Here is a 72,089-nt window from a genome sequence, read left to right on the forward strand (position 1 = left end):
CTTTTAATTGGTTCATTAGAAGACCACATTCTATACTAAAGGCTAAGAAACTGTCTTGCATGTCAGATTTTATTAATATACAATGGGAACTACAGTGAGCAGAATTCCCTGGAACATAGGATAGATAGCATGATTGAGAAATAAACATTGTTTTAATTTAAAAAAAAACAAAAAAAAATACCTCTCTTTATGTTGATCTTAACACTGTTCTGTGTATATGTCAGTTCAGTTCAGTTGCTCAGTTGTGTCTTACTCTTTGTGACTCCATGGACCGCAGCACGCCAGGCCTCCCTGTCCATCACCAACTCCTGGAGTCTACCAAAACTCATGTCCATTGAGTTGGTGATGCCATCCAACCATCTCATCCTCTGTCGTCCCCTTCTCCTCCTGTCTTCAATCTTTCCCAGCATCAGGGTCTTTTCTAATGAGTCAGCTCTTCACATCAGGTGGCCAAAGTACTGGAGTTTCAGCTTCAGCATCAGTCCTTCCAATGAACACCCAGGACTGATCTCCTTTAGGATGGACTGGTTGGATCTCCTTGCAGTCCAAGGGACTCTCAAGAGTCCTCTCCAACACCACAGTTCAAAAGCATCAATTCTCCGGTGCTCAGTTATAGTTCAACTCTCACATCGATACATGACTACTGGAAAAAGCCATAGCCTTGATGTAGTTACTTTGAAATTCTTTTGTTAGGACCTATTAGGCAACTTAAGGGCTTCCCTGGTGACTCAGATGTGAAGAATCTGCCTATCAATGCAGGAGATGCGGGTTTGATCACTGTAGGAGGAACCGGCAACCCACTCCAGAATTCTGACTTGGGAAATCCCATGAACAGAGGAGCCTGGAGGGCTGCATCCATGGTTGCAAAAGAGTTGGACACAACTTGGCAACTAAACAACAAACAATTAGGCACCTAGCCAAGTATCTGACCAAGAGGAATGTTAAATAAACAATGTAACTTATTCTCCCTTGAAAGGGAAACTAGGTGGCTGAGAAACAGGGATTGGGAAAGACTTAAACTGTATCTTCTCTTTTTGAATACCTACTTAAGCAGCTGTTAACTATATACCCTTTTGAGAGATTCATAGATGAATCAGAGGAAGTAATAGTGACACTGTGACCTTTGCTTTTCTAAACTGGTTCATGTAGTTTCTGTCTTAGTAGTCACATTATATCTACACATAGGCACATTTTATTCCTGATTTTGTCATCCCTGTAGAATTTGACTCTTTTTAATGATTCTTTCCTCTCTTCATTTTTTCCCATTAAAACTTTTTCCTTCTTTAATATTTGTGACTATCCTCCCTTCTAATTTTCCTCCTGGCTTGGTTTTGGTTTTGGTTGTTTGTTGTATTTGTCCTTTTAATGTTACTCAATGCGTTTCTCTTGTCTGGCTAAGTGTATCTACTTTCAACTTTAAATCACATACTTGGTAGCTCAGATAGTAAAGAATCTGCCTGCAATGCAGGAGACCCGAGTTTGATCCCTGGGTCAGGAAGATCCCCTGGAGAAGGAAATGGCAATCCATTCCAGTATTCTTGCCTGGAAAATCCCATGGACAGAGAAACCTGGTGGTCTACAGTTCATGTGGTCACAAAGCATCGGACACGACTGACTTCACTTTCACTTTTTCACTTTATCTTTGTTCTAGACATTTTTCTTAAATTTCATTTCAGGAACTTGTCCATGATGGATTTCAGTATTTTTTTCCTTCTTCTCTACAAATCTGCTCTTCCTTTTTATTTCTCGTCCTAAACTATGGCACTATTACACAGTCGCTCAGGCCAGAAACAAATTCCTCCCTCTGCTTTACCATCAATGGTAGATTACTAAATCTATTAAATAATGTTTTATAACCTTCTAAACCAGTAGTGCTCAAAATGGAGTTCTTGGATCACTGGCAGCCCCATCACCAGGGAACTTGTTGAAATTAAAATTTTCAGCACCCCCCTCCCCCATCCCCAGATGTACTGAATCAGAATATCTGGGGATGGAGCCATCAGTCTGTTTTTTTTTTTTTTTTTTTTAATATTTATTTATTTTTATTTATTTGACTGCACAGGGTCTTAGTTGTGGCATGTGGAATCTTGTTCCCCAACCAGGGATCAAACTCAGGGCCCCAGCATTGAGAGCTCGGAGTCTTAGCCACTGGACCACCAGGGGGAGTCCCCATCAGTCTGTTTTAACATACCCTTCAGGTGATTTTGATGCACATTAAAGTCTGAGGACCAGTGTTCTTAACAAGTGGTAGTTAATCCTGGGATCCATTGTGGGGCTTAAGGAAGATCAAAAAGCACTTGCAATTGTATCTAAAACCAAGTATATGGACATATATATTTTTCTGAATCAATGGCTTTTATTGCCCTTTGAACCAGTTCCTTTTATCTCTAGTTTCCATCTTTTTCAACATATCTCCATTTCGATGTGATGGCAATCACTCTAGGAATCTGATATATTCACACTTTTGTTCAAACATCTTCTGTGGCTCCCAACAACTAGTGATAAAGGACCCTCACGGCATGACAAACAGCATCTTTCCTGAAGGCTTGTTCTTTCATGTGTATCTCTAGTCATTCTTCAGCCTTTGGACAGCAATACTAAACCTTGAATATTGTGGACCTCACCTGGCTCTCATGTCTTTCTATTTTTGCATATTCTTCACCTCAGTTTAGAAAGTCCATCACTGCTCCTCCCTCCCTCCTTGCCTGGCTAATTCCTATTTGTTCAAGATTAAGTGCAAGCAGCATCTCTTCCGGGGAGCTTCCCTTGGCACTTAGTTTAAGCTGCCGCAGTGGATGCGCCCATCTCTCCCTGTGTTTATCTCTCTGGTAGTAGGTCTCAGACATTTTGGTGTTAGGACTCCTTTATACTCTTAAAAATTATTGAAGACCCTAAAAAGATTTATGGGGTATCTGTACATATTTATATTAGAAATTAAATCTGTAAAATTTAATATTTAAAACCCCATTTAAAAATAATTATAAACCCATTATGTACTTATATAAATGATAAATTTTTTAGCCTGCTCCCAAATGGCTGTGGGGCTAAATTATGCATTTTCATGGTAAAGTGATATTTTCCAAAAAGAATTTTGGGAAGAGTGGCATTGCTTTACATTTTTCAAAGCTCTTTGATCTCTCTGGCTTAATAGAAGACAGCTGGATTTCCCTATCTGTTTGTGCATTCAATCTGTGTGATATGTTTTGGTTGAAACATATGAAGAAAATCTGGTCTCACACAGATAAGTCATTGGAAATATTTTCATTGTCTTTCTAGATGATACGAGATATCTTGTTTGATAACTATCCCAAAATGGACAAGTGATTGTTTCCTAGAGTGCAATTACAATGTGGATTGAATTCGAAGCCATATCAATTAACTTTCTGTATTCTGCTACAGTAAAATCCATGGGTCCATCTTCCACGTTGATAACTCTTTTTAATTTTGTATTAGCATGTATTGGTTCTGTTGAAAACTGCTTCATTGGGCTATAGAGATTTTCAAATGGTCAATTATAATCACTATATAATGTGAAAAAACACATTTGTTAATATCACTGGTGTTTTTAGCAGAAAAGTTTAAATACTGGAAAACTGTCAAGCTCCAGATGGTGGATACAAATTTTTAAAAATTTGCATTTTTGAGTGAAAACTCCAACAATCACACAAGAGCATTTTCTGGAGATGTCCATCCTTCTTGGGCATGCAGCAGAAGTACTTCCCAATTCTTCACATATTAAAAAGAGATGGGGGACTTCCCTGCCGGCCCAGTGGTTAAGACTCAGAGCTTCCAGTGAAGGGGGTAGGTGGATCTGATTCCTGGTTGAGGAACTAAGATCCTGCATGCTGTGCAGTGAGGCCACCCCCCCCAAAAAAAAATAAATTAAAAAAAAGGGTTTTATAAAAAGAAAATAGGTGTATGCTAGGGTGAAGATTTAGTAATATTAATAATTTTTACTCCTTTGTCAAGGACAATTATTTATTTATTTTTGCCTGCGCTGAGTCTTCATTGCTGTGTGTAGGCTTTCTCTGGTTGCAGAAAACGGGCTATTCTGCAGTTTGGGTGCACGAGTTTCACACTGTGGCAGCTTTTCTTGTTGCAGAGCGTGAGCTCTAGGGTGTGCAGGCTCAGCAGTTTCGGCGTTAATGCTTTATTGCCCCACAGCATGTGGACTCTTCCCCACCAGGGACCCATGTCCCCTGCATTGGTAGGCGGATTCTTAACCACTGGACCACCAGGAGGTCTGTCAAGGACATCCTTAAATTAAATTAGCTTATTTAAAAAAAAACCATACATTGTGTATGCTAAGAGTGCAAGGAGGTGAATACAAAATACCACTACAGTAAGTCCCCCAATTTAGAACAAGTTCTGTTCTAACAGCGTTTAAGTCCAATTTGTTTACAAGTCCAGCAAAGTTAGCCTAGGTACCCAACTAATGCAATTGACTATATAGCACTGTACTGTAAGAGGTTTATAATACTTTATGCACAAATAATACATAAAAAACTAATAAAAAAATAAACATTTCAAATCTTACAGTACAGTACCTTCTAAAGTGTAGTAGTACTGCCAGTATAGCTGGCATACACGGACACTTGGCATCTTTCAGTTTGTAACTCAAAAGCTCATATATAGACGGACTCACTGTAGTTGTGCAGTTTGACACCACTGCCTTGATTTCTGCTAAGGTGTTGGCTTCACACCAACAGTGCAATCCTCAACAAAGTGAAGAAAATCAAGTCTTCATATTGTGAAAATGGTTTTGACCCTACAAATTCACTGAAAAGGCCCCTGAGGACCTTCCAGGTTTTGCGGATGGCATTTTGGGAACAGCTGCCCTGTTTTCACATACTACTGTTACTTGTGCCTCGTTAGGTTGCAAAGTCTGGGTGGATCTTCTGTAACTGTCCTTAATGTGTTCGTGTCTGTCCGGTACATAACACTCAAATATTAATACCTGCGGAATGAGCTAAAAAATGTTACGAACAACCGCATATCCTTCATCATACAGCCTTCTTCCTTAATTCCGTCTAAATTTACATGTTTCGTAAAATTTTCTAAGTTTTTTCATGAATAGGACGCCGGTCAACTTGTTTTTTTATATAGGTGGGGAGGAGGAGCTGCGTGAATATGATACTGACACGTTCAGCCAAGTATTTATCTGCGATGCTCGAGTCATTCCTTCTTAACAGCTTTGCACCAGCAGGCCTTTTGACTTCCCAGTCTTAGCTACTATAAAGACTGGATAGAGGTGGGTCTCTTGTATTTACAAGAGCACAAGAATTTGATGGAGTCGTAGCCAGGGAAACCTTCAATCAAAATCTTGGCGGGGAGAAGTGCAGCAGGACCAACAACCTTGCACACCCAGGAGCGCCAGGCTGCAGCCTCGCGAGATCTGCCGGGTTGCCAGGGCGACGCTTCCGGCAGGCGCGCGCAGCCCGGAGAGCAGGGGAGTTGTGAAATGGGCGGCTAGACCTGCCCGTTGCCGTGAATTCGCCAGCGGGAGCGCGCTCGCGGCCGCGCGATCTCCGCTTTCCCGGCTCCGTCGCTGACGCGTTGTAGACGTTGGGGAGGGAGGCAGCGGCAGCGCGGATCAGGATGAACAGCGCCAGCGGCTTCGGCTTGGGCTTAGGCTTCGGCCTCACCCCTACGGCGGTGATTCAGGTGACAAATCTGTCCTCTGCGGTGACGAGCGAGCAGATGCGGACGCTTTTTTCCTTCCTAGGAGAAATCGAGGAGCTGCGGCTCTACCCGCCCGAGTAAGTGCTCGAGCTCGACTGGGGGAGGGGCGCGGGCCCGAGCGAGACCTCGGGAACCCAGGCGTGGGGGAGAGCGCGGACGGGGGCGCGCTGCCCTCGTCACGTGACCGCCGGGTTTACCTTGGTGCCCATGTTTGATTGGGGCACCGCGGCCCCAGCCCCCGGCTTCTGTTTTCCTTGTTAGTCGACATTTCGGGGGGATTCTTTGCACAGAATCCTTACAAAGGACTTAGAGGGGTTACCTTCTTGTGCCTCCCGGCCAGTGGTCGTCTCCGAGTCCTCGAATTCAGTGCCCGGCTCCCCCCGTTTTTTTCCCTAACTTAAGATGGCCGCAGGTGGGCCCGGAATAGTCCTCATGGCAAGCGCCTGATGGGGTTTTTGCAGTGGAAAATCGCGGAGACTGCGCCTGAGAAACTGTCCGATTCTTAGGGCCTCAGTGTCGGGCCGTTGTTGCCGACAGGGAAGCCTGCGGCTGATGACAAATAGAATTAGGGTCCCTAGGCCTGTGTTCACAAATGTAGCATCTTCAGAGGTTAATCTAACCGAGCCCATCCATGTTGTTAAAGATTCATGTCTGTTCACCCTTTTGGCATCGGATTAAAATTTCCTCCTAGAAGGTCACGCTGCCCTAAACCTTTCAGAAAAAACAGTAATCTGTGCAGGATTATTCCTGCTGTATACTTCTAGAAGTCCAGATTTGGGATGGCATTCCCTGTTCTCAGACACTTCCCAGGTAGTGTACTTTGAAGTAAGATTTCCCTTGTACGGTAGTATCAGCTCACAGAATTTGTAAGAGGTTTCTGGGTTGTTTATTTTCTTACGGGCATAAACTTTTAAAAGCTAGTGTCCAGAATATGAAAATTTGTCAGTGTTTTGTTCATTTTGTCAAAATCTTTTGAAGAAAGCGTTAGTAGTTGCCTAAGATTTCTCTTTTTTAAAAAATTGTGTTTGATTTTTTGGGGTATTTCATAGTGATGCATGTAGATCTATTTTTCTTTAGTTTTCTAACTATACCGCATTGCTACTGCACAGACAGTGATAAAAGTTTGGTGTTTGGATTTTTAAATTTTACTTAAGTTTTTCTTCTCATTTTTGTTTCAGAGTATTTCATGCATACAGAAATGCTGAAAGAAAAACTCCCATGTTCCCTTAATCTGTATTTATAGTTAGCCACAGATTTCTGTCTCCATCCACCCACATCCCTTGACTATTCACTCCTCAACACTTAAATGTGAATCTCTTAGGTATATCTCCTGCTTTACCACAGTACTGTTAATGCAGCCAAGGAATTTGACATTGACAATATATAACATCTAAATTTTTTCAGTTGGTCTGTCAACCAACGCCTTTTCTCCATTTCCTTTTTCTGATATAGAAATAATCAGAGATCACTCAGTAGGTTTGTTTGTTTTCTTTAATCTAGGACTACTCCCCCTCTACCCCCTCACACTCCTTTTCTTCCCCCAATCATCTTTTTAAAAGTTTTTTGTGAAATTGATGTTTTGTCTTGTAGTTTGTGTTGTAAAATGACTCATCTTGGCTATATAAATTGTTTCCACCTGAATAGATTCAGTAATACAGTTTTGCCAAAAATAGTTCGTAAGTGGGTGCACATGCATCTTTATTGATTCGTCATCACATATATAGCTTTGGCTATCTTATATAACTTTTGAAAGTGCTTTAAGCTTTCTCTTCATTTAGACACTCAAGACATTTCTGAAAAATTGAGAATTGTTTGGAGGGTTGCTGTATTCTGAATGAATTGGAATCAAATAGTAAAATATTTTGTACATAAACCTTTGTAAACTAACCTTGCTTTCAGGGTTGTGATAATGTGTCTTATGGGCAGAAGAAATATATCACAGAATATTCTTCATTGTGAACATACCACCACTCACATGGTTGAAAAATGCGTTTGGGTAGCAGTATGCTGCCAGTTAACTGACATTTAGTAAAATGGGCTATTTTTTGAAATCAGATGTTAGTTGCTTGGAGTTTAAAAGTGTAAGGGAATAAAAAAACTGGTTACTTAAACAGTGCATTGATACAGAGTTACTGTGTCACCAATAATGCATTTTGCAAAATTGTAGCATAAATGTACAACCAGCAATAATGTCAACCAACCAATAATGCATTTTGTAAAATTGTAGCATAAATGTAATACATTTAGGCCAGGCAAAGTCTTTGACCAGTTATTCTATATTTGCAGTTCCTATTCCTGTTTATCACAAGTATTAACATGCTTTTCTAGTGGTGTGTTTTCTGTTTGCTCTGCAGTTAAGTTGTCATAATCTATGGTCCTTACATTCTGTTTGCAAATTTGGGCTGAAATGTATAAGTATGCAATAGTAGTAGGTGTTTTGAAGACCGAATTCTTTTTCAGTGTTGTGGAAACAGTATTTTATGATTAATCTTTGGAAGCTGAGTAGAAATTGATTTGTTTTAAGTTTGGAACTATGTTTCTTTAATAGAATGTGAGAATAGTTTCTCATTTACATTTTAAGGATGCAATTGCTAATATGAAAATTCAGATTTTAAATTAAATTTTTTTTTGGCATGAGGCCGTAATTCAATTTCTATTTAAACATTTAAGAATTGGAATAGACATTCATTGTAAATATTAAAAATTCTTATTTGTGCTGCTAGATGACAAATATCCAGACTTTCTATTTTAGTACAGTTTAGTACTGTTTAGTACTAAATGAATCTCACACATCTTGAAAACCTATTTACAATGGTAATAAATTTTTGTCTTTTTTTCAGTAAGCTCTTTATAGAGGTATAATGTGTAGAAAAGTGCATGGGTAAGGGTATACAGCTTGATGAATGTTCACAAAGCGAACACATCCAGCACGTGGATAGGATTCTCTGCGCCCTAGAAGTTCTCCTGTGCCCCCTCAAGTGCATAATACCTGTAGGGTAATCCTAGCCTCATTTCTACCATCAACCCTGTGTTGATTTTTTTTTGGCTTGTGGGTTTTCTTTATGTCTCTGGTTTTAAAAAGCACTGATAAGGTAAAAGCTGTCAGTTAGCTAAAAGTATAACCTGTATAGTCACATTATGAAAAATAGAGACAATGAAACACTGCCAGTGACCCTAGGGCCCTATCAAAGCCTTTTTCCATTTCCATGTGTTTGCCTTCAGTCCTTTTTATATGCGTTTATCTTAATATGAATGAGTTGAGTGACAGTCACTCAGTCTTGTCCAACTCTTTGTGACCCCATGGACTATACAGTCCCAGTCCATGGAATTCTCCAGGCCGAAATACTGGAGTGGGTAGCCTTTCCCTTCTCCAGGGGATCTTCACAACCCAGGGATCGAACCCAGGTCTCCCGCATTGCAGGTGGATTCTTTTCCAGCTGAGCCACAAGGGAAGCCCAGGAACACTGGAGTGGGTAGCCTATGCCTTCTCCAGCGGATTTTCCTGACCCAGGAATTGAATCGGGGTCTCTCGCATTGCAGGCGGATTCTTTACCAACTGAGCTGTCGGGGAAGCCCTTATCTTAATCTCGTGTAGTCAGAAGAATATATATGCTGTTACTGTCAACTTTTTTTACTCAGCCCGTAGTACGCATTTTTCATATTGCTGTGTTTTATTTATTGTAATATTTAAAGTCTCAAGTGTACATGTGTGTGTTTGAAATTGTCATTGGGTTTTAGCTAGAAGTATTTGAAAATGTGTGTTTTTGATTGTCCACAGTGATTGGAGGGCCTCTGGCATTTAGTGGGTGTCAGTAAATCATAAGGAAGTCTTATAGAAAGCAGAATTGTGCCATCCAAACTATCACTGGAGACCTGTTGAGAAATTATTATGTATCAGTTAATATTTTCGTACATAAAACTTCATACTTTGTCCATGCTTTGCATTATATCTTTTTTGATAGATTCTCAGAGGATGTCTAGAAATATAATAAAGTGTTGGAAAATCATAGTGTTACCACATTGAGTTTTTTTTCCAAGATTGTACAGTGCTATCACCATGTTTAATGAAAAATTAGATAACCAGTTATGTGTGTGCATGCTTAGTCATGTCCATCCCATGGCCTGTTACCCCACCTCTGTCCCTGAAATTTTCCAGGCAAGGATACTGGAGTGTGTTGCCATTTCCTACTCTAGGGGATATTCTTGACCCAGGGATTGAACCTGAGTCTCCTGCGGCTCTTGCATTGGCAGGCAGATTTTTTACCACTGCGCCACCTGGGAAGCCCAGATAACCAGTTAGGGTCCAAGAAATTTAACTGATGCTCAAGAAGTTGGTTCTGTGATTTTTGCATTAAACTCTCAGTGAAAAATTCTGATTATTTTTTTGAAAAGTAATTGTAGAACTTTTTTAAAAAAACAAAACTTGATTTAACAAATGAGGTCAATATAAAATCTGCTATATTTGAGTACTGTTACTTTCTTTAGAGAAATACCTTTAGAGAAATATTAAACCAGTATCATATGTAACCCTTTTCAAAATTAAAACTGTAGGTCAGAATTACATTTGTAATGATAATTGTATTTAATTTTTTACAAAGTAAACCTTACTTAACAGCATAGATATACTAGAGAGGAAGATCTAAATATGAGATTTGGAAATATGCTGCTGCTGCTAAGTCACTTCAGTCGTGTCCGACTCTGTGCGACCCCATAGACGGCAGCCCACCAGGCTCCCCCGTCCCTGGGATTCTCCAGGCAAGAACACTGGAGTGGGTTGCCATTTCCTTCTCCAATGCGTGAAAGTGAAAAGTGAGAGTGAAGTCGCTCAGTCGTGTCCGACTCTTCAGGCGACCCCATGGACTGCAGCCTACCAGGCTCCTCCGTCCATGGGATTTTCTAGGCAAGAGTACTGGAGTGGGGTGCCATTGCCTTCTCTGTTTGGAAATATATTCATTTATAAATATAAATATAAAGTTTTTTGCTGAGATATCTGTATTTAGGCTTGCCACTGTATCATTTTTTGGCTTCCCAGGTGGCTCGGTCGGTAAAGAATCTGCCTGCAATGCAGGTGACAAAGAAGACTCAGGTTCGTTCCCTGGGGTTGGGAAGATCCGTGGAGGAGTGCATGTTAACCCACTCCAGTATTCTTGCTTGGAGAATCCCATGGACGGAGGAGCCTGGTGAGCTATGGTCCATAGGGTCACAGAGTCAGGCATGACTCCAAACTATTGAGCATGTACACACACTGTATCTTTTTAGCTTATAATATTCAAAATAAAGTAGTGCTGCTACTACTCCTGAAAAGCTGTGTGTTTACATTTTTATAAAGTAGATACTGTGTTGATCATACTCTCCATTTAAGGGAAGTAGTTGGAGATTGTGAAGAAAATTGCTTTTAGCGCTAGGATCCATTCTTTGACGGTGATGCTGCTCAGAACAGATTGGCCTCTTGTAACCAGGTTTGGGCTTCTGAAACCTCCATAGCATATGGTTTACTAACCAGTCCCACATTTCTTACTCCTGTGGGCGTTTTAAATTTGAAATGATGTGAGTTTCAAGTAGGGGTATTTGGAAATGTTTGTAGTTTACAACAGTGATGATTTGGGTTTCCATTCTTTTACAGAAGGATCTGTCAATTTAGGATGTGTAGTTTCAGTGGTAGCTTGTTAGTTTCTTCAAGTGCTAAAAGAGATTATACTTGTTGCAATTGCTAGGGCTTTCTTAGCTCCTTGTCATAGATTTTTTGTGGGGGGGTGGTGCCAAGGACAGAAGGTGTTACTAATCTAGCTCAGGAAGAGACATTGTTAAGAAGATGAAGATTTCCCTAAGTAGTAAAATATAGACTAGGCCTCGTGGAAACCGGGACTGGGAACCAGAAAGGTATCAGCATCCAAGGTGGCTATCTGCTTCTTCCTGTCAGGATTTATTGTCAGTTTGGTTTGTTTCTGTTTATCGACTCAGTTTCTCTGCAGACCTATTCTGTGCTCACTCATCTGGCATCTGGCCCAAACCCTCACTCTAAATGACTTTCCAGCCCGGGAGAGGATGGTTGTTCAGGTCCGTTTGGTCAGGCCTCCCAAGTTACAGGTTTGGGTTCGCCAGTGAAATGGGCCCTGTGTCATGTGATTGATCAGTTGTGGCTTAAAGCTTGCTAGGTCTGTTCGGGGCTTCACAGAGGGAACTGCTGAAAATAGATAGGATGTCTTGGTAGCACATGTAAGAGGGTACTTAGTTACATTGATATTTTGAAATGACTTCCCAGAAGACTTTGAAACCTGAGCCTTGAAGAAAAGTGAAACAAATGAAACAACATGTACAAAGATGGCTCTGTTGGTTCAGAATGTGTCCTGGAACAGCAAGTATTTTTAATGCCTGGATTTTTTAAATGATGAGACAAGAAGAGAAGGATGTCTCTGAGGAAATTTAAGCATGACATGAAGAAATTTAAGGTTTAGAAAGATTATCCTAGCAGCTTTTGTGGAAGATTGTTAAATAAAGAGTTGAGATTGGAGGCAGTGTGATTGGTTAGGAGCCATTACAGTAATTCCAGTGAGAAATGATAAGGACTTGAATGAAGGCCTTGATAATGAGAGTACTGAAAGAATTTGTTGTTTTGTCCCTCAGACGTGTCTGACTCTTAATCCCATGGACTACAGCCCAACAGGCTTCCCTGTCCTTCACTATCTCCCGGAGTTTGCTCAAATTCTTGTCTGTTAAGTCTGTGATGCCATCTAACCATCTCATCCTTTGTCGCCCCCCTTTGTCTCCTGCCCTCAATCTTTCTCAGCATCAGGGTCTTTTCCAGTGAGTTGGCTCTTCGCATCAGGTGGCCAAAGTATTGGAACTTCAGCATCAGTCCTTCCAAAGAATATTCAGAGTTAATTTCCTTTAGGATTGACTGGTTTGATCTCCTTGCTGTCCAGGGGACTCTCGAGCATCTTCTCCAGCACCGCAGTTCGAAAGCATCAGTTCTTCATCACTCAGCCTTCTTTATGATCCAACTCTCACATCCATACACGACTACTGGAAAAAACCATAGTTTTGACTAGACGAATGTTTGTCAGCAAAGTGATGTCTCTGCTTTTTGATATGCTGTCTAGATTTGTCATAGCTTTTCTTCCAGGAAGCAAGTGTCTTTTAATTTCATGGCTGCAGTCACTGTCCACAGTGATTCTGGAGTCCAAGAAAATAGTCTGTCACTGTTTACATTGTTTCCCTATCTATTTGCCAGAAAGTGATGGGACTGGAAACCATGATCTTAGTTTTTGGAATGTTGAGTTTTAAGAATTAATGTGACAAATACTTGGGAGGCCATTTTCATAGGATATAAAGACCAATTGGATGGAAAAGAAGGAAGAAGGATCAAGGATGGAAACAACCCATAAATCTCAGTAGTTTAATAAAAACAGAAGAGTATTTCTTACACTAAATTGATGGGGTTGGTGATGAAGCTGAGGTATCAGCCACCCATCTCTTTGATGTTGCTGGTCACTGTGGCAGAGGGACAGAGGGAGCAATGACCCTTAAAGCTCCTGAATAGGAATACATTTCAGTTCTGCTCAATATTTACTTGACCAAACTGCACAACCATATCTAACTTCAAGGAAAAAAAGAAATAGAGTTTTATTATGTAGCCAGAAGGAAATTTGGAAATATTTGGTGAACAGTAGTAATGATGGTCACATTAGTGACTCCCAGATTTCTGACTCAGGTGATGTGTTAGTATCCTTAACTGAGATATGAAATTAGGACAAAGTGCTGGATTGGTATAGAAGGAAGATGATGAGTTTAAGAATAAGTTCAATGGTGGGCCCTGTGACCATTACCATGAAGTATTCCAGCAGGCACTTAGATATAGGAATTTAGAGCTCTTAGAAAGGCCTAAATTGGTGGTTTGGTAACACAAAGGTGAGTTAAGTCTGGATGCAGATGTATTTGTTGTTGCTGTTTAGTCGCTAAGTCACGTCTGACTCTTCTGTGACCTCATGGACTGTAGCCCAGCATGTTCCTCTGCCCATGGGATTTCCCAGGCAAAAATACTGGAGTAGGTTGTCATTTCCTTCTCCAGGTATCTTCCCAACCCAGGGATGCAACCCACATCTCCTGCAGTCAGGTTTTTTACCACTGCATCACCAGGGAAGCCCGCAAATGTGTTTATCTCATGACAAATACATACAGTGCTTCACTTATATGTTCAGCAGGGGGAGGTTGAAAAAGACTGGCTTGAAGCTTGAATTGGATGACCTTAGGCCGGAAAGTATTGAATTCAGTTGGGTGAAAAAGAGGTAGAGTTTTATTTTCATTTTAGCTGCTTTAAATAGCCTGATTAAGTTACATTAATAATAATATATCAACATACAGTTTCAAGTTCTAAGTGTAGATATATTTTATCTCAGTGTTTGGTTAATATTGTAACTACATTTAGCCATTATCAAGGTGGATTTTTTGCTGTATTTAAGTTTTTAATTTTAAGAAGTGATGGATATTTATGGAATTACAAATTAGATAGTACATTAAAGTGGCTTTAAAATTCTTGATTAACTGAATGATTAAGGTTACATGAGATTTGGAATTAGATAATTAGACTTTAAATCTCATCTTTGTCTTTTACTGGGTCTAGATTGTGGTCAACTTCCTTGACCTGTTTTGTCAGCTAAAGTAAATTACTGATTTTGCCTAAGTCATATTTGGTATTTTTCAAGTGATCTTACTCTTGTAGTGTAGCAGATTGAATGTTTCCAAGGATGGTACATTTATGTTAAACATTAGCTGCGTGTCTAGGTTGTGCCGTTTTTCACTTGCTAAAGACAATTACAGATTTTAATTGAACACAGTTATGGGTAGATTGAGAAAACGATTCTTTATGAGGATATAGTGTATTTTGAACTCTAACATGATGGATTCACATTATGGAAAAATTGCTTTCATCTGTGCTGTGTCTGGCTTCTTTTTAATGTAGTCTTGCCTAGATTAAATCTAGTAGGACTTGTAAGAATCTTTTCTCTTTTGCCTATAAAATATATAAATTTTGTTTGTAAAATTGTTTGTCTGGAAAGCCACAATGCTGCCTAGTCTGAAGTGGTCTAGTATATGTAGAAGAGTTTAATTTTAATTCCAGGTTACCTGATTGTTTTTAGATGTTTGTAAAGTTTTTAATAATTTAAATGTCAGGAATCACATTAAGGAGGGTTGGAAGTAGTTAAAAATTTGAAGTCTTGAGAGTTGTGGCTATTTTTATGAAAGAGATTTTGCCGATTGATGTGGATGTACCAATTAAACATCCTTGGGTTAAGTCAGCTATTTTCTCATTTCACTGAAATTAAGAATGTGTAAAGTTTCAGATTTTTAACAAGCAGGGCTATAGGCCTGTCTAGATTTCTCTTTAGTCTTTTCAGCAAATCACCATCAAAAGACCAAGTTCTGGTATTTCATGTCTTAGCAACAAAAATTCCTGTCTTGATTATGTAAGATTATGTAAAGATCTAAAAAAGAAATGGTAAGTGAAAATGAGAAAACCAACCTAATGTTTATTAGTCCAATTGTTTTTCTTTTTATCTTGCAGCAACGCACCTCTTGCTTTTTCTTCCAAAGTATGTTATGTTAAGTTTCGTGATCCATCAAGTGTTGGTGTGGCCCAGCATCTAACTAACACGGTTTTTATTGACAGAGCTCTGATAGTTGTTCCTTGTGCGGAAGGTTGGTATTGCATATGATTTTTTAAGTTATTTTAATCTCTGTCCTGTCCATTACTACCACTGGCTTTCCTAGAAATTGGCAAGTAGATATGGTATGTTGTGTGTAAGAATGAAATTTGGAGATGAAAAGAATTTTACCTAATAATAAAATATATTAAAATGGTTACTTTATTATGTATATTTGAGATATTATAGTTAAGACATTAAAATTTTTTTAAATTGCTTGCCTTCTTTGGTTTACTTTGCTTTATTGTATTTAATTTGCAAGTTTAAAGCAAGCTTTCTGAAATTAAGTTGGTAGAGGAAATTATTTAATATGTGTAAATAAGTGATCCTTTGCCCTTGTGTATACAAGGGCAAATATGAAATTTTATAAATAAAAACAGTGTACACATTTTGCTAAGTGGGGGGTTAGGTGGTAATTATGTTAAAGAAAAATATTCATATTTTAAGGTTTACAGTATCTTCTTAAGGTAATTTACCTTTTTAATGAAACCATTATTTCTTATTCACTATAATTGTTCGCTGTGCAACTGAAATTTATTTTACTGACTTCTTTTGCTGGTGGGTTGGGGGGTGGAGCTAGGGTTGGGGGTGATGATGGCAATTAAAGAAAAACAATGGAAAACAATATTCCAAAGCGTCCATCAAGGAAATAGTTGTTTGAGGGGGTAACAAGGCCAAAGGCCTTATAGTAATTCATTAATTTATGACTTAACCTGCTTTAAGAGCTAATTATTATTAATGCTTATTTTTTTTTTAGTAATTTATGTTTACAGAGCCACTAACATATAATAGGCTGTGCTGAATTTGAAAGTTCTGGTGTGTAATTAACTTTTATTCAGAGCACTGATTGTAGCATATGTACATGGATTTTATAGTTGGTTATTACAATTTAAATGTCTTTAAAATATATTTTCATTGGTGGCTTGTAGCAGTTTTACAACATAAAATTTTTACCTGAAACAGTCTAATGAGTTTTCATATGTAATGTTTTTAAACCATTTTTAGAAACCAGGCTAACATTAAAATAGTGTATAGTAAACAGTTTGCTGCACTTTCAAGTTTTTTTGCATATTTCAGAATGCCTGTTCTGGGATGTCAAAAATATTACAGTCAGATACAGTGATGTTATTTTTGAAGTCCCAGAATAGGACCTTTTGGAGATTTTCAGATAAATTTGAAAGTGTTTTTCCCATGCCTGGGGATTATAGTGGGGTAGGGAGAATAAAAATGAACTGAAGTTAATCATTTGCTTAAATCTGTTCTTATCTACTAATCTGTAAGTGTACAACGACCCTAAAATTGGAGAACAAGGTGAGAAAAGAGCTGGTAATGGCTTAGTTTGCATACGAAGTTCATACCAATTTTATACCGAGTAAGCTGCATGGGAAAAAAATAAGTAGAAGGTTTATTAATGGGAATATTAATTGTATCAAAAAATTATGCCACCAGCAGCACAGATCTTGTGTGATTTTAGCTTATTATTGAACTGGAAGGAAGAATTTTGTTAGTGTGGCTCTGCTGGAACCTTGCTATATTCCCATAGAATTTTTCAAATATTTGAAAAATGACCATTGTTTGTTATAAATGTTCAAGATTATGGGCATATAGAGGTTCCTTTTTTTGTCTGTTTTACTTGATAGAATTAACTGCATATTTATTGTAATGACTTGAATATTTTTAGTATTAACATTTTGAGACAAAGTTTCGCTATTTTTGAACATGAAAATTCATATTTTTATTCTAGTTTAGTTGTAGTTTAGAACATGAACCTATAAAATAATTGGTATTGGAAAAACATTCAGATGCACATTTTTCATTGAACTAGTACAACAGAGATGAATTCATAGAACCTGAAGAATGTCACAGTGAGCTATTAAAAGATCTGACTATGCACTGCAAGCAAAGTAATAATGTATTGTATTAAAAAAGATAGGGAAGTAAATTTGAAGTAAATCAAAGGAAAGAGTTTCAGTGGAGTAAGTTCTGTAAGAGGAGATGTACTGCGTTGCTGTAAGCAGTCTTCTATTTACTTCACTGATTGTATTCTTTCCTTGATATACAGAAACGGCATAATGAAAGAAGTGAAAGAACCATAGAAAAAAGTTGTAAGACTTTTTTTTCAGTTTCTTTCAATTTGCTGTGTTTTTTTGTTTGTTTTTAATTCAGACGGTAGTATCCTGAGAAGATCCTAAGCTGTTTAAATAATGTTGGATGTGTAATAGTTTCATACGTATTAAGCATTAGCTATTGTTAATAAAACATGCTACTTCAAAATAAAATGTTATACTTTCATTATATTCGTCCAGCTATGACCTCTTTTTGTTGTTGCGTGCATCTCAGATTTCTTTTTATAAATGTTAACACTTAGAAAAAGATAAGGTCAAAGGTAGGGTGTCAACCTAATCATCAGTCATAAGTTTATGTCCACATTTTCTGGTAGATGGATTTTGACTATTAATTTGGTTTTGTATGTTTTCTCTATGTGATATTTGTGCATTATTAGATGACTAGACTGGCCAAGGCAGACCTGTTACACTTGCCTGAGTTAGGCATTGTTTGCCATGCCACTAAACCTGCCGTCAAGTGAAACCTTCATTGGGGAAATGAGATCGGAGTCTGAACCGCAGAAGATGGACGCCCTGTCTCTGTTTTTTATTGTTTTACTTTAATTTCATTTCTTTTTCTTTATTTTGTCCCTTTTTTTTTGTTTTGTTTTGTTTTGTTTTGTTAAATCTCTTTCACTTTAACTCGTGAGCTGGTTTTCCAGTTCTTTGTAAATGGTATTCCATTAAGAGTTCATAACATTGCATTGCAAATTATATTGGGAGATGATTAGTAGAACTCATCCTTAACATAAGTTTTCACAGTAAATTAGTACACAGTTTCATGAAGCTCAGTGCTAGTTTCAATTGGTGTTTATAAACTGATTGGGTACATTTTGTTCCCGAAACACTAAAACAGTGGTGAGATTCTTATTTAGGAGCACGTTTTTGATCTCAGTGTAACTTTTTTGCAGTTTTCTCCCAAGTCTGCAACTCTCATAAAGACCAACTGATAACTTCTAATTTTCATCCTTGTCCCTTATAATTTTAGGCATACACAATCATCAAGGAAAATAAGTAAATTTCTTATAACATTCTGGGGGTAGAGAACAAGAAGAGACTTTTCACTTTTATGATAGTTATTTATTATAGAAAATAACATTGATTTAAAAACAACACTTTTAGTTGCCTATGTGGGGAATGGATACTTGAGAAACTGTTTAATATTTACTTGCGTGTGTATTTCTTTGCTTGAATTTTTGATTGAAAAATGTTCAGAGATTACTTGTTACTAAATAGATTCTGAGATTAGGATGCATGAGAGAATTGTTTTCCTCTCAGTTGTCTTTGATGAGTACAGTTCGGGATAAATGCCAAGTACTTAATTTGCTTTATGCTTTTATACATTCTGATAGTATTTGGAGGATAAATTTGGTAGAATTTTATCTTGGAAATTAAGCAGTGGGACTTTTAGATTACCTTTAATGGTAATAATAATAAATATTGTACTTTTAGTTAGACTTAATACTTACAATAGTTCATTATGTTGTGAGAGGCAGTGAGAGTCAGATATCCTACTGACAACTATTTTTAAGCCAAGAGTGAATGACTTTAAGTAATCAACTTTTGGCCTAGGTTAAATACCCTTTTTTGTAGGTATAGTCTTTCTGCCCTGTTTTGTGTGTATAGTTTTGCTTATTTAATCAACAGTTAATCTTAAATTGGGACATTACTAAATTGGAATTCTTTGTTTTTTAGGTGCATGAATTAGGGTAGTAAAGCATAGGATTTGTGCCTTAGGACCTCAGTTGATTTATCAACATGTGTTCAGGTTTTACAAATATTTAAAAAAGAATACTTACTTTTAATAGATAAAACAGGTTTGATAGCAATGTAAATAGTATAGTATATATGTGAGTATACAGATAGATGTCTTAATGCTAGTAACTAATAAATACAAAATAATTTGTTGTTTTCAAGTAAGACCCTCCCACCTTTTAATAATCTTTATGCATGTTAAAATCTGTGCTTACACAGAATTTACTGAAATAATAAAATGACTTTGTTTTTGAAATTAGTAAATTAAGGTTATATAGACTTAGAATAAATAGACATTTGCTAAAGCTAAGAAAGTGTTATTTTTCTATTCCTGTGAATAAGGTATAACCACTATTTAAAGCAGATTTTAAAATTCATCTTCAATTCCATCCACATTTAGAAGTGTATCCAATAATTTTTTTTAGAGATTTATCCCTGCACATCTGGTTGTACTAAGTAGAATTTTACCGCTGAAACCCAGTGTTACACTTTCTTGAAAATTTACTCCATATGCTAGTTGCAATTTGGTGTGACTTTGTACAGTGTTTTAAATTACTTTGAAGAATTCATAATAGAAATGTTTGGTCAAATAACACATAATTATGTATCAGTAGTTTTTCTGAAATTGCTGTGTATAGTTAGTTTTTCTTAGATATTTTATTTTTCGAAGTATTAAGAGAAAGAAAAAAGTGTGTGAAAGTCATAGTCCTTATCAAAACTGATTGATTAGAATTCAGTAATTAAATGTGGCAAATTGATGGACTTAATTCAGAGTAAATTTTCATTTTTTTACTATTAGGGATTTCTTCTTAGTGTCTAGGATTATTTTAATGTTATTGTTATTATTATTAGGCACTTAAGCTGCTTATTATAAGGAAGACATTTAGGCATTAACCCACCCCTCTTCAGATAAGTATACGTAAATTGGTTCTAAAAGTCAGTAATTTAAGAAGTTTCCTGAGACTCAGGAAAGTTTTTTTATTTTCAAAAATGATAGTTTCCCAAGGTATATATATTCTTTGGAACTGGATTCTTTTGGTCATCTCTGACATTGTTGGTGAGATGCCTCGTTAACTGAATGGGTGTAGGCTTCCTTTTCAGTTGAAGCTGGTTACATGCAGTAGCTTTTGTTTTTTTCTGTTTGCTTGAAATTAAATGGAATCTATTAGAAGATTATCAAAATTGTTTGCATCACAAGTAGGTAGTTTAAATTAACAGGATAGGGACACTCGGGAATAAATTTCAATTCGCACATATTTGTTTTTTTCTTTTTCTTTTTTTTGACTAATTTGGTTATTTGCCATTTCTGGGGATTAAACTTTAAAAAATGTTCTTCTTTTCTGTATCTGATGTTCTGTGTGCTATTAGTGATGCAGCCAACACGAACGGTTGTCATGTGTAACACAACTTTCGATCACCGCGAAAACACCGTCCTGGAAAAGCGTCCATGCTTGATATCGTTTGGTTCATGAACATTAAGTTTCCAGTACAGGTGACCCATAGCTCAAAGTGTTAAATAATTGTCTACATTATTCAATTTTTAAAATAATATTCCATTAATGAGATTGTTAGTCTTTGAAATTTTGCTCACTTTTATTTTTCCTAGTAGAGCAGGGTAAAAGGAAAGACTTAAGTTCTTATTTATTTCTTTATATGGATCTGATAGATTCATTTATTATTATTATTTTTTAAGTGCAAGGGTAATTGTAAAATCATAGTGTAAAGTTGTGTGGTGTTTCTGCTTTCTGTAATGTTTGGAACTTGCCTCTGCAGGTAAAATCCCAGAGGAAGCCAAAGCCCTCTCTCTCTTGGCTCCTGCTCCAACCATGACAAGTCTGATGCCTGGTGCAGGCTTGCTTCCCATACCGACTCCAAATCCCTTAACTACAGTAAGTGTGAGACGATACGCCCTCTTCCAAAAGGGGTGAACATTAAACTGTGTCATCGGCTAAGTAAAGAGCTTAGAAATTTTTTTTTTTTTTTTTGGTAAAGAGCTTAGAAAACTATTTCTATTTTACTTTTATTAATTTATTTTTGAGTTGCATCACCCAGCATGTGGTGTCTTAGTTCTCCAACCAGGGGCTGAACCTGCACTCCCTGCATTGGGAGTGTAGAGTCTTAACCACTGGACCACCAGGCAAGTTGTTATTTCTATTTTAAATACAGTTTTTTTAATGGAGAGGATTTGATTGAAATGTCTGCCTAATTTTTTCCTCATGTTGTCACTGACCTGAAATGCCTTTTGGAATTGCTTATGAAATAGTTGGGGATTCATTTAAATTTGAGAACTGAAGTATATTATTCATTAGTAAGTCAGTTACTGGAACCCAGCACTGTAGATAGCATGAGGAATTGGGAGAGTCTAGGTACCTGTATTTCCCAGTTCAGGGGGACTAAATCCATTTGAAAAATATGAAATAATTTACTGTCTTGATAATGGGGAAAAAAAGGTCTCAGAGAAGCTTTTTTCTGATACTGAGAAAATGTAACATGGTAAAAATAATTTCTTGTTAACTAAGTGTAATTTAATGCCTCCTTTGTGATTTCCAAGTGGTGTTAAAAAAAAAAAGACATGCTGTTACTGAGTTCTTGGTGTATATAAAAGAATCTGGTCATTTATTTATTTTATTTATTTATTTTTTGGTCGTTTATTTTAAAAGAAGAGTCATTTTTCTGTAAAAATAAACCCAAGACAAAATGCAAAACTAACTTTAATTGAAAGTTGTATTTAGCTTTGTGGTACTGGGTTATTAAGGAGTGAACCAGTAAACTTTATGATTATAGTTACTTAATTTATCCAAGTTTTAGAAGTGATTTTTGAAACTTGGGAAGTGCTAGAGTTTAGGATTTTTACATGACATTGTTCTGCTGAAGACCTATGTTATGATCCATAGGGGGAAAGTGCTTTTTACTTTAACATCTGATCGTTTGAATTGCGCTTTTTAGAAATTTGAGTTTGGGTATGTTTTGGCATATTTTAAGATTAATTCCTGAATCACCATCCTTTTTTCCCCCCTCCTCAGAAAATATTGTCTTGCTATTGTGAACATTTTTAGGTTTATTTGTCAACAGTATAACGTCTTTATTAATTTGTTGCTTTGATGGGAAATGATTCCTTTTAATTCATCTGTGGATGTCTATTGTTATATAACTTAATTCATGAAGTTATAAAACAGGGGGAAGGTGGCCCATTGTGATCCGGCTCCTGGCTGCTGCTCTGACCTTTTTTCCCTGCTAGTTCCCCTCTACTTCGGTCATACTGGCCTTGTTTTTTGGATATGCCAAATATATTTCTGCCTTGGAATATTTATTTATTCTCTGCTTTGAACATTTCTTTTCTGGACATTAAAAAGATTCACTCTTTGATATGAGTGAATGAAACCTTTTTTTTTTTTTTTGAATGAAACCTTTTATAAGGTTTCTACTTAATAGGGAGATTAAGATTAAGTCTATAAAATCTTCAGGGAGGCTGAGGTTTCTATGTCAGAAGGCAGAAGGAGTTTTATATTGGGAGTCCAGATCATCTTTATCCCCTCAAAGACCAAAAGGGCACTCCTGAGTATTGTGTTGACCAAATAGTTTGTGTGGGTTTTTCATAACATCTTAAGGAAAAACCTGAACGAACTTTTTGGCTAACTCAGTATTTAGGTGGTTTGGACCAGGGCCAGAATAGAGACTAATAGTTGTATTGTTACAGAGAAGCCATATCCAGTAGATCTTTCTGCTATGATGGAGATGTCTGAATCTATACTTTGTAGTATAGGAACCATTAGCAGCATGTGGCTATTGAGCACTTGAAATTTGACTGGTGTGTCTGAGGCATTGAATTTTAATTAAAATTCAGATAGCCCTATGTGATTGGTGGTTACCATGTCAAATGGCACAAGTGTTGAAGAATGGTATAGGGCAAAGAAGAGAGAGACAAAGTTTCTAAAGAAAAAAGACTGAATGATCTTTACATTTGAGAAACAAAGGGGTTGGGTTAGATGATTTGGAAAAGCCTGTTCCAGATATATAATTATATGTCCCAGTGGAGAAATTTCTAAGTCAAAGGGTAGACAGCTAGGAGTACCTGGAAATGTCTGTTTTAAATCCAGGGAGAACTAACAAGACTCATATTTGTAATTTAACTTAGTTGTATATAATAATTCTCTTGCACAGTAGGAAAAAACTTGAAGGTGTGACCCTCAGTCATCTGAATGTTAGACTATCAGAGGCAAGATAGAAAAAGGAGTGTCATTAGAGGCAACATATGGAAAAAGGCTAGATGATTCATGTGTTTTGAACTAAAGATATTTTCTACAATGTTATGATAACTTGATGATAGCAACAAATCTAAAGTCTGTTAGCAGCAAGATACCACAGATTATGTTCATAAAAACTATGAAGGAAAAAGCAGTGATGCAGTAGAGAGGAAATGTGGCTCTCCATAAGGTCAGGGAGAACTTGGAGAGGATGACTGACCAGATGGTTGAAGAATTCAGCCAGCAGAAGCTTGGGTAAGAGCTTTTTAGGGTAGATGGAATGTCAGGTAAAAAGCCCTAAGTGAGAAAAACGTGTGTGTTCGAGGTACAGAATGGCTTGGTTTCAGGGTAGGGGTTTAGGGAGGTAGGGCAGAAGTTGTTTTGAGATTAGAGGGGCAGGTAGGGCACTGATTATGTAAGGTTTTTAGGCCACAGAAAGAAGTTTGAATTTTATTCTAAAGGGTTTTAAGCAGAGATAAAACTTGATGTGATGTTTTAAAAAGATCACACATGGGTTGCTATGACAAGTGTAAGTGATACTGATTTCATAAACTAGTAGTTTTGCCTTTAGAAAGTATTGTTAAAATTTTAGTAGATTGGCAACAGTATAACAATATGTAGTTGGTTAACTTAATTGGCTTAAATTGCCCAGGTGAAAATGAAAGTAGCAGTGTTTTCGTTTCTTAAAAAGTCTTCTCTTGAATCTGCAGAATGTTTCATTTTCAAATTCTCAGGTCTATCTTTTCAAGTTTAAATTCACACTAAAGCATGTTTCTTAATGTTTGAACTAAAAACTACTGCAGATAGTAAGAATTGACAGGGTTTTCAGTTCAAGATGGCAGAGTTAAAGAACGTACACTCATCTCCTGCAAAAGCACCAAAATCACAGCTAGCTATTGGACAGCCATCCACTGGAGGATCCTCAGTTCAGTTCAGTTCAGTCGCTCAGTTGTGTCTGACTCTTTGCGACCCCATGAATCGCAGCACGCCCGGCCTCCCTGTCCATCACCAACTCCTGGAATTTACTCAAACTCATGTCCATTGAGTCGGTGATGCCTTCCAGCCATCTCATCTTCTGTCGTCCCCTTCCCCTCCTGCCCCCAGTCCCTCCCAGCATCAGGGTCTTTTCCAGTGAGTCAATTCTTCCTGTGAGGTGGCCAAAGTATTGGAGTTTCAGTCTCAGCATCAGTCCTTCCAATGAACACCCAGGACTGATCTCCTTTCGGATGGACTGGTTGGATCTCCCTGCAGTCCAAGGGACTCTCAAGAGCCTTCTCCAACACCACAGTTCAAAAGCATCAATTCTTCGGTGCTCAGCTCTCTTCACAGTCCAACTCTCACATCCATACATTACTGCTGAAAAAACCATAGCCTTGACCAGACGGACCTTTGTTGGCAAAGTAATGTCTCTGCTTTTTAATATGTTGTCTAGGTGGGTCATAACTTTCCTTCCGAGGAGTAAGTAGTCTTTTAATTTCATGGCTGCGATCACCATCTGCAGTGATTTTAGAGCCCAAAAAAATAAAGTATGACACTGCTTCCACTGTCTCCCCATCTATTTCCCATGAGGTGATGGGACCAGGTGCCATGATCTTAGTTTTCTGAATGTTGAGCTTTAAGCCAACTTTTTCACTCTTTCACTTTCACTTTTTCCTCTTTCACTTTCATCAAGAGGCTTTTTAGTTCCTCTTCCTCTCTGCCATAAGGGTGGTGTCATCTGCATATCTGAGGTTATTGATATTTCTCCCGGCAATCTTGATTCCAGCTTGTGCTTCTTCCAGCTCAGCGTTTCTCATGATGTACTCTGCGTATAAGTTAAATAAGCAGGGTGACAATATACAGCCTTGACGTACTCCTTTTCCTATTGGGAACCATGTTGGTCCATGTCCAGTTCTAACTGTTGCTTCCTGACCTGCATATCATGGAACCCACCAAACAACGATCCTCCATGTCCAAAGACAGGAAGCCACAATGAGACGGTAGGAGGGGCACAATGACGATAAAATCAAATCCCATACCCACCAGGTGGGCAGCCCGCAAACTGGAGAACACTAATAGCAAAGAAGTTCTCCCACTGTTGCGAAGTTTCTGAGTCCCATGTCAGGCTTCCCAGCTAGGGGATCCAACAAACAGACTAGGAGTCCCCAGGGAATCTGACTTTGAAGGCCAGCGGGATTTGATTACGGGACTTCACAGGACTGGGGGAACAGAGACTCCACTCTTGAGCAGAAACAAAATCCTGTGTATGCCAAGACCCAGTGGGACAGAGCAGTGACCCCACAGGAGACTGAACCAGATCTGCCTGCTAGTGTTGGAGAGTCTGCCATGGTAGTGTGGGCTGGCAGTGGCTTGCCGTGGGGATGGGGAGACAGATAGCAGCGGTCCTGGAAAGGGCTCTTTGGTGTAACGCCTTTCGGACGTCACGATTAACCCAGCCACAGAGCCTGTGTTTGGCTGGGTCATCTCACGCCAAACAACAAGCAGAGAAGGGGTGCAGACACCCCCATCGGCAGATAATTGGATTAAAATTTTACTGAGGATGACTCTGCCCACCAGAGCAAGTCCCCGTTTTTCCCGCCACCAGTCCTTCCCATCAGGAAGCTTCTACAAGCCTCTTAGCCTCATCCACTTGAGGGCAGACAGATGAAGCAAGAACAGAATACCTCAGTGGCTAGAAGCAAAACCTCACCATGGAAAGTTAACCCAGATGAAAAAGCAGAGGGTTTGGTCTCACTTGAATGGACAGTGTAAAACTCCAGAAAAACAAGCAAATGAAGTGGAGATAAGCAGGTTTCCAGAAAAAGAATTTAGAATAATGAGAGTGAAGATGATCTAGGATCTTGGATAAGAGTGGAGGAAAAGATTGAGAAGATGCAAGAGATGTTTCCCAAGGAACCAGAAGAGCTAGGATAACTGATGCAGAAGAATGGATAAGTGACCTGAAAGACAGAATGGTGGAAATCACTGCCACAGAACAGAATATAGAAAAACAAATGAAAATAAATGAAGACAACCTAGGAGACCTCTGGGACAACATTCAGTGCACCAACATTCTCATTATAGGCGTCCCAGAAGAAGAAAGAAAGGACCTGAGAAAATATTTGAAGAAATAATAGCTGAAAAGTTCTCTAAGATGAGAAAGGAAGTAGTCAACCAAGTCCAGGCAGCACAGAGTCTCAGGCAGGATAAACCCAAGGAGGAACACACCGAAACACATAGTAATCAAAATGATGAAAATTAAAGACGAAGGTAAAATAGTAAAAGAAAGGAAAAATGACAAATAAGATAAAACGGAACTCCCATAAGTTATCAGCTAATTTCTCAACAGAAACCTCTTTAAGCCAGAAGGGAATGGTGTGTACATTGAAAGTGATGAAAGGGAAGAACCTATAACCAAGAATAGTTTACTTAACAAAACTGTTGTTCAGATTTGATGGAGAAATGAGAAGCTTTCCAGACAAGCAAAAGTTAAAAGAGAATTCAGTACCACCAAACCAGCTTTACAACAAATACTAAAGGAAATTCTCTAGGCAGGAAATACAAGAGAAAGAAAGAACCTACTAGAATAAATTCAAAACAGTTAAGAAAATGCTAAAAAAAAAAAAAAAAAAAAGGTAATAGGATCATTGTTGTTGTTCACTAGCCCAGTCCTGTCTGACTCTCTGTGACCCCGTGGACTTCAGCACGCCTGGCCTCCCTGTCCCTCACCATCTCCCAGAGTTTGCCCGAGTTCATGTCCATTGCATCGGTGATGCCATCCTGCCATCTCATCCTCTGACGCCCTCTTCTGCCCTTGATCTTTCCCAGCGTCAGGGACTTTTCCAGCGGGTTGTCTGTGCGTCAGATGACCAAAGTACTGTAGCTTTAGCTTCGGCATGGAGGAGGGAATGATGAGCCACCCAGTATACTTGCCACGAGAACGTCATAAACTGTATAACAGGCCAAATAGGATCATACATAGTGATAATTACCTTACATGTAAATGGATTAAATGCACCAACCAAAAGAGACTGGCTGGACAGATGAGAACATGTGCATGTACGCACTTCCACTTAGCACATCACTCTCCTTAATCCCCCAAGTTGTATGTAATTATTTTATATTGTTAGGTTAATCATGCTTCTATTATGGCTTGCAGTTGTAATTATCTTTTATTTTTTGTCTGGCTATTGATTGTGAAAACAGATCTTTTACTATTGTGACTATGTAACTGTTATTCAGTTAATATCATTGTATCTTGATTGGTCAACAGAAAGGAATAGAATTCTCTATCACTAAAACTACCATTTAATAGGAAAAAAAATAGTAAGAATTCATTGTTTGTTTTTAATGTTAAGTTTAGAATTAAAATACCCAGATAGTTAAGAAATACATTGTACTTCTTGTTACATTGAAAACCAGCGTGACCTTACTCTGAATAATTCGGATGTATACCTGGCTTAAATGAGGAGTCCCTAATCTCTTCCCAGTCTTACTGAATTGATCAGTATTGTTCAAGATGAGAGACTGGTAATGTTTGTTTGCTTGTTTGCTTGTTTTGTTTTTGTAATTAACTTTTATTGGAGTGTAGTTTCTTTATAATGTGTTTCTACTGAACAGTAAAATGAATCAGCTACATGTATACATATATCCCCTCTCTGGACTTCTTGAGAATGGTAGTTTGTGACACTAACAGAAAATACATGCTGTGTTTATTTTTTTATAGCTGGGCGTTTCCCTTAGCAGTTTGGGAGCTATACCAGCAGCAGCACTCGACCCCAACATCGCAACCCTTGGAGAGATACCACAGCCACCACTTATGGGGAATGTGGATCCTTCTAAAATTGACGAAATTAGGAGAACAGTCTATGTTGGCAATTTGAATTCCCAGGTAACTAATAGAAGAAGAAATTGAGTGTTGGGGCCTTTTATCTTTTTCCCTTTCTTAAAAATCGTAACCATGGGTAAAGTAATATTTACCAGATTTTTTTTTAAGAAGAATATACTTTATTAAAACTGTTACTTTGTTTCTTCAGACAACCACAGCTGACCAGCTACTTGAATTTTTTAAACAAGTTGGAGAAGTGAAGTTTGTTCGGATGGCAGGTGATGAGACTCAGCCAACTCGGTTTGCTTTTGTGGAATTTGCAGACCAAAATTCTGTACCAAGGGCCCTTGCTTTTAATGGAGTTATGTTTGGAGACAGGCCACTGAAGTAAGAAACACTAAACAAAGAAATTTTAATGATTCTGGAAAATTTTTAAGTGTTTTTTATGTAATTAAGTTTTTTTTTTTCTTTTTAATAGTAATTGGCAATTTGTGGAAAGGAAGACTGTGTTAAGTATAAATGAAACATGAGATATTTACCATTTTAGCTTTTAAATTAAAGTTGATAAGACTGTGTTAAGTATAAATGAAACATGAGATATTTACCATTTTAGCTTTTAAATTAAAGTTGCATTTGACGACATGTTACTTTCTAGTTCATAACGTCTAGGTTAATATTAGCATATTTATACTGTACATATTGACTGTAGCTCTTTTTCCATAGGCTTTAACAGGTCAGGTTAGTTTTGCATTATTATGCTAGACTTAAGTAGTCTAACATATGGATTGAATTTACAGTAATATAGAAATAGAATTTTGGTAAATCCAAAATCTCAGAAATGTTTAAAAATAATACATTTTAAGGTTTGCTTGCATTCTTGTTTGCAAAGTGAAAAATTGATAAAGCCTTTTAATACTCAAGATCAGAAATTCTATTTCATATAGATTATTGAGGTGACAGTTTTATTTGAATTCTGTAGATAATGATCTTAACTATGTAGTTTGGTCAGGAGTCTGCTATTAGAGGATAAGAAATGATGTTCTTAGTAAATGCTTGTCTTTTCACCATGCTAAAGTGAGACACACCAAATTCATTTATGTGCCTCAGAGAAACCACTCTTAGCCATGAAGGGAGAGTTTTTTATAATCTAAGAATAGAAATGACTCATTTTAATACTGGTGTTACCATTTTAATTTATTTTAATTCTAAGCTGTGTGGTAAAGCTGTTGTCCTGGTCTGTTCAGGTTGTTAAAAGAAGTTAGCTAGGGTTCAGTTTTTCTTTTTATTTTTCCCCTTGCTTTTGCCTTTGTTAGCAAGAGATGATGGCAGATGGAAATGAGATGAATCATGGTTTTGAGGTTGGTTTTGGTTATTCTGTATTTAGCTATATTCTTCATGTGCTTTTGAGATGTTCTCAGATTTGTAAATATGTGTACCTTATAAGCAGTTAATTGTTTCAGGTTTTGTAAAATATGGTGTGTATTTGTGATATGCTAATATTTTTAATTTAGAATAAATCACTCCAACAATGCAATAGTAAAACCCCCTGAGATGACACCTCAGGCTGCAGCTAAGGAGTTAGAAGAAGTAATGAAGCGAGTACGAGAGGCTCAGTCCTTTATCTCAGCAGCTATCGAACCAGGTAAGGCCACAGCGTTGTTACACAGGTCTTAGTTGATGATCATAGACTCTTAGAACTGGAAGGAATTTTAGAAATTATCTGTTAAGTCCCTTCATTTTACAATAAGAAGACTGAAACTCAAGAAAGTGTAAGTGACTTAACTAGCATCAAAGGTTGAAGAAGTATTTAGCACAAATGTCTTTTTCCATGATACTGAATTGAGGTACATTAGCTTGAGTTAAATCAGTTCTTTATATTTTAATAGCAAAATCAGTGTACAGAACTGATTTGCTTAAAGCAAAGTATAAATACTATTTGTGAGACTAAAGACAAGAATAAATATATTTTAAATGTTATGATTAAGCAGATTTCATTTTTCCTTCAAAGTTTTAATTTTAAAAATAGACAACAGAGACCACAATTTAGGAAAAATAGAGACTATTTTAGCAAGGTAAAGGAACATCTTTTCAATCTTTTGTGTTGCTAACTATAAAAATCCAACCTAAAAATGTCTAGATGGTTTATGTTTGAGCAAATTTTCTAAATTAACACTCAGAACTTAAGCGTCAATTCTAGGAAAGTAAATGGAAAAAGGAATTAAAATCACTGTCATAGGAATTACAGACATGTTATAATCGTACATTATGGCAGCAACAAAATACTACGAACAGCTGTTTATAATCATCTGGTTTATATGTACTGCTGCAGGGTGGCTGCACTCAACGAGTTTATGCAATGACTTTCTTGGATGTTTCTGAAGGATAATTGCACAGGAGGAGGATGTACAGAGAGTAGGCCCCTTGCACTATATGTGGTACATTCCACTTGTGCCTGATTATTAACTGGGATCTTTAATTGTTCTGAGCTTACACTGCAAAGTGGTTTTTTCCTCCCAGAGTCTGGAAAGAGCAATGAAAGAAAAGGCGGTCGATCTCGTTCCCACACTCGTTCAAAATCCAGGTCTAGCTCAAAATCCCGTTCTCGAAGGAAAAGGTCACAGTCAAAACACAGGTGAGAATTTCTGCTGTCATATTTTGAATGTTTTTTGTTTTTGTATTTACCGTGGCTAAGATTTTCTTGAGTTTTTGTCTAAGTTTCAGAGTTTAGAAATTTCACTGGTGTTCACCAGAAAGTATGTTTACTCTTAGATATTGCTTTAATTATAGCACTATACTTAAGAATGAAGTTTTATCTAGTAAATACATATTTTCAACTAATTTTTAGTTTTAGAAGTTGGTTTTTTATCTTAAGGTGTTCTGTTCTTGATATTTCTAAGAATTAACTCGTTATAAAGAATTGACAGAAATTTTTCTCTCTTCACATTGGGTAAAGGGAACATATGGTGCTGAAAGTACTGGTAAAGTTGCATTTTTGTTTTTTTTTCCTCCCCTGTTCCCCTCAAGGTCTGGGAAGTACTTCCCCAGATCTAGATTTCAAGTAGTTGCTTGTCTTAGTACTCTGCATCAAATGAAGTACTTTAAGTCTTTGTACTCTTGATGATAAGAGCTGCCTCCACCCACTTTGGGACCTGAAATGTAGGAGTAACTTGCAGTTTTAATGGCAACTATTGTATTGTGCTGAAACTTTGTTTCTATTCTGTTTATCTTATTTTTGAGCATGGCTCTGTCATTTTAATGTTCTTTTAAAAATATGTTGTTTGTGGTGCAAAGGGGATCTCAAAATATAAACTTGGAACACCATCTTGATTGAAAGTAACCTAAGAATCAGGTCTAACAAGATAAGTTTTATTGTCCTCTTTAAGATGAGGAGGGAGCTGTTACTGAAATGTGAAAATGGATACAGTAGATCCTAATTGCATGTTATATGTACATACATATTCATACTCTCTGAAGAGAAGAGATAGAGAAAAGTGTGTGTGCATGTTTGTTGGGAGTGTTAGAGAAGGAGGATTTCAGGGGAGGGCAGAAAGGACCAGTATGTTCTTTGTTGAACTTCAACAACAAGCTCAGTTCAGTCTTAATTTCCTGTGCTGATCAAGGAGATTGAGGCAATGAGATAGGAAAATACGATATTCTTTTTTAAAATTTGTTTTTTTTTTAAGTGTTGTTGAATTACAATGTGTTAATTACTTCTACATTCTTTTTCATATGGTTTGTCACAGGATGTTGAATGTAGTTTCCTATGCTATTTGGTAGGATCTGTTTATCCGTTGTAGACATACCAGTTTGCATCTGCTAATCCCAAACTACCACTCCTGCCCTCTCCCACCCCCTTCCCCTTGGCAACCACCATACTGTTCTCTGTGTCCCTGATTTTATTCCTGTTTTTCATAGATAGGTTCGTTTTTATCATATTTTAGATTCCATATGTAAGTGTTACCTTACGGTATTTGTTTTTCTCTTTCTGACTTATCTCACTTAGTATGGTAATCTCTGATTGCAAATATTCTTAATTAGACTAGTAAACTATACTTTTAGCTGTACTGGGGTATACTTCCCTATTATTATTAGATTGCAAAACTCCTTTTGGAATATGATTTTACTCTCCATCCAAGGCTGTACAGTAAGGCAAATTCATGTCTACAAGAAGGAAATTGTCTCATGTACGAGGAAGAAGGCAGTGTAGCAGAAACCAGAATTAGAGGAAGAAGTGTATAGACTCAGTGGTACTAGGTTATGGATGTTTCTATAGGTCAACAGAGTGGTAAAAGGAAAGTATAGAAGTGAGTGAAAGAGTTATAACTTTCTGAGGAAGAAAAAGACCAATGACTTGACTCTTAATTTGTGTTAATAGAGCCTTACTCCAAATCTAATATGTTAGTGGTATTCTGTAACTGGAAAAAAGCAGAACTTAATGAATATCATTATTTTCTTGATAAATTTCTGTGAAGCTTTCTCTGTTGGGACATATTATTTATCTATTTTAAGGTTTTTACTCTTATCATTTTAAGTGTATTTGGATATTTTCCCCTTCCAAGGATTAGTGGAGGGCTAGACATTTGTTAATTATTTTTATTCATGGGAGTGGTTTCATGGAGGTCTGTCTAATGATATAGAGTGAGAAATTAATTGTTCTTGGCTGGCTCATAGTCAGGCATACCTCATTTTGTTATACTTAGCTTTGTTGTGCTTTCACAGATATTGTTGATTTTAACAAATAGAAAGTTTGTGGCGGTCCTGCATTGTCAGATGATGATCAGCATTTTTTAGCAATTAAGTGTTGTTGGCCAAAAAGTTCATTCAGGTTTGTCTGTAAGATGTTAGGGAAAGACCTGAATGAACTCTCTGGCCAACCCATTTTAAATTAAGTTATGTAATTTTTTGGTAACACAGTGCTGCTGCACACTTAGTACCCTACACTGTAGAGTAAGTATAACGTGCATGTGCACTGGGAAGCCAAAAAGTTCCTTGGGCTTGCTTTCTTGTGATGTTCCTTTTGTTGCTGTGGTCTGGAACCTGACCCACAATCTCTCTCGAGGTATGCCTGTATACCTTTTTTATCAGCATATACTGTTCTTAAACAAGAAGCTTTTACTAAAATCATAAAGAAATGCAAAAGAGGATGAATTTTGTTGAAAAAAAGTTCCTCAACCAAGAACATTTGACTTAAGGAACTCCCTCCCCCTCTCCACTGTAGGAAATGCCAGACATTTCATGCTCCCTGCCACCCCCACCCCTAGTGGGCTTGGAGACCGTCAGCTCTTTCTCTGACCCACTAGACCTAGCCAGGAGTGGAGGTTGCAGGATCCCCTTTCTCAAAGGCCCATCTTTTTCTACCTTGTTAGTGTTCTGATACTTCTAGAACCTTCCCGTGATCTTTTTCCTGTTCCCTCCCTTCTCTCTGTAGGAGGGAGGAAGGAGTTATTTGTTATTATCTTGGCTAGAACTGGGAAGATGTGTTTCCACTCTGTCCAAATTTTTATTGTGTTTTTTTCATAGGGGCAGGGTTAGAAAAGGTGGGTAGTACTCTATTGTAAAGTTAAGTAACTTTTACAGACCAGCATAGGAACTGTAAGACATTTTATAATATTTTAATGGGAAGCAACTGACTTACAAATGAACTTTGATGCAACATAATGGTAAGTTGCCCTTTATTTACAATTTAACCTGTAAGTGCAATTTTGTACATTTATGCTAAAATGAGAGCTGCTAATGATGGCTCACATCTTTATCTTTGATTGGATTCGTTTTGCTCTTGACTTGAAGCTTTTAGCTTTCCTAATCGGGATACTTAAAGGCAACTAGTGGGTGACATAGACATGAAATATTTATTGTCAAAATTAAAATGCAATAATCACTCTTGAGCAGTGAGTTTCAGACTCTGAGCACCCACAGTGTGAAGTGGGAGCCACGTGGTCGTCGCTGTTTTGTGTTTTGTTTTTGTTTCTTTGTTTGTTTGTTTTTTTGGTGAGTGCTTTTTTATTATTAACTTTTACTTGTTAGGACTATGGTTAATTTTTATTAAAAGTTTCTTAATTAAGACTGGAAAGCACTATTTGAGGAAAAGAAAATTATTGTGTTTTTTTTTTTTTAGCAAAGTTAACAGGACTATTAAGTACATAGACGCAAAGTCCCTTTAAAACATTACCCTTATGTGGATGTCTGTAAATGGACTTAAAAATGTTGTAACTTTTGCAGTTTTCCCCTAGTAGCTACTACTTGACCCTAGTGTCTCATAGGTTATTAGTGATAAAGATTTCAACAAACTAAGAATTATTTTCTTAGATTAAATTGTGGTATGAAGATAAACGAGTTAGTTAGAAAGCATCACTGACTCAACTGACATGAATTTGAGGAAACTTAGGAGATAGTGAAGGACAGGGAAGTCCAGCGTGCTTCCCTGTGTCACGAGGAGTTGGACACGACTTAGGGACTGAACAGCATAAAGATAAAAGTTTAATTTTTAAAGCCATGTAGTAGAATTAGTTGAAAATTAACTGTTGGAGAACAAATTTTAACTAACTGAAAAGTGTTTTATGAACAAGATTTCATTATTAATTGAGGATTGTTTGGAGATTTTTTTGGTTTCATAGCATACTACCAGCATTTAACTGTATGTATTTCTTTTATAAACTTGTTTTAACCTAATTCATGAAAATATTACTGTCAAGATGAGTTTTAATTACGTAAGGCACACTTATAGAAGTTCATTTTACCTTCTTGGAATAATTTTTCACTTATATTAGTTGTTGGTGATGTAGATATTGAGAGTAGGAGTTTTAAGCATTTATTCTGCACCAGAAACTGTTAGTCATTTTTCCATACATCATCTGTTTTAATCATGAGGGTCATAAGAGGTGTAGGTATGGTTTTTACTCCAGTTTTTAGATGAAGAAACTCAGGCTTAGCGAGGTTAAGTGAATAACCAGAGTTCTCTCTGCAGTTGTGTGGCAGAACTGTCAGAGCCAGTTTGTTTGTCTCTAAAGCCAGTGAGTCTCATCACTTGTTGTATGCATTCAATATTGTCATATTTTAATGAATAGTTCTAGGATGCCTCAATATGAAAAAATGTCACATTATATATGCTATTTAGTTGGGAGAAGAGCCCAGAGAATTTTAAAATTGGAAGAACAGTCATTTTTCCTCCAAGAATTCTAGGAATAATGGTTTCTTTTAATAGGTCTGTATATATAATTATAAAATCAAGGCCTTTGCAAATTCAGTATTTGATTATATTTAGCTTTCACTCATGAGTAAGATGTTTGGTCTCCTGTCACACTAGCACCATCATTAGTACTGTGCTTTCTTACGCATTCTTCTTAATATGTGTTATGACAAACAGCACACGGCTGTTTATAGAAACCATTGAACCATATAACCACCACTCCCTGTCAAGATAAGATATAACCACAAGCAGTCATACTACATGCAAGTCAAGAGTTAAAGACAGGGATTTCCCTGGTGGTCCAGTGGTTAAGACTTCACCTTCCAATGCAGAGTCTGAGGGTTTGATCCCTGGTCAGGGAGCTAAAATATCACATGTCTTGCGGCTGAAAAACCAGAACATAAAATAGAAGCAATATTGTTAACAAATTCAATAAAGTTTTTAAAAATAGTCCATGTCAAAATAAAATCTATTAAAAAAAAAGAGTTAAAGACAATTTATGATATGAAAATATGGACTGAGAGAAATCGTCTGTACTAATTGAAGCATGTAATACTTAGCAAAGGAAGGCCACACCTGAAACTATCAACTTAAATCTGACGTAGGAAATAACTTAAATTCCTTCTCTATTTCTGTCTTTGCATTCCGGGCAATAAACTAAGTTTCCAATAAATTATATAAGCTATCTGAAGTGTTATGTAAAGAGAGTTTTAAAATACTGATAAATACTGTCAAAGTTTGGTGTTAAAATTCTCCCATTTGAAAGATCTTAAATATTTATAAATTGAATTCTGAGACTAAGTTTTGATACTCTAACAATTTGTCTTTCTTTAGGAGTAGATCCCACAATAGATCACGTTCAAGACAAAAAGATAGACGTAGATCTAAGAGCCCTCATAAAAAACGCTCTAAATCAAGGGAGAGGCGAAAGTCAAGGAGTCGCTCACGTTCACGGTGAGTTTTTTGAATTTAAGGGTAGTTTTCTCATGACCTCATTTGTTAAAAATCTGTTGTGGTTTAAAATTTTAATGAAAGAAATTAAGCTTTTTTTCTGATTGTTTAATAATTTAATGTCAATTGTCATTGATTTGAATATGATGGTTAGTATGACTCATGAGATTTCCAGACTACTTAATTCAGCCTGGTAATTGTTTCATTTAGCTTCATGTACATAGAAATTATGTAGACATTTGTATGTAATGTCCTATAGCTGTTATCAGTTGTTTTGTATTGATAATTGTTGAGGAAACAGTGAGGTCCTTTTTGGGGTGTAGAATTATTTTAGTTGTGAATTTATTTATTTATTTTTATTTTTAAAGGGACAAAAGAAAAGATACCCGAGAAAAAATCAAGGAAAAAGAAAGAGTGAAAGAAAAAGATAGAGAAAAGGAAAGGGAAAAAGAAAGAGACAGGGAAAAGGAACGTGAAAAAGAAAAGGAACGGGGTAAAAACAAAGATAAAGACCGAGATAAAGAACGGGAAAAGGACCGAGATAAAGACAAGGACAAAGAGAAGGACAAAGAGAGAGAGCGGGACAAAGACCATGAAAAGGAACGAGACAAAGAAAAGGAGAAGGAACAAGACAAAGAAAAGGAACGAGAAAAGGACAGATCCAAAGAGATAGATGAGAAAAGAAAGAAGGATAAAAAGTCCAGAACACCACCCAGAAGTTACAATGCATCAAGAAGATCTCGTAGTTCCAGCAGGTTTGATAATGCTTCAGCTTTCTACCAAGAGGCTCACTGATGACAGTTTTAAGTGAGAGGGAAAATACTGTTATACATGGAACCAGTACAGTAGTGGTAGAACATTTCTCTAGCAGAGGGATTGCTACAGTATTGAATCAGTGAGGAGGAACAGGTAGTATTGGGCACAGTTGTTTGAAAAGTTAACTGTCCCTTGTAATCCACTGCTTTAACCTGGCAGTGGTGCCAGTGACTGTTGTTGCTGTTGCTTATTATTTTCTTGGAGGGTGGGATGGCAGGGGCAAGCTTTTTATTTTGAATTTGGTTTCACGTGGAAAAGTTGACTGCTTATTAGGCTTCTATATTTCTTTGGAATGAGCAGTAAATTTAACTCTAGGAGCACTGCCATCAGGGCTTCCCGGCTGGCACTAATTAATGGTAAAGAACCCACCTGCCAATGCAGACGACTTAAGAGACATGGGTTCGATCCCTGGGTTGGGAACATCCCTTGGAGGAGAGCGTGACAGGCTACTCCAGTATTCTTGCCTGGGTAATCCCATGGACGAGGAGCTTGGTGGGCTACTGTCCAGGGGGTTGCAGAGTCAGATGTGACTGAAGCAACCTAACACACACGCACGCTGCCACCAGGTGGCAGCAGGTTGCCATAGTAACAGCAGCAACCGAGGACCTTCCTTAGTTCAAGATCATCTCAACCTGTATCCCTTGCTCCAGATGATATTGTCACTGTAAACAAGTGGAAGTTCCTAAGTTGTGTTAAAAACTGTGTCTTAAAAATACTTAAAAACATATTTTAGCAAATTTTAAAGATATTTTTAAAAGGTTTTTCATAGAAAATAATTTGAGACTGGCATGTGCATTTCCTAATGTTTTTGCTTTCTGTTTTAATAGCTTATTCTTAATGCTAGTCTTTGGTTACTTAATTGAAAATAATTTTCTAGCGTTTATTGAGTGCTTTACCATATGCCAGATTTTGTGTCTTCAGTGGAGTTTTCATGACTAATCTTATTTAATCTTCACAGTAAGCCTGTGAGAAGACTGTTATGGTTTTAAAACATGAAGAAACCAAAGCTCAGAGGAAATTTTCCATCTGCTCTGCACTTTAGCTAAAAGCATAGTAGTACAGTAGCTCTTTCTCTTCCGTGATTGTTTAAATGAAGACTCTTAACTAGTACTTGATACTGACTTTTTAAAAAGTGCCTCAGAAGTATAAAGTTGAAGGCAGCAGTATATGTTAAAATGGAGCTTCAAATTAGTAGATCTTTGCTACATTTCAGCACACTGAAACCAAACCTGAATAATTTCACTCATTTGCTGTGGGTATCAATTATGGTGTCTTCACTGCAGTTATTTTATTGGTTGTGTTTCACACATTCCTTGATGTTTATGTTTATGCCTTTCACAACACCAAATAGTGTCCTGATTCTTTTCAAATTCATTTGAATTTACTTTTTCTGATGACTTCAAAATGTTTAATTTTTTATGCTTGATGTTTAAGAAAGTGTAGATAGTCACATTCAGTTCTTAGATAACCTCTGGGGGCCTGGAGAATAAATGCTGACTAATGTTGGTTCCTAAAGGTTCAGTCGTTTGAAATGATTCATGCTTTCAGAAGAGCTTAGTGAAGAGTTTTAAAATTTCTTTTAGCATTCTTCTTCCTTTCAGCTGCTCTGGTTTGTTTAGCGAATAGGAAACCTGTTAACTGCTCAGAAAAATAGTCTACTTGGTGTTTTTATTTCCAACATTGTCTTCTGAGCTATGTTTTTTAAAGAAAAAATTTTGATATTTAAGAATAATGCTTGAAATTATAGTCAATAAGGATTAGACCAACAAAGAAAAAGAGAAAAGATTTGTTGAGCACCTCCTGTGCACCAGGCATTAGGCTTGGTACTTTACAGATATTATCCTAATCCTCATAACAGCACAGTGAGACTTGAGTTATTATCTCCATTCATCCATTGGAAAAACTAAGACTCAGATTAAGTAATATGACGCCAGTCATGCAGCTGGTTAAGTGTGAAACTAAAATTTAAACGTCAACCTATGTAACTCCAATTCTGCACACTAGCGCTGATAGCTTCTTTTTCAACTAACTGACATTCTGGATGGCTGTCTATCAAGCCTGTCTCTCATCACTACTAACCAGTAGTTATTAGAAGTCCACCCATACATGGTATTCCTGAAATACAAGAAAGAGACGCTGATGAAGATGGAGCCATTTTATATAAAATGGGATACACTGACATTCTTATGCTATGAAAAAAGTTACTCCTAGTGTGTGAGGTAGGGGGAGGGGGGAGTGCTGCTACAGAATGGTATTGATTGAATGGAATAATGTCATCTAATTTCCACAGTAGGAAGTATAATTTTAGGTGACTTGGAGATAAAATTAGGTAATGGAAGCAAGAACCTTAGGTAGAGCAGAAATTTGTGTACTCAAAGTTCTTGAACTCTTTCAGTCTTCACATCTACCGTGTATACCACATATAAGCATTGTCTGGTTTTTTATTTTTATAGATGAAAAATGTACACAAAATATTTTATTAGCCTAGAATCAACTTACTGACATAGAAGGAGAACTTGAAGTCTAGAGGATTTGGTTGTTTCAGTTCTGTGGCCACTTATCATCAAAGCTTCTTGTGAGATAGATCATTGGCTACATTAGTCATTTAAGAAATAAATCCTCATACCTCATCACCCGAATAATAGACATCTTGCAGTTCATTGTTTCTAAGTTGACCACTCTTAGAAATGAAGTAATTTGTTAGATAGTATCACTGACTCAGTGGACATGAATTTGAGCAAACTCCAGGAGATACTGAAGGACAGGGAAGCCTGGTGTGCTGCAGTCCATCGGGTTGCAAAGTGTTAGACATGACTTAGTGACTGAACACACATAAAATTATTATTAAAAGTATGTGTCATTCAGTAATATGTGAAGCAAAACAGTTTTTAATAATCTTGTTAATCTATTTAATAATTATTTTTTACTTCGTCATATGTAAATACCAGTTTTTAAGTAATTTCCTTATATCTAAGTAACTTGTATGCTTAATTTTAAATGACTAGAACAACAATAATGAAGTGATAGGTGGTTGAGGGGGTAAAAGCAGTTTCTCTGTGAAGTGAACTAATGTAAATACTCCTTAAAGAGGCATTCTGCATACTTGGGTTTAGAAAGTCTGTATGTTGCGAGCCTATTTATCTTTCACTTCTTGAAAAGGGCCTATTAACTTGTTAAAAAAAAAAAAAAATCCACAGTGGGGCAGCAAGGAGCTAGATGCATGGCTGGATCTGGAAAGTAACATGCTTTAGGTGTTGAGGAAGGAAATATGTTTAATGTAAGAGAGAATATGAAACATCCATTAATATTTTTTCTGCTCTGTCCAAATTGCTGTCCAAATAAATCACGTGTAAAGGAGATCATCTTTCTAATATGAAATCTTAGAGATATTTTCACTGATCTGTTGAATTTATGGTTCATCATTTGACCTGTACTAAAATTAGATGATAGAATATTTTCATGAAAGACATTAGTTTAAACTGACCTTTACAGAATACTCTTCACTTGAGAGCATTCCAGACCCTATTGCTTTTGTGTATTTGAATTAATATTACTGGAATTACTGGTTTTTAAAATGACATATTTTTTACTTCTAGGGAAAGGCGTAGGAGGAGGAGCAGGAGTTCTTCTAGATCACCAAGAACATCAAAAACCATAAAAAGGAAATCTTCTAGGTCTCCATCCCCCAGGAGGTAGGTTGAAAGCATGTTCTAGAACTGAGGAGGAAGTAGGGGGGAAATTTTCTCTCTTCAGTCTATTATTTTTATAACTTTATATTTTGAATGAGTAACAATATATTAGTTTGGTTTAGAAATCTGGAGAATACAAAAGTTATAAATAGATCTTAACGTCCATGATGTGTCCATCTATCCTGTCCACACAAGTAACGACTGTATTAGTTTTTTTGGTATGTCCTTCCAGTTTTGTGTATAGGAGCATATAATTTTTTTTTGAGAATATATAATGGTTTTTTTATCTTCTACAAAAGGTAGTGCCAAATGTACGCTGTTGTACAGTTGCTTTTGTCGTTTAACTACCAGAAGAACTTTCTGTATTCATCAGAGTACTGCTCATCCCTTTTTACAACTGCATGGTCTTCTGTTGCCTGTTATGAAACCAGCCTACAGTAGAATGGGTTCTCTTAATTTTCTTTTTATAAATTATGCAAGTCTGTAATGAATAGCTCTGTATTCACATAATTTTGTAGTGTGCCAGTGTCAACTTAAAAAAATGCACAATGTGAGAGTTGTGAGTTAAGTTTTGTTTGGGGCAACTTGAGGACTGCAGCCTGGGAGACAGCACCTCGGATAGCGCTGAGAGACTGCTCCAAAGAGGCGGGGAGGAGGACAGAATATATGTGATTTTGGTAAAGGGAGAGTGCATGCAGTCAAGCATGTTTATTTTTACTTTTCTAGAAAGTTTCTGCTGGTCTTGTGAAACTTCTGCTAGTCACAAGAAACAGTCGTCACCATGAAGGGCTTCAGTGCTTTTCTAGATATGAGTAGATATTGGGCTATATGAGTAGAGCTGGGCTCATAAAATCGGCTCCTGAAAATACCTTACTCTATGAAGATCTGTCGTGTCGGTGTTCCCAGAGCACAGAGTGCCTCATTTCTGCTCTCCACCCTGGGCTTCCTCAGAGGGTGTTGGAGGTCAGCAACTGCAGCAGAACATGATTTAATCCTTGTAGAGGTAGATGGCAAGCACCCATGGCAAGTGCCAATTTGTGGATGACACCAGTATGCAGAGGCAGTTTCTGTAAATGGTGTTGGTGGGCCAGAGGGTGAGTGTTTTTATAGTTTTGAGATACTTCCTTCCGTATTGTCCTTTATATAGGTTAGTGGCAGTTTGCACTTTAACCAGCTGCAGTTTGAGATGCTTGTTTCCCTATAGCTCCTGCAAGTTGTTTCCAAAGCTGTGGATTTTGGTCCATCTATGGATGAGAAATGGTACCCGTATAAAGTAATTTTCATTGCATTTTTCTTAGGAGTGAAGTGACCATCTCTTCATATATTCGAAGGTCATTTGTATTTCCTTTTCTGTGAATTGTATACATTGCCCATTTTTTATGGGGTCTGTTTTTATTTTTTCTATTTTCAGGAATTTTTTCTGTATTGCAGAGGTGATTCTTCAGTGACTTGGTTTCAAGTATTATTCCTAGTTTGTCATTTCTTAGAAATTGTTTATGAGACTTAATTTTATAGAGATTTTTGATTTATATAATTTAACTCCTCAAGTTTTTTTCTTTTGTGACTTTTCCATTTTGAGTCTTACAGGTAGAAAAGTCTTTCCTATTCCAAGATTATAGTAAAATTCCTTCATTGTTTTTTTGTACTTTTATACTTTTAATTTTTGCATTTACATCTTTGATCCATTAGGAGTTTATCCTTGTTTGCAGTATGGCACATGGATACGATTTTATTTTTCCAAATGCTTCTTTGTTTTCCAATATCATTAAAAACCCAATTTTCTTGACACTTATTCCATGTTTCCTTTGTCACATACTAAACTTTCCTGCTTGTGTTGGCGTCTGTTTCTGGGCCTTATGTGGTATTGGATTGGCTTGACTGATGATTGCGTACCAGTAGTGCCTCATGCTTTTAATTATACGTATTGTATAGTATTTTAAAATATTTAGTAAGGTCTTTATTTCCCCAGGTAGTACAGTTGGTAAAGACACACACACACACACACACACACACACACGTAAAGAATCCGCCTGTCAGTGCAGGAGACATAAGAGACGCGGGTTCCATCCCTGCGTTGGGAAAATTTCTTTGAGTAGGAAATGGCAACCTAGAGAATCCCATGGACAAAGGAACCTGGTGGGCTACAGTCTGTGGGGTCACAAAGAGTTGGGCATGACTGAGTGTGCGCGTGTACACACACACACACACACACACACACACACACACACTCTTTCACACACACACACACACACACACACACACACACACTCTTTCCCGTACCTCTCATTCAGGAAATGGCAGCCCACTCCAATATTCTTGCCTGGAGAATCCCATGGACAGAGGAACCTGGTGGGCTATAGTCTATGGGGTCACAAAGAGTCGGGCATGACTGAGCGCGCGTGTGTACGCGCATACACACACACTTTTCCATACCTCTCATTTCTCTTTTTTTGAGCTTTCTTGATCATTCTTGTGTGTTTATTTTTCTGTTTGAGCTTAAGTGTTAGTTTGACTGTGTTCTAAAAGTAAAACCTACCGATAATTTGTGTTATAGTATGATTAAATTTATTAATGGGGAAATTGATGAATAGATTTATTAATAAATAAAACTTTATGAAGGTGAGTCTTTCTCTCCAGGAACATGGCTTATTCAGGCCATCCTTAGTGTTTTTCATGAATGTTTCAGTGTTTATTTCAGACAGATTTTATGCATTTTCAAGGTCTAATTTTAGATATATGTTGCTTTTTTGTTCTTGTAAATGAAGTCTTTTATTATGTCATATAATTGGAGATTAGGTTTATACATAGGAAGGTTAGTGATTTCTGTATATATATTTTTTTCATCCCACTATCTTCTTAATGGGTCATTGTTTTTCAATTGGTTTTCCAGGTAGAGAAAAGAGAAATTTATAAAAAGTTTTGCCCAGAGTAGAAGGAACATGTTCCCCAGCAGAGATCTTTTGTTTATTTGTTTGTGGGTTATTATTTTTAGATGAGAATAAAAGGAAGGTGTAGGATATTGAGGAGGTGGGGGAAATTTTTTAAAAATACTTTACTATAATAAAAATAAATGGAAAAAAAAATACTTTGCTCACGAAAGTAAAAACTTTTATCAATTGTAAACTCTATTTAGACAAAAAGATAATATTTAGAACATTTCACTTCCTTCAGGATTTCTACTTTAACATCCACTTTCTATAAGTGATAAATTATTTTATCCTTCTTTGTGTATATTTTTTGCAAAATTAAGCAGATACATGTATTTGAATTTTCCCTTGTCTTCCAAAAGATAGCGTTCACTATATATAGTGTGTGTGTGTGTGTGGTCAGTGACTCTACCCAACGTCAGTTCCATTTTGACTTAAAATTTCTTAAATTGAGAAGTAATTTACATAACATAAAATTCACCCTTTTAAATGTGCATTTCTGTGATGTTTAGTAATTTTTGTTGCATTTTTCTCAAGAGTTCACAATTTTGTGCAGCCATCACTGCTAGTTCCAGAACATTTTTTTCACTTCAGAAGAAAGCCTGTACCCATTAGCAGTTACTCTCCATGGCTCCAGACAGCCACTAATCTGCTTCTTGTCTCTGGATTGCCTATTATGGCCGTTTCATATAGACTCACAGTATGTGTGGTTTTGTATCTGACTTCTTTGATTGAATGTAATGTTTTCAAGGTTCATACATATTATAGCATGAATCAGTACTTCATTCCTTTTTAATGGATGAGTAATATTCCAATGAATGGTTAAAACCAGGTTTTGTTATTTAACCATTCATTAATTGATGGACATTTAGTATTATTTCCGGTTTTTTGCTATTGTAAATAATGCTGCTATGAACAGTTGTGTACAGGTATTTATTTATTGATGGCTGCTCTGGGTCTTCGTTGCTTTGCTTGGGCTTTCTCTCGCTGGGGAGAGTGGCAGCTGCTGTCCAGTGGCGGTGCGTGGGCTTCTTGTGGTGGTGGCGTCTCTTGTTGCAGGGTACAGCTCTCGATCTGCAGCTTCAGTAACTGCAGTGTGCAGTCTCAGCAGTGCTGGCACGTGGGCTTAGTTGCTTCACGGTGTTGTAGGATCTTCCTGGACGAGGGATCAAATCCATGTCCCCTGCATTGGCAGGCAAATTCTTACCCACTGTACCACCAAGAAAAGTTCTGCTTACTGTAACTTTGTAAGGAGTTTTAACATCAGGAACTGTCTTTCGATTTTGTTGTTAAAGATGGTTTTGGCTATTTGATGTCCCTGGAGATTCTATATGATTTTTAGGGTGGGCTTTTTCTATTTCTGCTAACAATGCTGATGTGATTTAGATGGGGATTGCAATAAATTTGTAGATCATGTTGAATACTATTGTTACCTTAACTCTATTTAATTCTTCTGATTCAAGAACATGGTTTGTATTTCCATTTTATTTATGCATATATTTCTTTTGGCAAATTTTTTGCCCTTTTGGTTAAATATATTGCTAAGGAATCTCGTTCTTTTTGCAGTTGTTTCCTTGACTTTTAAGAGCTATATGTAAAGATAAACACATATACATAAGTATGTTGTGAATCTATATTTTTTGGTTTGTCATTTTTCTTTTGAATATGCTAGCAGTGTTTTTTTGCTTTGCTTTGCAAAAGTTTATGTAGGCATATGTATGAATCTTCTATTGGAATTTTAGTTATGGTTAAAAAATCTTCCCTTTCATTCAAATTAGAAATTCACTTATGTTTTCTTGTAGTACTTGTATTATTTCATTTAAAAAATTTAGGTCTCTAATCCATTTGGATTTATATACATGAATGAGATATGGACCCACTTTTATCACTTTATAAATAATAATCCTGTTGTACCCAGGTCTTTTATTTATAAAAGACCATCTTTTCCCCTATGATTTGAGATGCTTTATTCAATTTTTATATGTACTTGGGTCTGTTTCTTAAGTGTTTTTGCTCGTTTACTTGGTCTTTGTATTTATTTTTAAACTACTCATAATTAAGACAAAGAATTCTATATTAGGGTTAATTATTTTGAGTTGAAGATGTCTTGTTATGCTTCTGATATGAAGTGCATCATTTTTTCCCCTCTGATTTTAAGGATATGTTGTTTTTGCAAATGGAACGCGTTCAGTCCATCTTCTGCTTAACTTTTGCTCTTGAATTGGTGGGTGGGACTTTGTGAATGAGAGAAGGGCACATGGTGTCACTGATTATTTGAAGTTCCAGGTTTTTGTAAGTCATAGTCTTGCCTGAGAAGTCATTCAGCCTTATCTGATTATTTTATCTTTTTTATTATTTTCTGGTTATTCATTTTTTGCTTTAAAAAAATGGGTAAAAGCATTATTATTTGATTTTGTTTTATCCTAATTACAGTAGATAAATAAACCTTGAATGTTTAAAAACTAAGAAATTGGTAATACAAAATTGTGCCTCTGCAGAAATGATTGTGTGTCTTTAAAAAGTTAACTGGGTGTGGGATTGAGTTGGTGAGTTTCAGGACTCATTTATGTTACTTGGTCTACCAGGTTACTGATATGCTTGTTTACAACGCGTTATTATTAGATTAGAGTATTTAGTTAACAATATACTGGGTGTTTACTTTTTGAGATGTTAACTGACATTATTAATACTCTTATAGCAGAAATAAGAAGGATAAAAAGAGAGAAAAAGAAAGGGACCACATCAGTGAAAGAAGAGAGAGAGAACGTTCAGCCTCTACAAGAAAGAGCTCTAATGACAGAGAAGGGAAGGACAAGGTGGAGAAGAACAATACTTCACTTAAAGTAAGCAAGTCTTTGCATGCTTAGGGTTTAAATAATTAACATGAGATTGTTCTTTATTTCATAGAGGTAGTAACTTTAGACAAAGCTCCTTGAGGGCAACAGTGTGTTTGGTACTACTTGTTTAATATTTGTTATATCAGTAGTTTTTTCACCTAGGTTTTGAAGATAGGAACTAATTAATGTTTACTAGTATAAACAATTGCATTCCTTATCTTATTCACAGAATGGCATGCAATAAAAATTTTAACAGTGTACAGGAATATTTCTATTTGTTGCCATTTTCCTCACTGCATTTGTTTTAGCAAATTTGACGATGATGTTATCATTGGTTTTGTGATAATATACCAATTGTTAGGTTTGTTGAGTTAGAATAATTAATGGAAACCAAATTCCATCAAGTAAGGATTTTTGGGGGTAGAGGGGGATAAATATTGTAAATACTTGTGAATTAGGTTATTTTCCTTATGCTGCTAAGTAATATTTGTGTTTTATGAGTTCTGGAGCTTTCATCTTACAGTTTTATTTATTCCCATACTGCTAGAAGTTTATCATCATTGTCAGTAACATTGATAATATCTCCTGAACACTTGATACATTCCAGACACTGTTCCACGTGTCCTCTTTAATTCTCGGTTGAGGACTGAATTTGGACTGTTCTTGAACAGTCTTTGGTAGGGAGAACAGTGACTTCCTTTTCTACATTCCCTTGTTTTTGCTTATTTGGTATCCAGATTACAAGTCTGTCCTGGCCTCTATGGGAATTATTTTACCTTCAGCAGATCTCTTCCACTTTTTCAAGTCAGGCAGCAATGTTCGTTGAATTCTTCTGTAGAATTTCTGTGTACCTATTTTATTCCATCTTAGACTCCATGGATTGTCCCATTTTAGAAGTACAAAGGACATATCAATACATGTTTGCATATACTATTTATTTGAAAAGGTAAATGGGGAAAATACCCAGTTTGACTAATTCACAAAAGGTAAAGTTACATATTTTAGCCAGAACTAGATGTAACAGCTGGCAGCTCTTTAGAAAAATATTAAATGTTTACCTAAATATTCATTGTAGGAGAAGGAGCACAATAAAGAACCAGATTCAAGCGTGGGCAAAGAAGCAGAAGACAAGGATGCACCAAGGACTGAGGAAAGCAAAGTGCAGCAGAATGGGAGTTGTCAGCCCAATGAGGAGAACCTCTCTGCCAAAGCAGAAGCGGTATAGGCCTGGCAGACGCACCTGAACAACGCTGGGAGAGGATCCAGAGCTTTTCGTTCTCTCAACAAGGTGTTAGACTGAAGACATCCAGTAGAGCATAAAGATACGAGCTAACGGCTTTTCTAGTTGTTAGGTGACTTTGTGGCCATCTTGTTACTGAGTAAGAAAACAAAGCATGGACATCATGAAAATAACAGGTGTGACCCAAACTCATCTTCTAAAATCTGTGCATCTCCATGGTGGCTGACACAGGTGTCATGTGGTTTGTTAGTGTTTGCCAAGAACCATTACAAATAAATGGGACATTAAAGATCTAAATTTGTTATACTGTCCATAAAGACTGGAGATAAGCTTTGGAGGCTCTTTTAAGAAATGCTAGAAACTGATTTTGTATTATTTTACTTTTTTTTTAATTTCAATATATACAGATTGATAATGTGCTTGAAATCGGTGCAAATATGTACACACCCTTGTAAGTGCAGAGTTTGTAAGAAGTTTTAACATTTACTTCACAGGATTTATAGTGATTGTGTTAAATTCTCACTATTGTGTTTTCTTTTGCTCACAGTTTAGGACAGTGGTTTTTCTTTAAAATAACTTTACAGATTAAAGTTGCTTAAATAAGTGGATTACAAACCAACTGACAATGCATGCTACTGTTCTCTTTTTAAAGGAAGAACAGCTGTGTTGAGTACTAATGACATATTAGTATTCAGTGTTTAGAATCATTGGGTCTCCCCACATAGTAAGCATTTCTTTTTGAACTTTCTTGACATTTCCGAGCTTATTATGAACAATATTGCAGTGTGTGTTGTCAGCTGTAGGTGGTAAAGGTGCCATTTATAAAAAGAAAACTGGGTTTTCAAAATGGGCTATGGGAGCACAAGCTGAAGCTTTAGTGCCTTCTACAATGTGGTATACTGTTTTCTAGAATTTTATATGAGCAAGTCATTCTCAATTCATATGGAATTTAGATGGGTATTCCATTCCCTCCCATAGAAAAGTGTGAAAGTGATATGTCAGAAGAGCTTCTTACTTACCTAATATGAGAGGTAAGTGAAGTCTGTTTTTAAGAATGACTTTAGCGCTTAAAACAACAGTGCAGTTTCGGGACCATCAGTTTTATACTGTGATAATTGAAAATGAAGCAGCATGTTCTTATTTTACTTAAAGCAAGACCCTTTAGTTGTCTACATTGGATGGCCTTAATTATTACCTCTCAATCATCGTCTCATAAATGATGTGCAGAGATTGTGCTTAAAGGAGAGTACATGCGGTTATTTGTTTTATGTGTAAAGTATGTTTACTTTAAGCTTAAAATACAGGTCATCCTACATTGTTAGGCACACTTTTTGCAGAAAGTATGCAAGTAGTAAAATGACAACATTGCTAATACTTTCCCCCAAACCACAACTTATATCAGAACTCTTTTCATTGTTATATTTCCAAAAGTTATGCCTTTTAATTAGCATGTTATTTTAAAAAATCAAGTATAATTATTTTAATGCAGTCTAATACAATCAAATTACTCAGTTGCCTTACCTCATGGGAAGAGTTACTTATGGATTTAAAGAGCTGAGTAACACATCAGTTACTTGGTTTCAACTTGAGTTTTCTCTTAATGTTAATACTATTGAAACTTAAGTATTTGGCGGAGAATGGAAGGAATTGCCCTTATTGCAAATAATGAAGCCTGGTTTGATTATGAAGCTGCTTAACTACTCTTCATGTGTTCACAATTACTGTTTTTTTTTTTCCTCTTTGTCACTATGTACATTAAATTTTTGAAAATGCTTTACTATGTAAAGTATAGATGGTCATTTTAATCATTCAGCCACATACGGTTGGCTGGTAAACAGCTTATTTTGATACAGGAATGCTTGGGTGCACATGGAAAGATTGAAGGAGTGTGTGTCTTGCATCAGAGCTTCTTATTTATGATATGTAAGTAGAATAGAACAAATGTTGTTTGAATCTTTGTTATTTTTAGTACCATTTCTCTAATAAAGCTAAGTATTTTAGAGGAAAATATTTGTTTATGCATTTCAAAACAGCATCTTAGGTTTATCCTGTTCTTGTTTTAGTTGGCATAGCTATGGGGATTGTTTTGGTATGCATGTTTGTATGGTGTCTATAAAGCAGTCATTTAAAGTTTTGAGTATTTTCTTGTACTCTGTACAATGTTTGGTTAGTTGGTAATTAACATATGTAATTTGGTTCCTGATGCCAATTATTTTTCTTCCTGATGATATTTATTCAGCTTTAAGATAACCATACTAATCTTAAAAGACACTGATTTATAAAAATTGGGCATGAGTAGGAATACCAGAGGCCCAGAGAACGTGAAGTCATTTTCTTAAACAGGCCTGGGGAAGCAAAACTTTCTAGGGGTCTAGAGGTAAGGAAGGGAGGGTGACGGGGGGAGAGAGAGAGTGTGTGTGTGTGTGAGTGAAAAAGATTTTCTCTTTGTTCACTTATAAGGGCTGATGTGTTTTCATTTGTTTATTATTTTCTTTTAAGGTACTTCATTGTTTTTTTAAAGCTGTCTTTTTCACCCCAGGTAGATGTCAGGAAAACTTGAGGTAAGGCCAAGAAGACAGCATTTTATACTTGATGCCAGCTGTAAGTTACCTGTTTCAGCTTGATTACATGGCGAGTATGTTCTGTCCCTTAAATTGTAGTTGCTCTTCATCATTCTAGACAAATTCTGTTGGTCCTTCTGTTTTTGTTCTTCAGCAGTGTACACTTAACTGGTAATAAAAGATGTTCCTTTATAAGCTAGCCAGTTTCATGTGAGGAATCAAGTATAAACCCTTAACTTCTGCAGCTGTCTCATTATTTTCCATTGAGTCTAATTAATACGTAGTTACAAATACACTGGTCAGCTTGTGCTTTTCTGTTTAGAATTATTTTCCAAGGTATTCAGTATTTGCTACATTGATCTTGAGAAGTATCCAAGAGTCAAATTTTGACATTGAAAAGTAAACACTGGCGTTTAGAATCAATTTTTTTTTTTGGTCAAGAAAATAATTTCTTTTGTGATATTAGTCATCCTCAGTATCCTCATTCATTCTTATATGTTATATGGGTTTCTGTGTTTAAAATGAATCTGGAGGCAAATTTGGTCCTAACTGAAGCTATCATTCAAATTTAAGGAATATAGTATGTAATAATAGGCTTTTAAAAGTTTAAAAATTTGGAACAATTGTTGTTCAGTCACTAAGCCCCATGGACTGCAGCACACCAGGCTCTGCCCTTCACTGTCTCCCAAAGTTTGCTCAGATTCATGTGCATTAAGTCAGTTATGCTGGCTAACCATCTCGTTCTCTGCCACCTCCTCCTCCTCTTGTCTTCAGTTGTTCTCAGCATCAGGGTCTTTTAGTATGATTTGATTTAAATCTTTCTTTAGTAGTTGAATTAGCAGTTAAAATGAATTCTTTTTGAGCGTTGTATTGAATAACATTTCAATGAGATATTTCTTATGTTTTTATTGAAAGGAGTATCTGGTTTTAATTGGTCACTTATGAAGTAGAGCCATTTCCACAAAGTAATTACGTTCCTTAGGGTGTTTTAAAGATTTTAAAAGAACTTTTACTACATATATGCTTAGTATTTTCTAATGTTTATTCAGTAATGTAACAGTCACTTAAAATTAAATTGTTGATTTTTAAGTTTCAGAGGTTAGTGCTCTCAGAAGGGCTAAGTGATATTTCTGGAAGCAGGAGTCAAGTATAAATGTAATAAAGTAATCTTTTAAAAATAAAATTCACTTCCCTACTTAATCTTGGGTTTGTGGGTGAATTTGTTTTTCTTAAACACACTTTTATTGGTGATTCTGCCAAAGATTGGTACATAATTTTTAAAATAAAAGCTAAAGCTATTATTACTAGGTGGGATTTAGAAACTAATAACTAGATTTCTTTCTGTTTCATTTTAAGGTAATTTTATAGTTTCTAGCAATCAATTTATTACAATTGTTAGTTTATATATAATGCAACATTTCTTAACATACTGTTCTTAAATTTTTAGTCTGTCTGAGTTTTAAATTTACTTTGTAACATTTTAATTTTGAGACTTGCCAACTTTTATAAAACTTCACAAATTTTACTGGTAAGATTTCCTTTCTGAGGATTGGAATAGAATAATAGTTGCCTTCATTCTTGATTAACTTCTATTTGTTAGGTAGGTAATTTCTTAACTATATCTGTAAGTTCAAATTCATGAAATTCATGCTGAAAGAATTAGAGTTGAAGAGATTGTTCTACCATTTAAGGTTACTGGTAGGCAAAAAACTGTTGGGAAACTACAGAATTCTCTTAATTTCCACAGAAGGTTATATTTGGGTGTACTGTGTAGTTATATAGGTAGTTCAGTTTAGCAGTTAGATGTTACTTTTCTCCATCTTAACTAGGTTTAATACAGTAGTGCTATTTTTTACAAAATGCTATATGGATTATCAAGGAAAGGGTTTAAAATGTAAAAAATGGGTACTGCATAGGTGGTGTATATTTATGTGAGTAGGACTACTTCCAAATGGTACTAGTGAAGATTTATCAAATGCTGCTGCTGTTGTGTTGCTCTATTTTTAATAAAATGAAAATCTTAAAGTCTCCACTGTTGAGTAGTAATTCAATCTAAGACATTTAATTACGTATTTACAGTGTACTTTTATAACTGAAAGGTTGGCAATGGCCTCTTCAGGGTAGAGGTATTTGATCATCGGGTATTCTTCATGTTATGTGGTGGTCTCAAGTCAAAGCTTTGCGTCTCTAATGTTTTGCAGTGTTGCAGTAAGTGACAGCAGCTCTGTGAATCTCCCTTTTATTTTCAGAGCCACCTCTGTTTATTGGAGGATAATTGCTTGGCAGTGTTGTGTTGGTTTCTGCTGTGTAACAGTGGTGATCGGTCATATATATGCATCGCCTCCCTCATAAGCCTCCCTGCCCTCTCCCGTCCCACCCCCTAGGTCAGTGAGTGCCAGGGCAGGCTCCCTGTTTTACACAGCAGCTTCCCACTGGTTACCTGCTCTACACATGATGGTGTATATATGTCAGTGCTACTTTCTCAGTTCATCCTACCCTCTCCTTCCCCTGTTGGGTTCACAAGTATGCTTTCCACGTCTTCACCTCTATTTCTTCCCTGTAAATAGGTTGATTAGTGCTATTTTTCTAGATTCCATATATGTGCCTTATATACGATGTTTGTTTTTCTGATTTGTTGTTCAGTTGCCAAGTCGTGTCCGACTCTTTGTGACCCCATGGACTGCAGCACCCTGGACTTACCTGTCCCTCACCATCTCCAGGAGTTTGCTCAAGTTCATGTCCATTGCATCAGTGATGCCATCCAACCATCTCATCCTCTGTCGCCCTCTTCTTCTGCCTTCAATCTTTCCCAGCATCAGGGTCTTTTCCAGTGAGTTGGCTCTTTGCATCAGGTGGCCAGAGTATTGGAGCTTAAGCTTCAGCATCAGTCCCTCCAGTGAGTATTCAAGATTGATTTCCTTTAAGATTGACTAGTTTGATCTCCTTGCTGTCCAAAGGAGTCTAAAGAGTCTTCTGCCTCACCACAGTTCAAAAGCATCAGTTAATTCTTTGGTGCTCTTTATGGTCCAGGTATCACAACCATATGTGACTACTGGAAAGACCATAGCCTTGACTAAACAGACTTTTGTCAGCAAAGTGATGTCTTTGCTTTTTAACACACTGTCTAGGATTGTCATAACTTTCCTGACAAAAAGCATTCGTCTTCTAATTGCATGCCTGCAGTCACCATCCGCAGTGGTTTTAGAGCCTAGGAAGAGGATATCTGTCACTACTTTCACCTTTCCTCTTCTGTTTCCTGTGAAGTGATGGGGCCGGATGCCATGATCTTAGTTTTGTTAATATTTAGTTTTCAGTTGGCTCTTTCACTTTACTCCTTCACCCTCATCAAGAGGTTCTTTAGTTCCTCTTTGCTTTCTGCCATTACAGTGGTATCAGCCGCATATCTGAGGTGGTTGATATTTTCCCCAGGAATCTTGATTCCAGGTTGTAACTCATCTAGCCCGGCATTTCGCATGATGTGCTCTGCATCTAAGTTAAGTAAACAGAGTGATGATAAACAGCCTCGTCAGACTCCTTTCTCAAGCCTGAATCAGTCAGTTGTTTTCTATTCTAACTGTTGCTTCTTGACTAGCATACAGGTTTTTCAGGAGCTAGGTAAGATGGCCTGGTATCCCCATCTCTTTAAGAGTTTTTCAGTGTTATGATCCACATAGTCAAAGGCTTTTAGCATAGTCAGTGAAACAGAGGTGGATATTTTTCTGGAATTCCTTTGCTTTCTCTGATCCAGTGAATGTTTGCAATTTGGTTTCTCTGCCTTTTCTGAACCTCGCTTGGACATCTGGAAGTTCTCAGTTCACATAATCCTGAAGCCTAGCATGCAGAATTTTGTGTATAACCTTACTGGCATGGGAAATGAGTGCAATTGTCTGGTGGTTTGAATGTTCTTTAGTATTGGCCTTCTTGGGAATTGGGATGAGGATCGACATTTTCCAGTTCTGTGGCCACTGCTGGGTTTTCCAAATTTGCTGACATACTGAGTATAGCACTTCGATGGCATCATCTTTTTTTAATTTTTTTATTAGTTGGGGCATCATCTTTTAAGATTGTTAAATAGTTATAATGGAATTCCATTGCCTCCACTAGTTTTATTGACAGCAGTGCTTCCTAAGCCCACTTGACTTTGCTCTCAGAATGTCTGGCTCTGGGTGAGTGACCACATCATTGTGGATATCTGGGTCGTTAAGATCTTTTTTTGTGTAGTTCTTCTGTATGTTCTTTCCATTTCTTCTTGATCCTTCTGCTTCTGTTAGATCTTTACTGTTTCTGTCCTTTATTGTGCCCATCTTTGAATGAAATGTTCCTTTGATACTTCCAACTTTCTTGAGATCTCTGTCTTTCCCTTTCTGTTGTTTTCCTCTATTTGCCTTTCTTTCTGATTTACTTCACTCTGTATAACAGGCTCTGAGAGGTTCATCCACCTCACTACAACTGACTCAAATTCATTGCTTTTTTTGTGGCTGAGTAATATTCCATCGTATATATGTACCACATTCTCTCTATCCATTCATCTGTTGATGAACTAGTATTTGTACAATGAAAACTGCCACTAATTGTAACAGCAAGTGGAATGCCTTCTCTCATATGTCAGAAGTTTAACTCTCCATTTGGTGAATGAACTGTGTACTTGCGATGGTCATTTAAGTGAGACAGACTATTAGGGGTGTCTCTTAAAAATAAATTGGCTATCAAATATGCGGCTGTTCACACAAATTTCTCTGTGTAAGTCTTCTGTCCTTCTGTGGTTAAAGGTCATGAGCTGCTTCGGTTTCCAAATGTTGAACTACATGTGTGAGGACAGGTTGGGGGTGAGAGAGGAGAGACCCTTGGCAGTAGTGAGTTTGAACTTTTCCAAGTTCACATGACTTCCTAGAGGCATGACGCATTTGACCCTTAACTTTTTGACTTCCAGACAAAGTGTCTCTTGTATTATTTTTATTATGAAGGATTTCTAAGTAGTAATTACTTAAGGAGTATAATGAGAGTATATTTAGTTTTTATAATGGTGATTTTCTTACCTGGGGAAAAATACCCTGAGATTCACTGACAAGAGAGTAAAACCTCTTAGAAAGTATGCTCCTCTATTTAACATAGTAATAGCTACAGCATGATATCAGAGGTGGTGCATGCTAAGTCGCTTCAGTCTTGTCCAATTCTGTAGCCCTGTAGAGGGTAGCCCACCAGACTCCTCTGTCCATGGCAAGAATACTGGAGTGAGTTGCCATGCCCTTTGCCAGGGGATCTTCTTGACCCAGTGATTAAACTTGCGGCTCCTGCATTGTAGGCAAATTCTTTACCACTGAGCCACCGGGGAAGCCCCATCAGAGGTGGTAAATGGAATCAAGTATATAGACATGACGTCTAGTACTGTACTTCTTTATATTGAGCACCAGTCCAGCCACCTTCTGATTAGCACATGGCACAAAAGAACTTATTGATTCTTAACTCCTAAATACTGGATGTCTTACCAGCACCATAAATTTATTCTGTTCCAAACAAAACATTCCATTTCCAATATCAAGTCTATGCCTCTGTTCATTGGTTTCAGCCGAACTGACATCTTTTTAGTTCTGCATTGCCACTGTTCATTTCTGTCTTGACTTCACTGTCAATCGTATTTGCTAAATCCTCTCAATCCTACTTTTCCTCTGAAATTCAACTTTAAATGTGCCCTTGTCTCGGTTTTGATTCCCAGTCACACAAAACAGAATCCACTTTAGCAGAAAGGTAATTATGGTGTTAGAATTAAGCCCCTTCTCCTTTGAGCCTGTTTCTGTAGCTTGCTAATTGGTTTTCAAACCTCAGGCCTTTTTCTAAATTCTTTTAAGCATAACTTGGCTACTGGATTTCTAATTCCTTTAAATTGGTCTGCAATTTTATAAAAAACTTTTCTAATTTTAATGTGTCTATGTGAAATTCTGAGTCATGCTGGCCTGATAGAGTGAGTTGGATGTTGTTCCCTTTGGAGTTTTCTGAAGAAATTTGTGTCATGTTCACTATTTCTTCCATAAATATTAGAATTCCCCAATAAAACCAACTTGAGCCTGGAATTTTCATGCTATAAATCCAACATTAAAAATAGAATTAGGGCTATTCATGTTATTTAATCTTCAGTGAGCATTAGTTCTGTGTGTCGTCTAAGGAATTTGTCCATTTTATCTAAGTTGTTGAATTTGTCAACATAAACGTGTTCATGACGTTACCGTCTTATCTTAGTATATATGTAAGATCTATAGTGAAAGCCTCTCTCATTCCTAGTTAGCTTATGTCTTTTTCACCTGATGAGTTTGCTAGTGATTTATCAATTTTATTTTCTCCAGCAGTCAGATTTTTTTCATCATATTTTCTCTGCCTTTTATTTCACTGGCTTTTACTCATTATTTCTTCTTATTCTGCTTGTTTTGAGCTTAGTTTGCTCTTTTTTTCCCCCCTAAAGTGTGAGCTGGTATCACTGACCTGAGACCTTCGTTTGTTTTCTAAGTCATTAAAAAAAAAAATTGAAGTTAATTTACAGTGTTGTGTTTCACGTGTACAGCAAGATGATTCTTTATACATATAAACATAAATATATACACACACACATATGTACTCCTTTTTAGATTCTTTTCCATTATAAGTTACTACAAGATATTGAGAGTCCCTCTTTTCTAATAGAAGTAACCTGTTAGACTATAGCCTGCCAGGCTCCTCTGTCCATGCAGTTCTCCAGGCAAGAATACTGGAGTTGGTTCTTTTCTTTTCATTCTTTTCTTCAGGGGATCTTCCGGACTCAGGGATCTTCCCGACTTAGGGATCAAACCCGAGTCTCCTGCATTGCAGGCAGGTTCTTTACTGGCTGAACCTCCAGAGAAGCCCTAGAAGTATTTTAGTGCTATAAATTTCCCTCTTAAGTATTGCTTTAGCTGCATTCTCACAAATTTTGATATGTTGTGTCTTCATTTTCATTCAAGATACTTCATAAATGAGGTTATCAATGAAGAAAACAATAGATTAAAAGACAGCCCTCAGAATGGGAGAAAATAAATACAAACAAAGCAACTGACAAAGGGTTAATCTCCAGAATATATAAGCAGCTCATACAACTCAACATCAGGAAAGCAAACAGCGCAATCAAAAAACGGGCAAAAGAACTAGGCACGTATCTCAAAAGAAGACATATATCTGGCTAATAAACACATGGAAAGATGCTCAACGTTGCCGCTTAGAGAAGTGCAAATCAGAGCTATGATGAGGCATTAGCTCATACTACTCAAAATGGTCATCATCAAAAAATCTACAAACTAAATGCTGGAGAAGGTGTGGAGAAAAGGAAACCCTCTTGCACTATTAGTGTTAAAATGACACAGCCACTATGGAGAACAGTATGGAGATTCCTAAAAAAACTAGGACTAGAACTACATGCTTTCTTTTACTATTTTTTTTTGCAAGGTTATAGTGGGTTATGAAAATGAAAATTTAGGAGTAATAGAGGAGTAGTAGAAGACTTAAAATTAAAAAAAATTTCTTTTTTAATTAAAAAAAAAAAGGAAAAATATATCTAGGAATTTCTCTGGAGCTGTTGCAGGCAGTGTGGGTTCGGTTCAGTTTCAGATAGCTCCTTGTTCCAGCTTACACTTCTCGATGTCTATAGGCCCCTTCCGGTGTAGTCGGTGTTACCTACAGGGATTTTAATCTGTTGCACCCGTCACTTCTGAAGCGGTTCCCTTTGTTTATTTGGCTTCTGTTTGCAGGTCTCCTCAGGGTCTAATTTCCACCCTGACACAGGCGGGCGGAGGTGGTCTCTTGTCTAGGTTCGCTTGTTCAGTCCCGCTGCGGGGAGGGAGGGGCGCTGCAGACAAAAATCACTGGCTGTGTGGGGAACGCTCGCAGTGCTCCAACCTCACTGGGTTTGCCTCCGCTCGCGACGTGTTCTTCCCCTGTCTACACTGCTCAGGCTCCAGGCTTCTCTACAGGGATCGGGCCCTGAGTTGCGTGCACTTCCCAGGCGTAAGCCACTCAGGTTCAGGTTTTCCGGTACTCCACAAAGGCCCAGACTCGGTTGGGCCTGCGTTTTGTGCCTTTCCCGTCTGAGCAGCTCAGGCAGCCAGGAGCTGGTCGGGTGTGCCTTGTGTCTGTTCTGGGGAGCTGGTCTCTAGCTGTGACCCTCCCGGTGGATGTCAGCCATCCAGAATCTCAGGAAGTCTTTGGTTAGAAACTGGGAGCCTGTTTGCAGTTTGGTAGGGGTGCCGTCTCTGGGGCCGAGTTTGCCCCTTTCCCCTCCCCCCTGCCTCCTGCCTCCGGTGGATCCCTAGGATCGCTCAGTTCTTCCTTTGTTCTGTGAATGGGCCTGCAGTGTCTTCGGTTAGGGCTTTTCGCAGGTTAATTTTCTCTCTCTCTCTTGCTATTCCACAGTTTAAGTTGCTATCTCATGTTAGCTCCCTCCGATTGCCCTCGGGGTTTTCAGGCCCAGTCCTTACCCTAAGCAATGCCGCCCGCTCCTCTCCTTTCTGCCCCCACTTGCTGGTGGCGGCTGCGGGTGTCTGGGGTACTTTGCTGCTGGGAGTTGCTTTTAGGCATGTAATCTGTGGGTTTTATTTATTTTTCCTCCCGGTTAGGTTGCCCTCTGAGATTCGAAAACTTCCCCCAGATCCGCCAGTGAGAGGGTTTCCTGGTGTTTGGAAACCTCCTCTATTAAGACTCCCTTCCTGGGACGGGTCTACGTCCCCAGCTCTTTTGTCTCTCTTTTTATCTTTTATATTTTGTCCTACCTCCTTTTGAAGACAATGGGCTGCTTTTCTGGGTGTCTGATGTCCTCTGCTAGCGATTAGAAGTTGTTTTGTGGAGTTTGCTCAGCGTTCAAATGTTCTTTCGATGAATTTGTAGGGGAGAAAGTGGTCTCCCCATCCCATTCCTCCGCCTTCTTGGCTCCTCTCCCTCTTTTATTATTTTGACAGGGATCCTAGCAAAGCTGAGATATTCTCAAGGACCTGAGAATTAGTGCAAAGTTAAGTGGGCCTTAGGAATCATCACTACAAACAAGACTGGTAGAGGTGATGGAATTTCAGCTGAGTTGTTTCAGATCCTTAAAGATGCTGTGAAAGTGCTGCACTCAATGGGCCAGCAAATTTGGAAAACTCAGCAGTGGACACAGGACTGAAAAGGTCAGTTTTCATTCCAATCTCAAAGAAGGGCAATGCCAAAGACTGTTCACACTACCACACAATTGCACTCATCTCACATACTAGCAAAGTAATGCTCAAAATTCTCCAAGCTAAGCTTCAATGGTACATGAACCAAGAACTTCCACATGTTTGAGCTGGATTTAGAAAAGGCAGAAAAACTAGAGATCACATTGCCAACATCCCGTTGGATCATAGAAAAAGTAATTCCAGAAAACCATCTGCTTCATTGACTACACTAAAGCCTTTGACTGTGAAAATTCTTAAAGAGATGGGAATACCAGATCACCTCACCTGCCTCCTGTGAAACCTGTATGCAGGTCAAAAAGCAACAGTTAGAACTTGATATGGAACACTGGACTGGTTGACAATTGGGAAAGAAGTACATCAAGGCTTTTTATTGTCATTCTGTTTATTTAACTTACATACAGAGTACATCATGAGAAATGCTGGACTGGATGAAGTACAAGCTGGAATAAGATTGCCGGGAGAAATATCAATAACCTCAGATATGCAGATAATACCATGCTAATGGCAGAATGTGAAGAGGAACTAAAGAGCCTCTTGATGAGGGTGAAAGAGGAGAGTGAAAAAGCTGGCTTAAAACTCACCATTCAAAAAAACTAAGATCATGACATCTTGTCCCATCACTTCATGACAAATAGATGGGGACGCAATGGAAACAGTGACAGATTTTATTTTCTTGTATTCCAAAATCCATGCAGATGGTGACTGTAGCCATGAAATTAAGACACTTGCTCCTTGGATGAAGCAACGGACAAAGAATCTCAAAAATATACAAGCAACTCCTGCAGCTCAATTCCAGAAAAATAAAAGACCCAATCAAAAAATGGGCCAAAGACCTAAACAGACATTTCTCCAAAGAAGACATACAGATGGCTAACAAACACATGGAAAGATGCTCAACATCACTCATTATTAGAGAAATGCAAATCAAAACCACAGTGAGGTACCATCTCACACCAGTTTGAATGGCTGCTATCCAAAAATCTACAAACAATAAATGCTGGAGAGGGTATGGAGAAAAGGGAACCCTCTTACACTGTTGGTGGGAATGCAAACTAGTACAGCCACTATGGAGAACAGTGTGGAGATTCCTTAAAAAACTGGAAATAGAACTGCCATATGACCCAGCAATCCCTCTGCTGGGCATACACACCGAGGAAACCAGATCGGAAAGAGACATGTGCACCCCATTGTTCATCGCAGCACTGTTTACAATAGCCAGGACATGGAAGCAACCGATGAATGGATGAGAAAGCTGTGGTATATATACACGATGGAATATTACTCAGCTATTAAAAAGAATACATTTGAATCAGTTCTAATGAGGTGGATGAAACTGGAGCCTATTACACAGAGTGAAGTAAGCCAGAAAGAAAAACACCAATACAGTATACTAACGCATATATATGGAATTTAGAAAGATGGTAACGATAACCCTGTATGTGAGACAGCAAGAGAGACACAAATGTTTGAACAGTCTTTTGGATTCTGTGGGAGAGGGTGAGGGTGGGATGATATGGGAGAATGGCATTGAAACATGTAAATTATCATATGTGAAACAAATTGCCAATCCAGGTTCAATGCATGATACAGGGTGCTTGGGGCTGGTGCACTGGGATGACCCAGAGGGATGGGATGGGGAGGGAGGTAGGAGGGGTTTCAGGATGGGGAACACATGTACACCCATGGCGGATTCAAGTCAGTGTATGACAAAACCAATACAATGTTGTAAAGTAAAATAAATAAATACATTAAAAAAAAAGAAAAACTATGACAAACCTAGACAGTGTATTAAAAAGCAGAGACATCACTTTGCTGACAAAGGTCTGTCTAGTCAAAGCTAGGGTTTTTTCTGGTAGTCATGTATGGATGTGAGAATTGGACTATAAAGAAGGTTGAGTGCCAAAGAACTGATGCTTTTGAACTGTGGTGTTGGAGGAGATGCTTGAGAGTCCCTTGGATAGCAAGGGGATCAAATCAGTCCATCCTAAAGGAAATCAGTCCCAAATATTCATTGGAGGGACTGATGCTGAGGCTGAAACTCCAATACTTTGGCCATCTGATGTGAAGAGCCTCACTGGAAGAGACCCTGATGCTGGGAAAGATTGAAAGCAGGAGGAGAAGGGGCTATCAGAGAACAAGATGGTTGGATGGCATCATTGACTCAATGGACGTGAGTTTGAGCAAATTCTGGGAGATGGTGAAGGACAGGGAAGCCTGACGTGCTGCCGTCCATGGGCTCACAAAGAGTTGGACACTACTGAGCGACTGGACAAAAACTTGACCCAACAATCACATTATTGGGCATATACCCTGAGAAAACTGTAATTGAAAGAGACACATGTACCCCAGTGTTCATTGCAGCAGTATTTACAATAGCTAGGACATGGAAGCAACCTTGATGTCCATCATGACAGATGATGGATAAGGATGTTGTGGTATGTGTATAAACAGTGGAGTATAACTCAGCTATAAAAAACCTCATTTGAATCAGTCTTAATGAGGTGGGTGAAATTAGAGCCTGTTACACAGAATGAAGTAAGTCAGAACAAGAAAAATATCATATATTAATATATATATATACATATGTGTATGGGGCTTCCCTGGTGGCTTGGACAGTCAAGAATCCACCTGCAATGTGAGAGACCTGGGTTCAGTCCCTGGGGTGAGAAGATTCTCTGAAGGGAATGGCTACCCACTCCAGAGTTCTTGCCTGGAGAATTCCATGGACAGAGGAGCCTGGCAGGCTCTATGATTCATGGGGCCACAAAAAGTCAGACGTGACTGAATGACTAGCATGGTGGTAATTAGAAAGATGGTGCTGATGAACCTATTTGCAGGGGAGCAGTGAATATGTGGACATAGAGAACAGACATGTGGACACAGCGCGAGGAGTGGGACAAATTGAGAGATCATGGAAATATAGCTAGTGGAAATTTGTTGTATGTCGCAGGCAGCCTAAGTCAGGTGTTCTGTGATAGCCTAGAGGGGTGGGATGGGATGGGAGGTGGGTGGAAGGTTCAAGAGGGCGGGGACATACGTATTCCTATGGCTGATTTATGTTGATGTATGGCAGAGACCAGTGCAATATTGTAAGGCAATTATCCTCCAATTAAAAACTTAAAAAATAGGGTTAATTTGCATATTTACCTTTCTATCATTATTAAATTACTCTTTATTCCTGGTAATATTCTTTGCTTTGAAATATTTTTCTTTTATTTATGTTAATCTAGTTTTCTAGTTAATATTACTAGTTATCTAGTAATCTAGTTAAAATTTAAAAAAAATTAGCATGGGGTTATCTTTCCTCTTTCTTGCACTGTTGTTATATTTAAAGAGTACTTCTTGTGGGCCTTGTATAGTTTGGTCTTGCTTTTTTAAAATCCTAGTTTAGTTGAAATGTTTAAACTAGTTACGTTGAATGTGGTTATTGGTGTCATTGGGTTTAAATCTGTTGTCTTGCTGTTTATCCTCTATCTCCTTTGGTTTTGTCCATGTTTTCCTCTTGATCTGCCTTCTTTCAAACTTACTCCATTCCATCATCTTTGTTGGCCTATTAGCTATGATTCCTTAATTTTTAAATGATTTTAGGGTTTACTGTACGTGCATATTTTCATTCATCACAGTGTATGTGTAAGTTTCACTTCACATATATCACTTTATGTTTAGTATAAAAGGGCTTCCCTGGTGGCTCAGTGGTAAAGAATCCATCTGTCAAGCAGGAAACATGGGTTTGATCCCTGGGTTGGGAAGATCTTCTGGAGAAGGAAATGGCACCCCACTCCAGTATTCTTGCCTGGGAAATCCATGGACAGAGGTACCTGGCAGGCTGTGGTCCATGGGGTTGCAAAAGAGTTGGACACAGCTTAGTGACTAAACAGTACAAAAACAATAGTATAAAAACCTTGCAGTGATATTCTTTTCTTTTCCCACTCGCAGGTTTGTGTTACTTTTGTCATACATTTTACTTAGTACATGTATTAAAATCCCCACAATATGGTATAATCTTTTTCCTTTAAACAGTCAATTTAAAAGAGATTTTAAAGAAGAAAAGCCTCTTCAGTTTCCCCACAGACTTTCAATTCATGGTGCTCTTCATTCATACAAAAAGTATATTCACATTTCTGCTTGGTACTCTGTTCATTATGATGGAAGACATCCTTTAACATTTCTCATAGTTCAGGTCTGTTAGTGATGGATTCTTTCACCTTTTGCATGCTGAATTTGATTTCAATGTTTTAAACTATTTTTGCTGGATATAGGGTTTTACCTTGGCTTATTTTTACCCCAGTGCTTTAAAAATGTGACCCCTCTGTCCTTTGGTTTTCTTTGTTTCCATAAAGATGTCTGCAGTCATTTTAATCATTGTTCCTCTACATAGCATGTAGAGGCCTCTCTTGTGGCCACTTTTAAGGTTTCCCCTTCATTCACTAGTGTTAATCTGATTATGATGTGCTTTGGTACTGTTTTATTTTTGTTTTATATGCTTGTGTTTCCTTGAGCCTTGTATGTTTCAAGTTTCTATTAAATTTGGAAAATAGCAACCATTATTTCTTCAAATATGTTTTCTTTTTCTTTGACACTTTTCTAGTCTTGAATTACATTTATATTGCCACCTGAAGTCCCACAGCTCACTAACTGATGCTCTGTTCTTTTTTTTTTCAACTTTTTTCGTTGTTTCACTTTGGATGGTTCTGTTGCTATATCTGAGTTTGTTAATATTTTCTTCTGTAAAATCTAATCTGTTCACTTTATCCAGTATATCTTTTAAAAAGGTCTAAGATATTATTTTTTGCAACTCTGAGTTCAGTTTTAGTCATTTTTGTATCTTCCATGTCTCTATTTTACATATTAAAATGTAATTTTTATATATAAAATATATTAATAACTTGTGATTTTACCTTTTTTGGTTCTGAATATTTTTGCATCCTATTGATTGATATTCTTTAGTTTTGTTCTGAGATGCACTTAAGTTACTTGGGAACTGTTAGAAGGAGCAGATTAGCCATTTAGGGCTTCCCAGGTGGTGCTAGTGGTAAAGAACCTGCTTGCTAATGCAAAAGACATGAGAGATGTGAGTTCGACCCCCGAGTCAGGAAGATCCCCTGGAGGAGGGGCAACCCACTCCAGTAGTCTTGCCTGGAGAACCCCATGGGCAGAGGAGCCTAGCAGGCTACAGTCCATGGGGTCACAAAGAGCTGGACGTGACTGAGTGACTTAGCACATAGCACACAGTGTTACCTACCACAGATGTGATGCTCTTCTGAGTACTTGATGCTCTGTGCATTACGCTCCCCTCCAATCCCCACCCAGGCTCATGGGAATTCCAGCAGTTTCCGTCTACTTAAGCTTTGGGGAATTTCCCCTTTGATCATTTCTGGTGTTTTTTGTCCTGAACCTTGGATAGTTTCTTCACATGTGTATGCTGACTGTTACTCAGCTGAAAACACAGACATCCCAGTGTGCAGATCTTCAGCACTTTTCCTCCATGCTGCTCTTTAATCGGCCCTCTGCTCTGTCATCTGTGGCTACCTTGTCCTCAGCGCACCCCCAACATTTCAATTCAGACTGCTGGATTCTCCCTGGTTTCCCCTTCTTTTGCTTCAGCTTGTAAATGGGGGCAGTCATAGGGCTCACCTCACTCATTGATCAGAGATCACTGTCCTTCACTGTTGGATGTCCAATATCTGAAAATCACTGTTATGTATATTTCTCCAGTGCTTCAAGTAAGATGGTAAACATGTTTCTGTGGTTCCATCTTGGCCAAAAGTGGACATCTTTAGTTTTCAACCAACATTTTTTGACCACGTAGTTGTTGCTATAATATATATATAGATATGTTATTCTTTATACATAATGACCAGATTTCTTGAAAAGGACTGGGGTAAGTGATGGGTATTGAAGCTTAAGCATTATTATCTTCCTTAGGCTTACTTAGGTAAAGAAGGACAAGCTTTGGAAGGATGGAGGCTTCAGTCCAGCCTGATCTGACTCTTCCTAAGTGCAATATGGCCAATGACAACCAGTGAAGGAGGTAATATTTACAAGGGCTGATTTCTTGGTAGGTTATAAAAACTCATTTTCTTAAAGGTTCAGGGAAGCCGCTCAGCCAGTAACTTGTACCCAGTGGATCCACCTCTGCCTCCAAGGAGCCATCCATCCAAGAGTTTGTCCACCTTCATGAGAGAAATCGCACTTTACAGTATGACATGGGCTAAATCTGTGTTGCATACCCTTATCTTTGCTGTCCTAACTTCAAGCTTCTACAAATTACACGACGTGAGAGCAAGCTAATATCATATATTTGATTAGAGGTTAAACTAATTTCCACCCTAGTCAGGAGAATCTGATTCTAGGACAAATCACAAAGCTAACAATTTAAACATTTTTTCCCAAATTTATTTATTTTTAATTGAAGGAAAATTGCTTCACAATATTGTGTTGGCCTGTGCCATATATCAGCTATAGGTATAGGTATAGGTATACATGTGAACCCTCTCTCTTTAAACTTCCTCCCACTTCCCACCCCTTCCCACCCCTCTAGCTTGTTACATAACAATTTAAACATTTTAACTGAATCACAACTAGCAACTTAGATTGTTGTCATGTGTAGAGTAGAGTATTATAAGGGCAACTAGAATTTGGAAATTATTTAGCCGGTCTATGGCTCCTTGGGTCTACAGGAATGTAGACTGTTCATCAGTTTTTAAGAACAGTGATGATAAACAGTAATAAATTAGTAACAGTAATAAAAAACGAGTATACTGTTTAGCTGCTTTCTCTGAAATAAGGAAGGAATCTGCAGCCTTTCAAAGAAAGTATGAAATCCAGGGAGGTGGGAGCCCGGCAACCTTGAGCCTCTTTGGGGCCTTCGTTGGGGTTAAGAAAAGGTGCTGTCTCCAGGAGATGCCACCTCATGGCTGCCATGCACTAGGGCATGCTTGGGTAATAAACAGACTACTCAGTTGTCTGGGGGGCACCAGTGGCAGGAGGTGGCTTCAGCAATTTTCTGACTGCAGCCCTGGCCTCTGGCTGGCCTGTCTGGCCGGTGGAGGGACTGAGAGATGAGTGAGACATTTATTGGCTTAAAAAAGGGTGGAAGGCTAACCGTGAAATCCTGAGCCCATGTAAACATGTTGCGGGGGAATAAGAATAAAATGTTCATGAACAAGGCTATTTGTGAGCTTGGATGGATTTTGGAAATGACCTAGTTCTTCCCTTCCCACCCTTTAACAGATGAGGGCTCACAGGGTTCAAAGGTGAAGTCAGTAGCCCTAGATCTCACCACTGCTAAGGAGCAGAGTCAGAAGAAGGCTTGAACGCCGTGATTCCAGGTTGTGTTCCTTTCATGACCCACTGCCTGGCCAGGAGCAATTTTTTTTCAATGTTTAACTGCCATTTTTATAAACTAAAATTTGAATAGTTTTTTTCCCTTAAAGTGCTGCTTACAACCCATCTTGAAAATACAAATAAAAAGATGACTTTTATTATTCAATAATTACAAGACTTCCAAGCATCATCATTTATAGCACTTGAAAAATACAATTTTAATTTCCATGGAATCATGGCTTCTGGCAGTAATAATTTCATTAATCTTGATGAACCAACAGAGACATCCGCGGTAATGTAATTTGTGTTCAAAGATGTCCTAAAAGGCTGATGTAACTTCATTATCAGTACATGACTTTAAAAAGTATTTTATCTAGGAAAACAAACAATGAGCACATCTTCCAACATTAATATGATTTTCTGTTCTTCCAGGTCAGATGGCAAAAGTTTAATGAGCAATTTAATTGCTTGATGAATCAAATCTGTCTCATTTTTGGCTCCAAGGGCTGGGGTAACACTGATTCAGAGGAACTATTAGAGTTTTGGTTAGGGTATTTTACCTTCAAGGAATAAAACCTACCCGAGAACTCATCTCCGGGTCCTCCAAATTGTATGTTGTACCTAACTTCACTGCCATTAATTACTTATCATAAAATCCACCAACTTTAGAGCTAAATTTCATTTTAGAAATTATTTATTATTATCTTCTCATGTTACTCAAGTGGCAGATAACAGGACTACTATATATATCAAAATACCACAAACTGGGTGACTTAAAACAATAGAAACTCATATTCTCATGAGAACATCAGTTATATTGGATCAAGGCCCCTTTTTACTCCAGTATGACCTCATCTTAACTAATTACATCTACAATGACCCTAATTCCAACTGAGGTCGTTTTCACAGGTACCAGGGGGTAAGACTCAGATATATCTTTTTGGGGACACAGTTCTCACGCTACTACTATGAATATCAAAACCCTTCAGACAGTCATTCATTACCCCACCATTTGGGAGGGCTCTTGGAGTTAGGTGAAAGTGGGGTTCAGGGAATCAACATTTACACAGACCATTCTTGTCCTCTCAAAGCTTATAGTCTCATGGAAAAACTGATGATAAGCAAGTCAACTGGTAAGTATTTGTTAGAAAAAATGACTGTGTAGAACATGGTTTACGAAGTGTAGTCAGAGGAGGCCTTTTTGAGGATGTGATATTTATAGATATTTGAAAGATGACAGTGAGCCAGGCATGGGAAAGATAAGGAGAAGAATGTTCCAGGTGGAGGGAACAGCAAATATCCCGAGGTGGGAAAGATCTCAACACTTAAGGGAAACAGAGGGGAAGGTGATGGAAGATGAGATCAAAGAGGTGGCAGGGGCCCTGACCTGATGGGGAATAAGTGGCTTGCAAACATGTTTGACTGCAACCCCACAGCTAAGGAAAACAGGTTCAGAGATGAATATATACACACCTGCATGGTGAAAACAGAAGGGAGTGGACAGTAGTAGTTAGGTTTCAGTTACAGTTTGGAGGCACCCTCTCAGGATGCTTGCCTGGCATTTTGGCTCGAGCATTTGGGTTGAAGGTAGTGCCAGAAAGTGCAATGATGAAGACTGAGGTGGGAAATGGATTCTGCTGGAGAAGGAGGGGCTGACAATAAATAGGTCAGTATTTGACATTTTCAGTTTCATACACCTGCAAGTCAAAAGTGAATGTATCTCTAAAGCTCAGAGACAAGCTCTGGGCTGACAGTATGAATATAGAAGTTGATGACTATAGATAGATGGAATGTAAAGCCATGGAAATAGATGAGATTTGAAGAAAAGTATTGGAGGGAGTCTTAAGTAAGTGAGAACAAACCATGCGGTCATTTGTGTGTGTTAGTTACTATTTTTCTGTGCATAGCACAGGTGTGCTAGGTGAAATGATTTGTCCTACATGTGTCACTTGAGCAAGACATTGAATCTTTCTGAGCTTCTATTTCCACATCAGCAAAATGGGCACAACAGGGGTTTATTAAGTGTCAGTTTCCTGTTCTTTTTTTTTTCAGGGCATGTGCTTCAGGGCTGGGACCTTAGGGAAGAGAAGAGAGAACAAAAGAAAAAAGATGTTTCAGGACTGCCTGAACATATTTAGTGCTTTGCTTAAAGCCATAAAAAATTAAATTGTATAGGCATTTAATTTCATACCTGTTTAACTCCCCTGTCAAGGGAATGTGTGTTTGCTTCAAGTACCTGATGGAGCCATACGATTTTTGCATGTTTATTTAAAAGCCACCGGTAATAAAATAGATCACAGTCTTTGTTCTGTTTGGCAGGTCTCCACTGAGTTCACATCAGAGAGGGAAGTGCATACAGTAACTGAGTCCTTGCTCAGGTCTGGTGCCCTGAGCCAGAAGCAGAACTGTAGTTGAAATGGAAGGAGGGGGGAACCTGATATTTTAACACCCTTCCCTGGTGATTCTTATGTACATTAGACTTCGAGAAGCATGTCTGTGTGCTGGAAAGAGAGTTGTTCATATTAGATCACTAACACAAGAACGTTTTCAATCCCCTGTTATCACCAAGTGAGTTAGCTGTGTGGAGCATGTTCTATGTGAAGAAAATCTTATGAGGAGATAGGCTGCTTCCTGCTCTTTCAACTCTGAGTTCTCTCTCAACCATGGGTTTCTAAAATGTTTTGGATCATGAGAAATTGGTACTAATACATCTCAGGGTATGATAAAATACAGAAATAAAACATAGGAATAACAAATCACATTTTCCATCTAAAAACAGAGCTTCTTTAAGAGAAGTCTTTTCACAAAGTAATTTTTTGAAATGTGTGAATTACCCATGAAGGTTTTTGTTTTCTAAAGGCAGGAGTGTGTATGCATATGTGTGTGTGTTTTTCTAAGGTTTTCTAGAAGACAGGAAGTCCTGCCTCCCTATGAGTCACTGACATGGCCCATAGGCTCCCACCTCTTCAGAGTGGCCCCCTGCAGAGGCAGTGGTGGAACGTGTTGGGGACTGCATGACCCTAGGGGTTGCCCCTCATAGGCCAGTCTGTGTAGATGTGACAGTTTTCTGGCAGAGGTCAGGAAAGGGCTTGAGGAAGGAGTGCCATTTTCTGGACCTTATGAAGGGTCTCTATGGGCTGGCAGTGGTCCTGCTCCACGGGCCTCTGCCTCCAGAGTCAGAGCCACTTCCCTTCAAGGGTAACCTTGGTCTTAGTGAAGCAGGAACTCATACAAACTTCTGTATTGAGGTTTGGCAAGCTCTCTGGGGGGACTTGGCTCAAATCCCCAGCCTGTTTGTACCCGCCTGCTTTCCTATGGCCTCCATGGACCTCTGACCTTCCTCCTCAAGGCTGCCTGTAATCAACTTCTCTGCCTAAGCGTGCTGCCTCAGTATTGGCCCCATACTAGCCGGTTCACTAGCCTTGTCCTTGTCCCCATTTTAAGAAAGTCCGATTACACTCATGATTTCGTGACTTTAGAGGTGGTGTTGACAGTCTAAGGAGTTGTCCAGCGGTTAGGACTCAGTGCTTCACTGCCAGGGCCCGGGTTCAATCCCTGGTTGGGAAACTAAGATTCTGCAAACCACATGGCACGCCTGGAAAAAAAAAAAGGGTCTAAGGAGTTCTAGCGCCACACTGGTGCGTGTGTGCTGAGTTGCTTCAGTCGTGTCCGACTCTCTGTGACTCCATGGACTGTAGCCCGCCAGGCTCCTCTGTCCACGGGGATTCTCCAGGCAGGAATACTGGAGTGGGCTGCCATGCCCTCTGCCAGGGAATCTTCCCCACCCAGGGATTGAACCCGTGCCCCCTGAGTTTCCTACATTGGCAAGCAGGTTCTCCACCACTAGCGCCACCTAGGAAACCCAGTACCATATCCATTTAGGACCACACTGGTTTTGCCTCCCCTCTGGCTCCACCGTAGCCCAGAAGGCCACCATCCTGACCTTGTTCGCTTCCTTCACTGCAGCGTGTAGACCACCACTCAGCCCCACAAATGGGCTTCCCTGGTGGCTCGGATGCTAAAGAATCTGCCTGCGGTTCGGGAGACCCAGGTTTGATCCCTGGGTCTGGCAGATCCCCTGGGGAAGGAAATGGTAACCCACTTCAGTACTCTTGCCTGGAAAGTCCCATGGATGGAGGAGCCTGGCAGGCTACAGTCCATGGGGCCGCAAATAGACACGATGGAGTGACTTCACTTTCTTTTCTTTTCTACCCCACAAGTACACTTACACACAAGTAAACCTGCCTTACTTAGTCAACCTTGAAGCTCTGCTGAATAAAAATGTTTAAAAAACAAGCATGTGTATTTTAAATTGTGATTTCATTACTTCCTTTTGAGTAGTAATACATTCGTGTGTTTCAGAATTCAAAGGTGACAAAAGCATATAGTTTTCTTCAGAGGCAAGCAGCATAATGAGTTTCTTATGTATCCTTCCAGAGATATTTTATTTACATGCAAGTAAATGAATTTACATTCATTTTCTCTTCTTTGAATACCATTAGTAGCTTACCATACACAGAGCTCTTAACTTTGTATTTTTCACTTAACATTGGAGTAAAACATTTCTCCACCCCATTTCTGTCATGGACTGAAGGTGAAGGAATGGTTCCTCATCTACAGAAACGTCATGCAAGTTGCAGGGTAGACAATGGGAGTGGCTGAGAGAGTGGGGCTGTGCCCTCACTTGGGATTCTAAAATCCAAGAAGACTGACTTGGTTTTCAGAAAGTTCCAAGGAGAAGGTGGAGCTTGGTTGGGTGGGATCTTAAAGGAACTGGGGAGAGATCAAGCCTTCTATTGTCTTCCTCCTGGCCCCCAGGTAATGGAGACCAGGTGGAAGGGAAGATCTTTGATTTTCCCAAGGAGAAGACCAACCACTTTTCGGAGATTCAGATTCAAGCATTCTCTGGTGAGCTGTGGGATGGGGGACTTAACATATTTTAGAACTTCAGATTTGTTTCTGAGGTTGAAAAATAAAGGTGGGTGGAGAGATGGGATATTTCAGGGATAAGCGGCTAGTGTAAAGTGGGGCAGCTTGAGCTGCCTTCTGGGATTTT

At 37.9% G+C, this 72,089-nt stretch overlaps 1 protein-coding gene across 4 annotated transcripts; it reads left to right on the forward strand.

Moving 5' to 3' along the window:
• The first annotated feature begins 5,451 nt into the window (after positions 1-5,451).
• Positions 5,452-49,948, forward strand: SREK1 (splicing regulatory glutamic acid and lysine rich protein 1). 4 transcript variants are annotated; one of them, XM_065905749.1, is made up of 12 exons: positions 5,452-5,759; positions 15,245-15,378; positions 21,017-21,132; positions 28,193-28,357; positions 28,503-28,681; positions 29,806-29,936; positions 30,812-30,926; positions 36,315-36,434; positions 36,800-37,186; positions 40,844-40,939; positions 46,562-46,706; positions 47,776-49,948. In XM_065905749.1, exons 1-12 carry the CDS (start codon positions 5,599-5,601, stop codon positions 47,923-47,925), a joined length of 1,899 nt encoding a protein of 632 aa, XP_065761821.1. In that variant the 5' UTR covers positions 5,452-5,598; the 3' UTR covers positions 47,926-49,948. The 4 variants fall into 4 exon arrangements, with proteins under 4 accessions (XP_065761821.1, XP_065761822.1, XP_065761823.1 ...); XM_065905750.1 differs by having other exon boundaries at positions 46,565-46,706; XM_065905751.1 differs by lacking the exon at positions 5,452-5,759 and adding an exon at positions 17,887-20,735 and having other exon boundaries at positions 15,248-15,378.
• The last annotated feature ends 22,141 nt before the right edge of the window (positions 49,949-72,089 follow it).

Source organism: Muntiacus reevesi, chromosome 14 (assembly GCF_963930625.1).
Source record: "Muntiacus reevesi chromosome 14, mMunRee1.1, whole genome shotgun sequence".
Lineage (NCBI taxonomy): Eukaryota > Metazoa > Chordata > Mammalia > Artiodactyla > Cervidae > Muntiacus > Muntiacus reevesi.

Excerpts from the sequence above, each read along its gene's own strand:
- SREK1 (XM_065905749.1), top strand. The coding sequence starts at position 5,599 with ATGAACAGCGCCAGCGGCTTCGGCTTGGGCTTAGGCTTCGGCCTCACC. Across the intron at positions 28,358-28,502 it reads TTGGCAATTTGAATTCCCAG|ACAACCACAGCTGACCAGCT; the intron begins GTAACTAATAGA and ends TTGTTTCTTCAG. Across the intron at positions 36,435-36,799 it reads AGGAGTCGCTCACGTTCACG|GGACAAAAGAAAAGATACCC; the intron begins GTGAGTTTTTTG and ends TTATTTTTAAAG.